This window comes from Papaver somniferum, chromosome 3, assembly GCF_003573695.1.
Source record: "Papaver somniferum cultivar HN1 chromosome 3, ASM357369v1, whole genome shotgun sequence".
Classification (NCBI taxonomy): Eukaryota; Viridiplantae; Streptophyta; class Magnoliopsida; order Ranunculales; family Papaveraceae; genus Papaver; species Papaver somniferum.
The window spans coordinates 143,781,419-143,853,507 of NC_039360.1; the positions used below are offsets into that span (position 1 = coordinate 143,781,419).

The window sequence follows — 72,089 nt, forward strand, 5'->3', positions numbered from 1 at the left end:
GAACAGCCTAGTATTATCAATTAACTCACAATAATCTAAATTGTATGGTTGCGAAACTAGATATCGCAAAATCACAAACGATGAGACGAAGATGTTTGTGATTTATTTTTATCTTGCCCTATCGGAGATATAATTCAAGTGAATTATTCAATTGAACTCGTACGATAAAAAATGGCAAGATCAGATCGCTCAACTACAAGATAAGTAGTTTCGCCTGGCTTCACAATCCCAATGAAGTCTTTAAGTCGTCAATCGATAGGGTCTCGAGAAGATACCTACGGTTAAAGGAGAATCGACTCTAGCAAACCAACTAGTATCACACAGGAGGTGTGGGGATTAGTTTTTCACAGTTTCAAGACGTCTCCTTATATAGTTTTCAAATCAGGGTTTGCAATCTAGGTTACCTTGGTAAAAAAGCATTCAATAATCACAGTTAGATGAAAAACCTGATTTATCCAAGCTAATATCTTTCAACCATTAGATCGAAACTTAGCTTGTCACACATAAATGAATTGTATTCATTTAGGTTTGAGTAACCATACCTAAACGTGTACATTGGTTGGTTCACAAATGGTTGACCAATGGTTAAACATAGAATGCTTTCATATTAACCATATTCATCTTTCTCATAACTAGTTCAAATGACTCATAAGAACTAGTTCAAGAGTTGTTCAATTGCTTAGGTCTTTATACATAGACACAATTGAAACAAAATCGGTTTGATTCACTTGAATCAATTCATGAACAATATAGCCACAGTTTGCAAAGATTGCATTCCTTATTGATTTATTGTTTAATTTCATGAAACTACCGATTTGAGAAATAACTAGCTTGGGTACGCGTACGGGTATGCGTACCTTAGCTACCGGATTTTGAGTTGGTTTAAGTTTCCAAACCCAGAAGACTTTTTCGGGTGAAAAAGTTCTGCCATTACGCGTACCCAACCTGTCTCCTTCACTAATACCACATGCACACATATGCACGCACTTGGTTTCCGGCACATGGATTTATACACTAATGTGCGAACACACTATATGGTTACATACATAGGTGGTTACATATTCTCAACTCTACATTTCAATCATTGAAACATTCTTCTATAATGTTATAACAGTCGTTGGACATAAAGAATCGACTACCGTCATCAAAGCTATTTTCAAGATTGAAACGTCATCATGACTTTCGTCATGGGTAAAGATGAAGATGGTTAAAGCAAAAGCTTACCAACACATATTTCGAGAAAAAAATAGGCGAGTAAACTCGGCTCGAAATAACAAATGTGTATGTATGAAAACTATGATACTTATACGACTTTTGTCTCAAGAGTAGGAGATAGAGTAGATAGACTTTTTAGTGACAAGATGAGTTCAAGTCTCCACATACCTTTTGGTCGGATGAAGTTCCACTGGTTCCTTGAGTAGTTCTTCGTCTTTGCAAGATAATTGCCATGGAGTCTGGATCTCAACTATTCCTAACTATTCTAGACCGAGACTTAGTCATAAGTATAAACATATAATTTTGATCACTAATATTGACAAACATGCTTGAGCAAAGCATGCGAGTCGACCGAGCAATGCTCTAACAATATCCCCCTTTGTCAATTTTAGTGACAAAACTATCAATACATATGGATTACAAAATAAATAAAACTTTGTAGCTTCTCGTCCACATGCTTGATCTCCTTGGTGCTTCAACGTTACTTGAAAACTTCGTCTTTTCCAAGTACTCCCATGATTTCATAGATGTTCAATTCAGCATCATTGTTGTTGAAGTTCCGTACCCATAACAATGAGAAAACAAAATCTCTCGATCATTGTTATACAGTGTCATAGTATTATTACACAGCATCAAAGTTCTCATATCACAACTTCGACAATAATACTATGGTGATATGTATCACTCCTCCTTAGTCAATACTTTCGTCTCACCATGAAAACCACTCCCCCTTACATAATGACCCGTAAAGCACGTAAATCATATGTATTTTTAGTGTGAACTACACATTAATTCTCCCCCCTTTTGTCAATAAAATTGGCAAAGGCACGAAAACGGGATCCTAATGAAATTTCCACGAAGACGCTTCAAGACCAAAGAAAAGTACATATAAACTTGTTCAGATGCAATCATAAAGCCGAGGCTAAATGCATTCATCAAGGAGTTTATAAAGATACAAGATAACCCCTAAATAATTCCACAGCCACACTCTCCACAAAGATATGGAAATTAAGTGAAAGTTCAAAAGAACTCTCCCCCATTTAATGTCATTCCCAAGAGAACAATAAGAGCGACCTTACTTTTACAAGGAAAGGAGGATTTTATTGGACACCAAAAACCATAAAGAAATGATTTTTTATATCCAAAATTCTCAATTAAACTAACCACAAGAGAACCCATGATTAATTTAATCGGAATACACAACCAAAATAACCACAAACGAATCTATGATTAATCTAGTTGGAAATACTCGACATAAGAGAGCTTACGGAGCAACAACTAAGTTCACCATAAAAGAATGATTAGCTCAATCGTCTTATGCTCAACACAAGAAAAAATTATGGAGCATTGCAGTATACACATAAAAATATGGATCAGGGAAGATCAATACTGCGGAATACATAAGGATTCATTTTATTTTCCATCACTATTCGCATAACGACATTCAATAGACATAATCCTTGTAAACAAAATATTTTAACCTATCTTCCATCAATAATTGACATAATAGGCTTAACTTTTGTTTGTCAAAAGTTCATCGATCTTGTATCAATACTTGCATATCGACATATAAAAGAGATAACTTTTGACATCGTATGGGACAATAATAGTTCACGGACGCAAACACACATATCCCATGATATATTGCAATATATAAAACCATAAAGATTAATACTGCAAAAATCATCTTCCAAACAATTTTTAGAATTTATATAAATAAACCTAAAAAATAAAGATGAAAAACGATAGACATAGCTATGTGTACTCACAATAATTTGTATTCTAAACTCTAGTAATCCTTCTTAAATAAAACAGAAAAAAAAAAGAAGTTTTCTAGAAAGACAAGAGAACTTCAACACCAAGAAGCACACGAGAAAAAAAAAATTACTCATCATTTTCATCTTCGGAGTCCATGAAGGTGGAACGAACCTTGTCCATGTCTTCTTTAATCTCGGGATACTTGGTGGCAATCACAAGTAGTTTTTCTTGGACACAATTTACTTTGGTATTCAACTTACAAACACCTTTGTAAATTGGGCGAAGAAGCTTCGAAGAAGAATCACTCGAGTCATAAATTGTGTCACGCCTTTGCCTCTTGCAATCATATTCCCTCATTCGACCAAAAGTACATGGCCGGACGAGCTAGGGAGTTCCGATGAAATTCCCAATGGGATCAATGGAGAAATTGCGGCAAATACACTCAATCAAGCAAGGGTAGCCTAACTTCTTGTCGACGGAAGTCATATCCAACATTTGACAAATAATGAATCCCCAAATGTCGAGATTAATGGTTTCCTTCTCAAGGTAATAGACCAATTCCGCAAACTCACGGCTCTAACGAGAATTTTCAATTGTTGAAGGACACAGGTTAGAAATACCTAATTTTCCAAAATATTTCAAGGGAAAATTTAGTTGACTAGTGGGAAATTTTCCTTTATTCCACACAACACTTTTTCCGCAAAGCTCCTTTGAAATGGCTTCTTGTGAAGGTCGTTCATCGCTTGGTCTAGGGAGGCGAAAATCACCCAAAGGAATTTCGGTAATTTTTGAAATCAATTCTCTATTAACTAGAATCATTCTTCTATTGACCATGGTCTTGAATTCCATGTCTTCACGAACAACATCATAAATGTTGGCATAGAAAATTCTAGTAAGAGTATCAAAACCTTCACCAAGGCCATCAAAGATGTTTCCAAGCTTCAATTTTTCAAAACAAGATAAATCCTCCTTATACCCACTTGTATCATCCAATTTATTTTCTAAAATAAACCCAGTAGAATAAATCTTTTCAAATACTTTGCTACAGGATTCATTCACAAATCTAATCCTAATCGAATTTTGTTCAATAGGAAGATCCATGGAAGAGGATGAAAAATTTAGGTTATTTGAAAAACCTTTTGAACCCTTAACACTCTTCATGATTCAAGAAGAAAACAAGGGAGTGGGTAAGAAATTACTTACTTGACTTTTTATCTTGAAGAATCCCTTAACAATTGTTCTTCAACAAGCTTTAATGGAGAGAAAACATGAACCCTAGAATAGTTCATGTACGCGGACTGTTTGGGGAGGAAGAAGAGTACGCGTACTTCAAACTTCTTTCATACCCACTCATGGGCTTGGACCCATACACGAACCGCGACCCACTAAAAGTAAGTAGGTTTTTGAAGGTACATACATTATTAAGGAAAGTACCTTCTGAAAAGCTTCTTTAAAAAAAAGGAATTAAATCAAAATCAACCCGTTACTTTCCCCATCTCAAGTTATGTACAAATGGGGTGTAGCCAAACCTCAAATCAGGTGTTTGGAAACTGCAGAGAATTTCTCATGCGAGTTTTTCGGTTGACATTTGTACCCAGAATAAGAAGTATACTGATAATACTTAGAATCGTTTGGGATCCTTTTCTTATGACCAGGAATTGACCTTTTCTGATAAATGGTTCCTTTGCCAATTACATATGAACTCTTATTGTCTTCACATGAATTGGTGTTGGGAACAGTTTGTGCATAATCAAAAGATTTTATAGGCACGGGATTTTTATCAGAGCAATTCAAATTTTCCAGGGAATTTAGCTTTTCTAAGAATTTCAAAACATTTTCAAACGCCCTAAACAAATCCTTGTCAATTGATCCTTTATGGTAGTATTCCTCAAAGAGATTAAGAGTAATTCTTGTGAGAGTCCATACCTTTGAACATTGACTTTGTTTTCCTTGATAATTCTTTTTAATTTTTTCCTTAGATTGTTTTCTCACATCAAGATTTTCCGACATAATAGATAGAATGTGATTATTATGAGGGACCGTAGGTCTAACGAATAATCTTTGAAAAATCTTTAAGGAGCTCTGGTGTGCGTTACAGATGCCATGATCAAGTGTCCCCAAAATATTTCCCATAGGGATAGACTTTTGAGGATCGGACAAACACAAACTTATAAGGTTTCAAGTGTTTGCCTGCTCTGATACCAATTGAAAAAGCGGGGGTATAACAACCACACCCAATATTCCGATTAGCAATCTGTATGGACTAACTCCAATATACTTTCTGGAGAATCAACTAGACAGTCAGACTCAATCTAGAGAAAAGTATATCGAGGAGTTAATATCTCTCTCTTGATTTGATCTTTACTCAAGCAAATAGAAATCTGCTAGTTTTTATCAAATACAAGGATAATAAACTTGGATGGTACCAAAGACCAATATCCAAGGATCAATCAATTTCCAATCAACAACCAAAGGTTGGATTTCACAATTGATCGATACAAACGCACAACCTGTGATATTTCAATTATATAACAAAATATAATGCGGAATAGAAATAACACAGACACCAGAAATTTTGTTAACGAGGAAACCGCAAATGCAGAGAAACCCCGGGACCTAGTACAGATTGAACACCACATTGTATTAAGCCGCGACAAACACTAGACTACTAAAAACTAACTTCGTTCTGGACTGTAGTTGAATCCTAATCAATCTCACACTGATTCAAGGTACAGTTGCGCTCCTTACGTCTCTGATCCCAGCAGGATACTACGCATTTGATTCCCTAAGTTGATCTCACCCACAACCAAGAGTTGCTACGACCCAAAGTCGAAGACTTTAGTCAACAAATCTGTATCACACAGAAAAGTCTACAAGGATAGATAAATCTGTCTCCCACATATAAACCTAAAAGTTTTGTTTTGTCTTTTGATAAAAATCAAGGTGAACAAAAACTAATTGATAAACCGGACTTATATTCCCGAAGAACAGTCTAGTATTATCAATCACCTCACAATAATCTAAATCGTATGGTAGCAAAACTAGATATTGCGGAATCACAAACGATGAGACGAAAATGTTTGTGATTTCTTTTTATCTTGCCATATCGGAGATATAATCTCAAGTCAATTATTCAATTGAACTCGTATGATAGAAAAATGGCAAGATCAAATCGCTCAACTACAAGAGAAGTAGCTTCGTCTGGCTTCACAATCCCAATGAAGTCTTTAAGTCGTTAATCGACAGGGTCTCAAGAAGAAACCTACAATTAAAGGAGAATCGACTCTAGCAAACCAACTAGTATCACACAGGAGGTGTGAGGATTAGTTTTTCACAGTTTCTAGACGTCTCCTTATATAGTTTTCAAATCAGGGTTTGCAATCTAGGTTACCTTGGTAACAAAGCATTCAATAATCACCGTTAGATGAAAAACCTGATTTATATCCAAGCTAATATCTTTCAACCGTTAGATCGAAACTTAGCTTGTCACACACAAATGAATTGTATTCATTTAGGTTTGAGTAACCGTACCTAAACGTGTACATTGGTTGGTTCCCAAATAGTTGACCAATGGTTAGCCATATGAGTGCTTTCATATTAACCGTATTCATCTTTCTCATAACTAGTTCAAATGACTCATAAGAACTATCTCAAGAGTTGTTCAATTGCTTAGGTCTTTATACATAAACACAATTGAAACAAAATCGGTTTGATTCACTTGAATCAATTCATGAACAATATATCCACGGTTTGCAAAGATTGCATTCCTTATGGATTTATTATTTAAGTTCATGAAACTACCGATTTGAGAAATAACTAACTTGGGTACGCGTACCTTAGCTACCGGATTTTGAGTTTGTTTTAGTTTCCAAACTCAACAGACTTTTTCGGGTGAAAATGTTCCGCCAGTACGCGTACGGGTACTCGTACCTAAGGTGACTAGTTTTTGAGTTCGTAAACTTCAAACTCAGCAGAATTTCACGGACGTTAATTTCCGCCAGTACGCGTACGGGTACGCGTACCCAACCTGTCTCCTTCACCAATACCGCATGCACACATATGCACGCACTTGGTTTCCGGCACATGGATTTATACACTAATGTGCGAACACACTATATGCTTACATCCATAGGTGGTTATATATTCTCAACTTTACATTTCAATCATTGAAACATTCTTCTATAATGTTATAACAGTCGTTAGACATAAGGAATCGACTATCGTCATCAAAGCTATTTTCAAGATTGAAACGTCATCATGATTTTTCATCATGGGTAAAGATGAAGATGGTTAAAGCAAAAGCTTACCAACACATATTTCGAGAAAAAGATAGGCGAGTAAACTCCGCTCGAAATAACAAATGTTTATGTATGAAAACTATCATACTTATACGACTTTTGTTTCAAGAGTACGAGATAGAGTAGATAGAATTTGAGTGACAAGATGAGTTCAAGTCTCCACATACCTTTTGGTCGGATGAAGTTCCACTGGTTCCTTGAGTATTTCTTCGTCTTTGCAAGATAATCTCCATGGATTATGGAGCTTAACTATTCCTAACTATCCTAGACCGAGACTTAGTCATAAGTATACTAGAAATCAAGACATATAATTTCGATCACTAATATTGACACACATGCTTGAGATAGCAACGCATGCAAGTTCGACCGAGCAATTTTCTAACAATATGGCTAACCATTGGTTAACTATTTGTAAACCAACTAAGTGTACAGGTTTAGGTACGGTTACTCAAACCTAAATGAAATACATTTTATTTGTGTGTGACAAGCTAAGTTTCGATCTAACGGTTGAAAGATATTAGCTTGGTTGAATCTGGTTTTTCATCTAACGGTGAATATTGAATGCTTTGTTACCAAGGTAACTTGGATTTCAAACCCTGATTTGAAAACTATATAAAGGAGACATCTAGCAACTGGAAAAACTAATCCCCACACCTCCTGCGTGATACTAGTTGGTTTTGCTAGAGTCGATTCTCCTTTAACCTTAGGTTTCTTCTCGAGACCTTGTAGGTTAATGACTGAAAGACTTCATTGGGATTGTGAATCCAGACGAAACTACTTCTCTTGTAGTTGAGCGATCTGATCTTGCCATTTTCTATCGTACGAGTTCAATTGAATAATTGACTTGAGATTATATCTACAATAGGGAAAGATAAAACGAAAACACAAACATCTTCGTCTCATCGTTTGTGATTCCACAATATCTTGTTTCGCTACCATACGATTAAGATAATTGCGAGGTGATTGATAATACTAGGCTGTTCTTCGGGAATATAAGACTGGGTTATCAATTAGTTCCTGTTCACCTTGATTTATCAAAAGACGGATCAAAAACTCATTGGTTTATCTGTGGGAGACAGATTTATCTATCATCGTGGACTTTTCTGTGTGATACAGATTTGTTTATTAAAGTCTTCGACTTTGGGTCGTAGCAACTCTTAGTTGTGGGTGAGATCGGCTAAGGGAATCAAGTGCGTAGTATCCTGCTGGGATCAGAGACGTAAGGAGCGCAACTGTACCTTGAATCAGTGTGAGATTGATTAGGGTTCAACTACAGTCCAAACCGAAGTTAGTTTGTAGTAGGCTAGTGTATGTAGCGGCTTAATACAATGTGGTGTTCAATCTGGACTAGGTCCCGGGGTTTTTCCGCATTTGCGGTTTCCTCGTTAACAAAATTTCTGGTGTCTGTGTTATTTCTATTCCGCATTATATTTTGTTATATAATTGAAATATCACAGGTTGTGCGTTAAGATCAATCAATTAAAATATCCAACCTTTGATTGTTGATTTAAATTGATTGACACTTGGATGTTGGTCTTTGGTACCATCCAAGTTTATCTCTCTAGTATTTGTTAAAGACTCGCAGATTTCTATTTGCTTGAGTAAAGATCAAATCAAGAGAGAGATATTAACTCCTCGATATACTTTTATCTAGATTGAGTCTGACTGTCTAGTTGATTCTCTAGAAAGTATATTGGAGTTAGTCCATACAGATTGCTAATCGAAATATTTGGTGAGGTTGTTAGACCCCCGTTTTTTCAAACGGTACTTTCGTCCATTTAATATTTTTAAATAAGTATGGACCAAATGGAAAATGTGATTTCTTAAAGGACTAAACAGACTTGGGACCACCTAAAAAAGGACCAAACGATATTTTTCCCTTAACATATCCATATAGATCACAATAAAACAAGACACTCTCAAATTGATCTCGCCAAAGTAAAAAAATTGATGAATCTAGTTTCATTAATACAAAATTTGATATATTTGTAAAAGGAAGAGCATTGGAATTTCTAGCGGAAGACGATATTATATTATGATTTTGATGATTCTACAAAATTTCAAGATCTAAATTGAAATTACCGTTGGTATTGATATAATTATTGTTGACATTGGTGTTATCGTTGTTGATGTTGTTTTTGTAACTATTGATGTTGTTGTTACAGGTAGTTATAATTATTGTTGACATTGGTGTTATCGTTGTTGATGTTGTTTTTGTAACTATTGATGTTGTTGTTACAGGTAGTTGTCCGAGTTATTACCATGAAATTCTTATAACCATAAAATTCTTATAAGAACCCTAAATTTGAATTGTAGGAAAAATTTATCTTGACTTTGATAGTTACCCTATTGAAGTCGAAAAATTGTTGATAAAATTGTTAAGCGTTGAAATTATTGTAAGAATCGTTACCTATCTGATACCATGAAAATTGATAATCTGGAAATCAAGATTGTAACAGAGTGACAGAAATGAAAGAGAGAAAGCAATTGTATTATTGAAAAACAGTTACAGGCAGAATAATATTCAGATAAATTAAGTACTTGTCTGTTTACAGGACTAAGTCAAAGAGATTTGACAACTTATTGACTTTGTCAATACAAACTGACTTTGACTAACATTCCTAATAATGCAGCTGAAACGCAAACCAAATTGCCGTCGCAAATGGACATTAGATACAAATAAATGGTTTGGGTCAAGGTGTTTGGGTCGCTTGATAATCCAAGATTCTCGATTAGAGAAACTAGTCATGCCTGCAGTGACGTTAAACTGGAAAACTTCCTATGTAGAAATTTTTACAAAAACCTCTGGCATGCTAAATCAGAACCCATACAACCGAATAGTTATTATTAGGCACGGAAGCCAGAGAAACTAAAGTTCCTCCAAAAATTCATCCCGAACGAAGGAAAAGACTGATTCCATGCGAACCTAAACTAAACTGAAAGTAAAAGCTACAACTACTCTTTACTTGGTTGTTACAACAAAAGACGACACTTCTTCATCTAAGAATAGCAGGCAAAAAGGATTAGAAGGCCACTCGTTAACTATAAAGACAAAAAAGACCAAGATATCTGTTTTAGTGAGGTAGTAAGTAGTGGGTCAGATCACATCCGTGCGCAGCCTTCAGTTATTGTTGTAAGATGCCGTCATATTCCAGGGTTGGTTAAGGTTAGCTTCAGTATTGTTGATGCTGTTGTTAAAGTGACTGCTGATGTTAAACGGTGTGGTGCTTCCATAAATCATACCCCGCCCGTAAAACTCAGATGGTGAAGACATTATTGGAGCAATGACCGGATGGGAGGAGGTGCCATTTGTGTAACTAAGCTGGTGGAAGAGATGCTGATGATATAAGGTGGTTGCAGAATCTTGGTACACACCAGGAACAGTGGAAATGCTGCTACAACAACTACCGGTTGGGGGTTGTTCACGGTGTACCTGTGGTGATTGTGTTTCTGATTCGGCTTCGAGGGAGAGCTTTAGACGCTTTGCAGCCCCACCAATGGGAAGTTCATTATTGGTGATGGCTTCAACATTGTATCTGTTCATCTCAAAATTGGTTACAGCATTCAAGCCTCTGAACTTTATTGCTGCTATGTCATATGCCTCCGCTGCTTCCTCTTCAGTTCCTATTTAAACATACACTTAACAGTTTAGCTTTTGCAACCAGAGATTATCTGAGTTCAACAAGAAAAACTCGTTACACATGAGTTGAAAGACATAAGGCGCAAGTGTAGTCACTGAGAGTAACAAAAGATACAGATGCACCAACACGTAAGGCCACCAGCAAGCATTCTAGTTTATACAATTGCCAATGAGGTGGGGTAACAGTCCATAGATCCTATTGTTAGCATACTATACATAAGTCCCATTTTTCTTGCTACAAAACTCTCCAGAGATCGAACTTCGCAGAAAATGTTCCCAACAATTCTCAATTGTACCAAATGTCCCTTGTATTGAGTTATATGCACAGGTTTTAGTGTCTCAATTCTTAAATCAACAGAACTTTCAGTTGGGATATCTTCTCTAGATCCTTGATATCAAAATATCTTCAGTATTTTATGCTAAGGAAATCAATTTGCAGAAGAGTTAATTTGGTTGGTGAAATCTCAGAATAGAGGTATTTACCAAATGTACCAAGGTAGAGATCTTTATTCCCGGCAACTCGGCCTATCCTGGCTTGCCATCGGCCTTGCTGGTGATGCCTAAATAAATTTACAACACCATCCAAATAGCACATTTAGTATTCCAAAACATCGGGTATAACTTCAAAATGATGATGCGATTATAGTAATATGACGGATTCTCTCAACCATATATATAACTCACTGGTCCTCTTTACCTTGTTACTCCTCTGTACATAGAAGCTCCTCTTGAGAATCCACTACTCTTCCTGAGAGAAACAAATAGTTCATCCAATTCAGAAAGAGATTCTAATACCAAAGGTGTCAACAGTTCGGTAACTATGTTGAATCAAAAATTCAAAGAGGACACAACAAGAGAAAGCATTTAACCTTCTAAGGGAAGCAATGAACTCTTGCTTGGTCATTGTCTTCATATCTTCCATTTCCTTGGAGTAATTTGTAACCTAAATAATAAGAAGAAAAGAAAAAGAACCACCACCATGAGAAACTTAAGTTAGATTAGCAAGTCCAATGAAGTTTACATCAGTGAATTACACTACTTCCGATATTTACCGGAAAATTAGTTGTTGCAGTTGGACCCCAGTATTTCAAAGCCGCTAAATCATACGCTCTTGCAGCTTTATCTTCCTTATCATACCCACCTAACCAAATTAAACACATACAACCCATTATTTCCGATTCCAGTTATAGTTGCATTACATATATTAGATTAAACAAAGAAAAATACATATTTAACAAGAATTTTGCGGCTTACCCAAGTACACTGTCGTAAGATCAACACCAACATTTGATCCAAAGGGGACGCCCACGAAACAGAACCAAAATCAAATGTTAGACCATTAAATCAGAAACTGAAATCAAAATAAACTCACATTGAACTAATTAAAAATTAATTAACATAGAAATAAAATTTGAAAAGAAGAGTATAATTATTATTATGTACTTTTTCTTCATCTAAATTTTTTTAGATGGTGGTCAACTAGTGGTTTAAGGTAGGGTAGAGGGCTAGAAAAATCAAACAAAGAATTAGGGTCAAAAGATACTAATGAGGATATTTTCTATCACACATACCAAGAAAATCCAACGATGCAAATGCAAACAAAGGGACAATGTCAAAAATTAAGAAATAAAAGACATCTGAAACAGTGAGAAGAAGAAGAAGAAAAGGAAAAAGTAAGGTTTGATTGAGAGTCTGAGAGATAAAAAAAAAAAGAAGCCCTAATATTCAAAGATAGATTAAAATGGCGGCAAACAAGTACCATTACTACCCATATCGTACACACTAGTCTATCTACCCATGACCCAGATGCCCATCAATCACACCACTAAAAGATACTGAAAATTAATCCCTATCAACATCAAACTTATCCTTGGTCATCTTCCCTTGAAACTATTCATTGCCCATTTTACGCCGTTCAATTTAAATCAGAATGTGAAATCGATGGTCTAGGTATGAACACAGCTTATAGCTGAAGAAATAACAAACAAATACTCATGACAGTAATGGCGGTCTAAGAGAAACCCAGATGGAAGTGAGAGAGAGGACTACCTTGACGTCCTTTCCTACTTTGCCCTTCTCTTCTACAGCTATTATCCCATAGATGAGCTTCATATCTACCTGTCCATCTATGTCTGCAAACAAATTTTTTAACAGAAACCCCGATAGAGATTTTCAGAATCCAAATAAAATGAAGAATATTACATTTCTTTGAAGAGCTATTCAGAATGAAACGAGAACACCATTAATGATAAACAACTGAAAATACCTTGTGACACCTCTGTAAATGGAAGTTCTCTGACCGAAAGTATCAGGAGTAATTTTCTTACATGACTCGGAATTAGCATCACCCACGGCCACAATAGCTTTTTCTGAATTCTGAGTTTTATTACTGGAAACCGCTAATGACAATCTCTGGTTGCTGTTGTTGTTATTATTGTTAGTAGTGGGTGTAGTGGTGTCTGAGTAAAGTAAATCATTTCTGGAGGATTCAAGAGATAAAGCTTGCTGGTGATGATGAGGATGGAAACCCATTGAACCAGTTACAGAAACAGATGAATCATCAACTTCAGAACCAGAATTAGCCGAAGAAAAAGTCCCCTGATGGAAACCAGTGATTGCTTTAAGATCTTGTTGATCTCCACCATAATAACAAGTACTTTGTTGTTCATGATAAACATTACTTAATGCTGAATCCTCCTGAGTTTCTGTTTGACTATGTTGTTGATGATGCATGGATGAAGCAGATACAGAATCACCACCGAGAAAATCCTCAAGTTTTGGTACTATCTGTTGATGATTCAAACTTGTTAAAAATGAGAAATCCCCTGTTTTGATTTCTTTTATATCTTGAATTTCTTCAACTGCTGTGTAGCCATGAGAATCTTGATTCGTTGCTGCCCTCATACTATTCGTCCAGTAATCTGCAAATCGATACCAACCCAGTAGTCAGTTGGTCAAATTAATGATTCACGTAAATACCCATTTTTAATAAAACCATATAGCGCATAACTAAGGTTTTCTTTGGATTGAAAAAACGGAGAAAATACTATTAGTGGGACTTACCATTGTTGTTGTTGGCATACAAAGAATCAAAGTTGTAGTACTGGTGGGAAGAATCGGAAGATAAGCTTTCGTAAGGCATGTATTTTGGTGTCGTAGCAGTAGTAGTAGGAGCAGCATCTTGATGATGATGAGTAGTATTGGTTGATTGGTAGAGGTCTAACGGTGATAGAGAAAACGATAGCCAGTTTGTAGGCGTCATTGTTTTCGGTGCTGCTGCTGCTGATGATGAAGCAATTAAAATCTGCAGTTTCAATAATGAAAACCCCAAAGGAAACTAGAGTTAATTAGATGAATGAATAATGATAATAATAATAAGTAAAACTAGAGTTGTTATTATTACTTCTTCTTCTTCTTGTACATGTACTAGGTATTATAGGTAGAGGAAGGGGGTAGTCAGAATGAAGTAATAATGATACTGAAGTAAGTAATAAGGAATCACGGAGTTTTAAGAAGATTTGTTTGAAGTTATAGCTTCCATGGCGGTGGTGGAAGGTGAACCTTAAAACAAGTAAGTTGAGCAGTGTTAATAACGCATGAGAGAAAGAGAAAGGCCTCGATTGAAGGGTGAGAGAGAGAGAGATAGAGCTCGAAATCAAATGTGCATGTCGATGAATCCAATACAATACTTTGAAGGAAGAGTTAGCAGCAGTAGTAGTAGAGAAGAAGAAGAGAGATGCACCTCGTAATAAACGGAAAACACGGATCAAGATATGGAGGAGCTCCGACACATAAAGAGAGATTTTGGCCACAATTTTAGACTAAATCTCACTTCCAATCAAATTATATCGTCTGGATTAACCGGCCCTTAAAACTAATTATTGTTTGTTTTCATTTCAAGCAGCTCTAGCTGTGTTGCAGATGGAAAGAGAGATGAATATGGTTTTGGGTCTTGAAAGAAGGGAGGAAGATTAAAACAAGAGAGAAGAAGTAAAAACAAACTACACTTAAAAAAAAAATGAAGAAAAGAGCCAGGTGGAAATGATTTAATGGGAGGGTTTAGCGGTCATATCTATCTCTTTCCTGACCAGAAATGAAGGTCCGTTCGATCATAGAATAGCATAGAGTCTAGAGAGAGAGGTTTGCTTTGCTTTTGAAGGTTAAGGTTTTGGTTTAATAGTAAATTATTAATAAAAATAACAATATTAATGAGAGAGTGAATTTAAAATTAGTTACTGGAAGGTGGTGGTGACAGTGGAGAAATTTTGTCTGGTAGAAACAATGTTGCGGAAGATCGGGCGGCGTCCCAAAAGAGGAATTATCTATCTATCTCTACGGAGAGGGAGGAGACTACTCTCTGTTTACATGGATCGAGTGCTCCGTATTATTACTCACTCCCCTACTATCATCATCATCGTATTATTTCTCGAGATTGGGTCGTTTATTCAAATATTTTTAAATCACGATTCAAATGGATGAGTAAAAAGATAATTTTGGTAGAATGACCAAAAAAAAAAAATAACAAAGATGAAATTGGATTCATTCTAATTTAAATTTAAAAAATAGGATAAAAAGAAAGCCCGTTATTCGCCCATTCCATTTTAGAAATAGCCGTCCCTTAAACTTTTGAAATGCCAAAAATGGAATGTGCACGAGTGGGTGCATTGAACGCCGATCCCACGACCGCTAATAAGCCGACGGGTATAACGAAGCAAATAGGGAAAAGAAAGCCCGGTATTCGCGCATTCCATTTTACCGCCCCAAAAAACGTTACCTTTTCCGAGATACAAGATTAAAAATTTATTTACTGTCCCCAAAACAAGGATAATTACGTCAATTTGTTGAAATTGCGGATATACCCGTCATTGTAGTAAAAGCTGATGTCCAAATCTGTGATTTGTGCTAAAACAGAAAGCACGAGCGGGTTGAGGATTGGTGGTGGTACTGTTGTACGCATGCATCATTTCAACAATTGACACGGAATTAGGGTTTTGGACTGTAGCTCAAAGAGTGGATAACATAGCGCAAACGGTTTGTTAATTTGTTTGGTTGATTATTCGGTGTATTCTATTCCAATCTAACGTGTCTCTCATGTGTGCCACGTGTACAGTATCTGGTCTCTTTTTATTTTTCTCACAGTATTTATTAAAGGTTTGTTTTGGGTGTTCTTGTGAAACAGAAATGAACTATAACAGTTTCTAGACCATTTGCATCTTCTTTTTTTCTTTCTCTTCAAGATCTAAACAAATGAAACGTTTGCATCTTTATTGGTTACTACGTCATGATTTGTTCTCTCATGGCTCGATTTCGTTGGAACTGAGACAAACCAAAAATGCTTACATCCAAGAAAACCTGCTTCAACACCTAGACGGGTTGGCAAATTGTCAAACATCTCATGTTTTCATGTATCTTCGGACCTTAGATCCATTATAATGCGAACAGCACACGGTGATCCAAGAATTAACGGTCTCGCGTTCGTGTTTAGTGCCATTTGTATCTTTCTCTACTGTATGGAGATTACATGTAACAATAAAAGTACAGGCCCTTTAGCTTCCCGTAGAATATGCGAGGATAATAAATAAAATTGCATAACTAAAGTTTTTTTACTTTTTTTGTTTTAATAACTTCTAAGAACATCTCCAACAGAAGGTGTAAAAATCATACGTGGATTTTTTATTTAGTCCTTTTATTTATGAGGTCTACATATAGAGTAAGTATAGGACCTAAAATCTAAAAAATCATCTCCAACAGTGAGAATTTTAACTCTTAGAATTAAGAGAAAATTGGTTAAAAACATGACGTGGAGGTGCAACCGGAAGTGTAGATAACACTTTCTTGAACACCTTCATATTTAGTAATTGGTCCCTCCTAACTTGTAGGACCCTACTGTTGGAGATGGATTTATGCCAAACGAGAGTCTAAAATCATATGTGTCGCTAAAACTAAATAGATACACCCTCTCTTGGAGATGCTCTAATGGAAAGACTTAAACAATTTTCGTAGACAAGAAACTAGGAGGCTTTTTTTTTTTGATCGGTAAAAAAAAAAGGGTATAAAGGCTATACCACCCTAAACAAAGTACAAGAGAAAAAGAAAGTAAAAGAGGTTAGTAACAGGCTACCAACCTATACATGATCAAAGTATATATTGCACCAATCTGTCATGATCGTAGAGGAGTTAACAGATTCAAACTCCTTGATTGCTAATGCCCATGTGAACAAGCAATAAATTGCTTTGTTAACCACACCGGTGACATTGCTCCTTTTACTAGAAAAAACTCTTACATTCCTCTCCTTCCAAAGGCTCCAAATAATATCTACAGGACCAAGATTCCAAACTGCTGAGCTTGCTGCATTGTGCTGAGAAAGATTCCAAGCTTGTAAAGAAGGAATTGTATCAGAGTGAATAGAATAAAACCATTTTAGCTTGACTAAGAAGGAATTCCACACATCTCTGGAAAAAGAGCAATGAAGAAGAAGATGTGCACTTGTCTCACAGCTGTTGCAAAAAACACAGTTGGCAGGAATTTCCATTCCTCTTCTTCTTAGCAAATCTCTTGTGGGAAGTCTGTTATAAGCAATCAACCACAAGAAAAAACCTACTTTTAGAGGGCACTTAAGGTTCCGTATGAAGGTAAAAATAGAACTGTTTTGAATTATATCATTTTCCATAGTGAGATTGTCATAAGCTGAGCTGACTGTGAAAGACTTACCTTTAGTCAAAGACCATTGCAGTTCATCTTCAGAGCCAACATTTAATCTGAAGGAAGATAAATCTGACATTAGGAGTTGATGTTCAATTCTTGCAACAGCATTGAGTCTAGTAGGAACTTGAATATTCCAAGAGTAAGCTGGACCATCTGAATTACAAATCTCAGCCACAGAAAGATGCTTGGCTCTTGATAAACCATACAGATTAGGGTAACTAGTTTTGATAAGATGACCATAGATCCAATTATCATCCCAAAATCTTACTGAGTTACCATTGTTGACTTTAAACTTGATGAACTGCAGAACAAAATATTTGTATTTCATAATGGACCTCCAAACTGATCTTCCATAAGAACATTTAGGAGTTTTTTGAATCCATTGAACATCTTCATGGCCATATTTTTCAGAAACTATTGTCTTCCAGAGAACCTCATCTTCCACTGCAAATCTCCAAATCCATTTTGCAAACAAAGCTTTATTCATCTGTTTCAAGTTTTTCACACCAAGATCTCCCATTTTTTTTCTTCTGCAAAGAGCTTCCCACTTAACCAAATGAATTTTCTTTCTTCCTTTGTTATCATTCCAAAGGAAATCTCTCGTATTTCTTAATAATAGAAGCATGTATTTCATAGAGTGACATATAATAGATAAGAAGACTGTTGAGCACATTGTTTATCAGAGTTATCTTTCCTGCTCTAGACAACAAGATTTTTTCCACCCAGCAAGTTTTGCAATAAATTTTTCAATAATTTTATCCCATTTTGAAACACCACCACACTTATCATCTAATGGTAAACCAAGATAGGTAGTAGGCAGAGTACCATTATAACAACCCAAAAGAGAAGAGAAAATAGATAAATCACCTTCATAAGCAACACCAAAAATCTGACTTTTTGCAAAGTTTATCTTCAACCCTGTTAACATCTCAAAAAGAAATAAGAATTAATATGAGATTTTTAATTTGCTCAACAACAGCATCAAGAAAGATAAGAGTATCATCTGCAAATTGCAAATCACAAACTATAATTCCATCATCTTTAGTTTGAAAACAAGAAATTAGACCTTCTTCTTGTGCTTTTTTAATCATGAAAGTGAGTGCCTCTCCAACAAGCAAGAAAAGAAAGGGTGAAACTGGGTCTCCTTTCCTGATCCCTTTATCGCTTTTGAAGTATCCAGCTGCACTGCCATTCACCAAGACTGAAAATCTTACATATTCTACACAGCATCATTTTGAACATTTCATCCAAAAAACTCCAATTAACATGATCAAAGGCTTCCTCAAAGTCTACCTTGCATAACAAACCTGACTTCCCACTTATAATTCTTGAATCAATGAGCTCATTAGCTACTAATACTCCATCTAGAATCTGTCTCTTTTTCACAAAAGCTGACTGATCGATGTTGAGAAATAATAGTAGGAAGAGTTAGCTTCAGTTTTTCTGCTAAGATTTTTGAGACAATTTTGTAAGCACCATGAATAAGACTTACAGGTCTCAAATCTTTAATCTCCTCAATGCAATCTTTCTTTGGAATCAAAGCAATAAAGGTGTTCTTTAGCCTCTAATCAAGAATTTTTTTATTTTGAATCTCCTTGAGGATATTGAGAAAATCATCTTTTAGAATGTCCCAACATAAATAGTAGAATTTGATTGGAAACCCATCTGGCCCAGGAGCTTTATAATGACCAAGTTGTTTAATAGCATTCAAGAATTCTTCTTCATCTATGTCTCTCTCTAACCAAATACACATCTCTTCAGAAATCTGATTAAAATGCATATCTTCTGCATAAGCAATTCTATGATGCTGAGATTGAAAAATATTAAAAACACAACTATACCATTCTTAATCTCCTCCACATCATTTGTAAGAACACCATTTACCTTAATTGAACCAATGTAACTCCTTCTCCTCCTATCATTTGCAAGTCTATGTAAGTATTTTGTATTCATCTCAAAGTCTTTGAAGTGAGTAACTCTAATTCTGCTTCTCCATTTCTCTGCCCTGATGATACTCAAATTGCAATACTCTTGCCTAGCTTGAGCTCTTTCTTCCCATTGAGAATCAGTTAAACCATTATTACTTTGCTCCTCAGCATCCAAATCAACAAAGATATCCTCCCGCTCCTCAAGTCTTCTGTCCACCTTTCCATACTCTCTTTTGCTCCAAATTCTTAAATGTTGCTTAAGCAATTGAAGCTTTTTGCAGAAGATAAAGCCGGCACTACCTGAAACATTAAAAGAATTCCACATATCTCTAACAAAAGTAAGAAAATCTGGGTGAATGAACCGGTAATACTCACAGCGGAATGGAGATGGACCATGCTTCACACCTTCACAAATCAGAGCTATTGGGTTGTGATCAGAACAAGGACGGACAAGATCATGCTAAGTTGCTTGAGGATAGACAATTTCCCAGGTAGGACAAAGTAAAAATTCTATCAATTCTACTCCTTATACTTTGGACTTGATTATTTGTCCAAGTGTAAGAAGCACCAATCAAAGGCAAATCAAAGAGACGATGCCTTGAAATAAAGTTATTTAACTTTCTCATACCAATAGTAGAATCTCCTCTTGAAGTTCTTTCATGTGCAAACCGAATCTCATTAAAATCACCTCCAATTACCCATGGAAAATTCCAGAGAGCTCTTGTTTGTTCAATTTCTCTCCAGAAAAGTCTCACTTCTTCTATATTGTTAGCACAAGGGGCATAAACCCCAGTGAACATCCATTCAAATGAATTTGAAATATTCTTACAATGCAATGTAATGGAATAAGGCCCAATCAAAGAATCAATTACTTGAATTTTGGAAGAATCCCAGAGACAAAGAATACCACCAGAATTACCTTGTGATGGAGAATCAAGCCAGAAGATATCTCTTTTTCCCCAACATTGCCAAGCTATCAAATCACTACATTGCTGAATTTTTGTTTCCTGAAGAAGCACAATAGTTGGTTTCCAGTCTTTAATTTTCTTGTTAACAATATCTCTTCTGTGAAGATCATTAAGTCCACGAAGATTCCAACAAATAATTTTAAGAACCATTAACAAAACAAAACTCCAGATAATAACGGAAACCTACTGAGATTGAGTAGATTTCAATTTCTCCAAATCATAGTTGAGAAAATGAGACTTGAAGCAATCCACCATGGCATCATCGATTTCGTGTTGAGGGCCTTGAAGATGAATACCCAATTTTGGCCATATATCCACCATTTGCATCATAATACTTTCAAAATCTCTTCTAAGTGTAGGACCTGCTTTGTATTTCAAAGTACTCCATTTCTCATTTGTTTTCCAAAAGAAATCAAAGTTGATGATCCTTTCTTTCGAAACTATATTTTGAGCTCCATTGTTATGGAGATTACCCATTGAATCGATCATCTGCAAATAAGGTAAAGATACTGCTGCTTGTAGATACTCATTCACTTCTTCTGTACTTTGGAAATTTAATGATGTTACCGTTGTTGTCGGTTGTGAAGAATTCAAATTTGAATTATCTGTTAATGTGTCAGAACTGACTGAAAAGTCTGACTCGACTGCTACCAAGCTTAGTGGACTGTCTGAAGGAAGATCCGAATTGGAACCCAATTATAACGGACTAGAAATTGATTGAACCGGATCCGAAATCGGATCTGAAACCGAACCAGGTAGATCAACGGTAGAATTCAAATTTAAATTTGAATTAGAAGTAAGACTTGCATAAGAAGACTTTCCTTTTTCTTGTGCGGAAAATTTTCTAAACAACTATTTTCTACGAGAATCATGGGGTCTTAGTATCGGTTGAGAAATTCTCGGCCATTCAATATTGAATGCAATATTCTCCGATATCTCCACAACTGGCACCTTGACTGTAACAATCTCTAGGGATTGAACTGTGACTTTCTTGTATGTTTGAGCTATTCCTCCATTAATGGACTGTAAGGACCGAACCATGGTTGGAAATGAGTATGTACCATGATGATAAAGAAAAGTTGAAGAGATACCATCAAAACTACGAACTTTTAAGCGAATAGCTGAGACATCTTCCCATAATAATGTTGATGAATGAATCTCCAGTAATCCACCAAATTTCGAACTAACTTCTGAGAAGAAATCTTTTCCCCACAAATTAAACGGAACTCCAAATATTTCAATCCAAGATCCATTAGAGCTAATCTCAGGTAATGAAATTGAATTTGAGCCGTTCCACCATGGTAATAATCTGATTGACATATCCTCAAAATTCCAAAACCCTTATGAATTAAGAAATCTTTATCTCGGTTGTTAGCAAAAAAGAATGCTTTTGAATCTTCAAAAGGAAATAAGTCAAATCCTTTCTCCATATTGAATCTTCTAGAAATCTTCAGACCAATGTTATTCCATGAAGAAACTGTTTTGGATGTTTCGATGATGATTGCCTGATTCCAGTTTTTACCAGTTTCCTTTGGAATAAAATCATTAACTTTATTGGAAGTCACCGAAGTAACTATCTTCATTGGCTTCCGATAAGAGACAATCTCTGAAAAGCTGTCTACAAACCTAGACAACCTCTGTTTTTCATCTTCGGAAGGAAAACACATCGTCTGCCTTATTTTGTCACATGAAATTGTTGCACGGAAAAACTCACCATATTTGTTCTTATTTCTGGAGAACAAAATATGCTCGTTGCCTCTGTGAAATATCCAGTTGCATCTGCCATAAAAAGCCTTTTTTTATTCCTTTTTCATGATATTTTTCATCCCTTCTGGACTAATTAAAACCTGGATAATATTCCTTGTGTTCCTTGTTTGCTCATCAAATAAGATCCCATTGGATTCCTTTGAAAGCAGAAACGACTTATATCCACAATCGATAATAAAATCTTGATTTTGCGAATTTGTGTCCTTGCTTTTCTTCCTATTTGTAACCACCTTACTATCTTCCAAATCTTCTGCTCTAGTTGAATGATTGTCCTGCTGTTGCTGCTCTCCCACCACTGCTACCCATGTCTTCGATCCTTGCAAGCTCTGTTGTCCAAGCCGATCTGAACCCAATAACCCTGCTCTGCTTCGCTGAGAAGATGATTTTCTCACCATTCTTGCCGCGGAAAAAACGAACGTTCTCTCTCTTCACTTCTCGTCTACGTAATGTTTTTCTAGTAACAAATGTTGCTCAATTATTTTCTGAATTCATATGGGTATTTTCCCAAAAGTAGAAGATTTATCTTTGACACGTAATGGAGGTTGAAGCAACGCGAGGGGACCTAGACGATAACTGGAAGGCATCTTAACAACAAGCATAAACTAGAAGGCATCTTAACAACAAGCTGGGCCAATTCCTTTCTGAATAACAATGCCTAACATGTGGAAAAAGAAATTACATTTCTTAGCATTAACGTTAAACCTAGACAGGTGATTATGTAATCTCCGTAATAAATCAACCAGATCATCCCCAGATTACCAAGCGTCGTAAAAAAATCAGGGCGACAAAACCATAAACTTGAGCCAAACATTTATCCATATATTTCTTACTTTGTTTTTGTAAGCAATTAGGATGTATTTACAAGATTAACAAATTCTAGAATTTAGATTCAGATATGCGACCTCTGGTATATTATCTAGCCAATTATTCATAGTTAAAACATGTAATCATGGTTATATCATCTATTTGAGCAAGATTCAGATGCAGATCAAAATACTCAATGGATATAAACAGAAAATATACTTTCAAACAAGGATTTAGATCAACATTATCATATGATGATGCAATTTTCATCTCAAAATTCGTTTTTCTGATCGGGAAATGATTATTATGTATCAGAATCATAATTTTCACAAAATTTCAAGATCAAAATCATTATTATGATGTCCTCTTAGTCGGTGCCAATGAAAATGCATGTTTTTCGTATCGTTTTATCGAGCTTGCGAAACATGTACCTACACAATGTTATGATTTGATTATTGGTTTCAATCCTATTTTCAGACTCGATTTCCTCTTGAACTTCGTATGGAGATGATTAACTTAGTTCACTGGGTGATTATTAAGTTATCTTTAAGTCGATGATCGCAATGTAGTAAGAGAGATAATGAGATAAAGATAACTCTTATTTATTTAGTTAGACTGAATCATATGTATGTTCTGCTTACATAGTTACAAAAGGTTTAAATATACTACGGCCTTGTTGAAACTTGGGCTTTCAATGAGTGCGGGTTTTTTCGGTTACCACTGGACCTGAAATCGGACTAGATTAAGAAAACTCTGGGCCAGATCCTCCTGTTTAAAGAAACAGAGCACACAGCAAATTTTGGAAAATCAATTATGGATTTGGATAAAAAGAAATTTACCTTCTTTATGTTGACTTAAATCTAATTAATTTCCATATAAAGTTATTGTCGTATTTATATATATTAGGAAACAAATTTACTTCTGTGTGAAATGTGTGTTTGAAGACTGCATATTCATGTGTCTTGTGCGTGTGGTAACTGTCAGGTGACAATTAATATAAACGTTAGTCACCGGCTGAGAGAGTTTCAAGTTTCAGGTGTTTAAAAACACATAAGAGAGTCATTGCTTGTAAGATTGAAATTGAATTTGAAATGAAATCAAAACCAGAGAAGATTGTCAAACGACATCTACTATTCTCACATGGTATCAGATACCTTTCAAAACCCTAAATCAATTCCAATATTATCCAAAACTCAATAATCTTCAATGTATGATTCAAATAAACACACTACTTTAACCTTCAAACCTCCACCAAAGTTATCTATAACAAATTATCCTCTCTGGAAATCTCAAATTGTTCCATTACTTAGAAGTTATGATCTCTTTAAATTCGTCGATTGCTCTTTGCAATGTCCGGTTAAATTTTTCAGAAAAACATTTGTTGCTGGTATTGCTATTGTGGAAGATCCTAATTTCATTGATCCAAATCCAGAAAATGAGTTCGTTCGTAATCCACGCCACACTTATTGGGTAAATCAAGACTCTGCTTGTTTATCTTGGTTTTTTACGGCTTGTACTGAAGAGATTCACTCTCAGGTTGTAGATTGTACCTTTTCTCATGATATTTGGAATCAATTAGAAAATAATCACAATTCCACAACCAAATATCGACTTATGCAATTAAAAACAGATCTCATACGCCTAAAGAAGAGTTTAGATTCTATGCTTGTGTATTTCAATAAGGCTCATTCAATTTGTCATTAGTTAGCTCAAATTGGTAGAGCAATTACTGATGAAGATTTGGTAATTCACATCCTACAAGGCTTACCTTCTGAGTTCAATGCTTTTAAAACGTCGATCTGCACTCAACAGTTAAAGAATGAGAATCTCATCACTTCTTTAGAACTTCTTGGATTGTTTTTATCTGAAGATACTAGTGTTGTTGTTGAATCTAAGATGGATCTCACTAATACTTCTGCCAATGTGACACAACCAAAACAACAACACTCTTCTTCCTCGACACATGTAGGTGCAAATGCTTATCCACATTATGAGTATCCACATTATTCAAGTATGTTAGAGCACTGCTCGGTCGAACTCGCAAGCGTTGCTATATCAAGCTTGTTTGTCAAGTTTAGGTGTCAAAACTATAAGTCTTGATTTCTAGACTACTTATAGCTATGTCTCGGATTAAGATAAAATGTGTAGTTGAGCTTTAGACTTCACGACGTTCATCGATTGAAGACGAAGATCTACTAAGGGGAGCTTGGAGAAACTTCATCAACAAAAGGTATGTGGAGACTTGAACTCATCTATCACTCAGAAGTCTATTCTATTTTATCTCCTATTGAGACTAAGTCGTATAGCTATATAGACTTTTACATTATACACATTTGATATTTCGAGCTGAGTTTAACTCGCTTATATTTTTCTCGAAATATGTGTTGGAAAGCTTTTTGCTTTAACTACGTTCATCATTATACTTGACGAGTTTAGTTGGAAACAATCTATTTATTGGAAACTTAATAATGAGTCAAAAGATGATCATGTGAAAATCGCCTTGTAACATCTTACATGATTGTTAGAGACATTCATTTGGTGTAGACTCAGAATGTTTCGTATTGATCATTCGATCACTTGAAAATTACTTATAAGCTAATAGTTTGTGCGAGACAGCTATTGTCACCTTCTAAGTATGTTTCAATGATTGAAATGAAAGATTAAAACAATTAACCATCATCTGATATAACATGGTATGCATACCCGTATGCAAATTGTTGTAAGAATGAGTCAGGTCCGGGAACCAAGTATGCATACCCGTATACGAATGGTTTTAGCTGTTAAAGTACGGGAACCAAGTTTGCGTACCCGTTTGAAAACTGTTTCACCTGAGTTCGGTCTGGAACGACAGTATGCGTACCCGTTTGCGAACTGTCGGAAAAAATCAAAGTCCGAAACTCTAGTTTGCGTACCTGCTTGCAAACTGAGTTGGTTTAAGTTCTAAAATCGGTTAAGTATGATTTCATACTCATGAACGAATACATTTATAAATTAAGGAATGCAATCTTTTAAAACAGTGGCTAAAATGTTCATGAACTGATTCTTTTGAATCAATCCGATTTTGCTTCAACTTTGTCTTGTATACTTCTATGAGAATATAACAATTAAAAAAATCTATGAATAACACAATTAGATTCATTTGGTTATCATTTGATCTAGAAGTGTTAGATGAATGTGGTTAATACAAAAGTATTCACATGGCTAACTTCGGATAACTATTGTTAAGCCAACTCAATATACACGTTTAGGTACGGTTACCCGTATCTAAATGAAGGTATATTTCATTTGTGTGTAACAAGCTAAGACCATCTAACGGTGGAGAGATATTGCTTTGGTTTTAAGCATACTTAGCTTGAATCTTAAATCATGTTTTCATCTAACATTGAATATTAATTGCTTTGTTTCAAAGCTATCAAACCCTGATTTGAAGACTATATAAGGAAGAACTCTAGCAACTGGAAAACCTAATCCCCACACCTCATGTGTGATGTTAGTTGCGACTAGAGTCGATTCTCCTTTAACCTAGGTTTTTCCTAAAACTATTATAGGTTAACGACTTAAAGACTTCATTGGGAATCTGAAGCCAAACCCAACTATTTTCTCTGTAGTTGCGTGTTCTGATCTTACTTGTTCTATCGTATTGAGTACTATCTTCTCTAAGATTTGCTCAAGATTTAGCTCTGATAGGTAAGATACAAAAACTAATCACAAATCTCTTCATCTCATTCTTTGTGATTCCACAATAACTTGTTCTACTACCATATAGTTAAGTTATTGTGAGGTGATTGATATTTCTAGGCTGTTCTTCAGGAATATAAGACCATATTATCAATTGGTTCCTGTTCACCTTGATTTATCAAAATACGAAACAAAACTTCATAGGTATTTCTGTGGGAGAGAGATTTATCTATCAGAATAGACATTTCTGTGGGAGACAGATTTGTTTATAAGTCTTCGAATTTGGGTTATAGCAACTCTTAGTTGTGGGTGAGATCATCTAAGGGAATCAAGTGCGTAGAGTCTTGCTGGGATTCAGAGACGTAAGGAACGCGACTATATCTTAATCGGTGTGAGACATGGTTATGGCTCAACTACATTCCAGCCCGAAGTTAACTTGGAGTAGGCTAGTGTTTGTAGCGACTTAATACAGTGTGGTGTTCAAATCTGGACTACGTCTCAAGATTTTTCTACATTTGCGGTTTCCTCGTTAACAAAATTTCTGGTGTCTGTGTTATTTCTTTTCCGCGTTATATTTATTTATATAATTAAAATATCGCAGGTTGTGCGTAGTTCAATCAATTGGTAAACCCAACATTTGGTTGTTAATTGAAATTGATTGACACTTGAACATTGGTTTTTGATACCGTTCAATTTATTTCTCATATCAATTGGGCTCACAGATTTCCATATGTTCGATTGTAGATTGTGTTGAGAAATTGAGATATAACTCTTGGATATATTTCCTTGATTAAGTATGAATGTCTAGTTGATCTCTTGGAATTATATTGGAGTTATTCCATGCAGATTGCCGAACGGAATATTAGGTGTGGTTATTAGACCCCAGCTTTTTCCAGGTACCTCATATACTAACCATTTTGGTTATTCACCTTGGAACAATGCTTTAAATCGTGGTAATTAGACATAGTAATTCTGGCTTTAGAGGAAATAGAAATGGTGGTAGATTCATAGGAGGTTTTAGAGGAGGTGGAAACTTTATGGTGGTAGATTTGGCCATACTGGTAGATCAAACAATTTTCATCCTCCTTCACCAAGATATAACTATTATGTTGAATGTCAAATTTGTAAGAAACTAGGACACTTAGCTCCTGAATGCAGATACATTTTTATGTCTAATGACTATTCAATGATGCAAGCATATCATCCTTCTTATGACTCATATGGTGATGACTTTGAGGATTACTGGTGCCCTGAACCTGAGGCTTTTGCTGTTTATAATGAAGAGTGTGTTGCTTAATCATCTGGATGGATACATGACCCTGGGGATACACATCACATCACTTCAGATCTATCCAATCCTAGTTTGCATTCTGAATATCAAGGTTCTGATCAAGTCAAGGTTGGCAATGGATCAGGTTTGAACATTACTCATATTAGTTCTTCCACGTTACACAATGATTCTGTTCAGTTTACCATTTCTAATGTTCTTCATGTGCCATCTATTACCAAGAATTTGATATATGTTCTTCAATTTACTAAAGAGAATAACTGTTATTTTGAATTTTACTTTCATAAATTTCTTATAAAGGATATGGTTACCCACAAGGTTCTCCTTCATGGTACTGTTAAGAATGGTCTCCATCACATGGAATATATATCTGCTCAACTCAAGCAAGCACTATCTTCTGGAGTTTCCTTCATCATAAAGTTGGCATAATAATCTTGGTCATCCAGCATACCAGACTCTCAAGCATGTTCTCTCTTCAGTTGATGAGGTTATTGATTCTCATTTATCTTCTACTATTTGCTCCTCCTGTCAATCAACAAAAAGTCATGCTCTACCTTATCCCACTAGTTCAAACAATAAGGTGTATGGTCCTTTGGATTTGATTTACTCAGATATGTGGGTATCACCATTGTGTTCTATTAATGGTTAAATATATTGTGTGTCCTTTATTGACTCATTTAGTAGATTCACCTGGTTGTATCCTCTAGCCTATAAATCTGAAGTACTTGCAACTTTTGTTAAATTCAAGGCATTTGTGGAAAATCATCTGAATAGAAGAATTAAATTTTTTCAGCCTGATTGGGGAGGTGAATACAGGACTGTCTCAACTTATTTGGATACATGTGGAATTGGTTATAGAGTGTCCTGACCTCATGCTCATGCTCAAAATGGCACAGCTGAGAGAGAACATAGACATATAGTTGAAACCAGATTGGCCTTACTTCATCATGCTTCTTTATCCTTATCTTTTTGGTCATATGCCTTTGAAACTTCAAATTTCTTGATTAATAGACTTCCCACACCAAAACTACAAAACTTGTCACCTTTGGAATTCATGTAAATGAATCATGGAATAAATTTCTTATATAGTTTTTCTCTATAGGTGGCTTGATAAGAGCATAATTTCTATATTTTGGTATCAGATCCATACTTTTAATTTTTTTTTCCCTTGTAAATTACTTTGTATTGTTCTTGCTTTTTTTTATTTGTCTTAGTTAAATTGAATAATTCAAATAATCTAAAGAGTACTAAAATGAGCTATGAATAAAAGTACTACAAGTGAAGACAGATCAAGTACCAAGTGGAACTCGTTTAGATTCAGAAGTATTCAGCTTTATCTTGTAAAAAATCGAAGATACGATTTGAAGGGAGAAGGAATGAGGTCATTCAGACGTCTGACGGAAAGACGAGACTTTCTCACTGTATGGTTTCTGGTTTTCTGAAACTGTAGACTGACTGATTTTGATGCTCTCTGTCTCTGTTTCAAAAACCGGCTTTAACTTATCAGAACTACCTATTGGATTTTCGGAATCTGAAGACATGAATTTCAATAAGTTTTACATATTTTCGACCCCTGTTTCAAAAATTGGCCTTTGGGTTTTCGAAAACTGACTCGAAATTAATTTCTCAAGTGAGAAAACTTGGTCCCGAGTGGATTCAATCCTTAGAATTGCTGGATCTATAAAAGGGGACTTCCACAACTCATTCACTGACGTTTTTCTGACAAAAAAAGAAGGGAGAATACAGGGGTTAGGGTTTGAAAAAATGAAAAACTACTTGAAAATTCTAGCAGTGCCGTCTTTGCATAGATCAGAAGGGTTGACCTCCCTGGGCCCGGAAACCAAAGGGGCCATATTTATTTTTAATACTTTTCAAAAGGAAATCAAATATATATATATATATATAATATAAAACAAAACAAAACAAAACAAAACTTGGATATCTTAGGCCAGATAAAGAGCGATCCACATTTATCCTTGCAATTAATAAATCTAAGATTGTAGTTGTCCACAAAAGTGATGTCTTTGACTGAAAGTTTGAGATTATCCAGCGATATTAATTCGTTTATTATATTATTAACTATGTTATGCTCAATAACAACAAAAAAAAAAACTGTGTTTCATAACAAGTACCCTCCGTTTGAAAATCATAGCCCGCTTCGATAAAGTCAAAATACTAAGGAGACCGTGGGATTTCTTAGACCACTCATATTTGTTTTTATAAAAAAATCATTACAAAGAAATTACCCAAAATTGAAGAGTTCTAATTTAAATAGGAAATGAAAGAAAATAAAAAAAAAGATATTTCAAATTTTGAAAACTTCAAATCATATTCATGGAGTATATATTTTACAAGGAATCTAACTTTTGTAGTAATAATAATTTTTTTTTTCTAACGGAATAAAGATAAAAAGTAAATAAAGACGTTAACCGTATCTGTTACTCAATTAATTTGATATTTTTAATGATATCAAATAGGGTCTTATCGAAATGTATTTTTAAAAGAATAAACCGAAGGTAATAATTGAGAGTTTATTGAAAAAATATGACTATAAACAGAAGCATGACATAATTTTGAAACTGATAAAAATAAGATAGAGGACGGAAATGTTGAAAAGGGGACGATATGTAATTAAGCATGATTGGAAAAACAGTTTATAGGTCATCCCGACTTATTTGAACATCTAGAATTGTAATGGCGACGTAGTAATTTACCGTAATTCTCTTATGGAGAATGCGACCCTCTTTTATCGATATGTAATACGAGGGAAATATCTTTTTTTCTAAAATAAAAAATATGAAACTTAATATAGGGACTTCATAATTCAATAGAGAGGCTTCATCCATGGTCCTAATGTTTATGTAGTTAGTACGGGGTGTCCTAAAGGCTTTTAAAAAGGCTAAATTTCCTTTCCATCTATTTAAACCTAATAATTACAAAAAAGCTAAAGTCAATATCAACTTTTATTTCATCTTTTCTCATAATCAACAACAGTGGTATTACTCGGCAACAACCCAACAAAAAAATTGATAATCAATAACCCAATCAATAAAACCAAGTTGAAACTGAATTTCAAATTTCTCAACCGCACTCAACGACTTTGTGATGTTTGCAAACCCATCTATTTTTTCCATGTTTTGTGTTTGAAATTGTTTGATTTATTGAAGTAAGTAGAAAAATTAGGTTTGCAGAACTAGTTACGGTTAGGTATGTTCAATTTTCTAACCGCAATTTCGTTCTCCGAAGATGTTACGGTTAGCAAACTAAGAACTCTTAACCATAAAATCAAAAATAATAAATGCATGTGTAGTTATGGCTAAACATTTTTACGGTTGGGATCGACTCTCAGAAAAGCTAACCGTAAATATTCCTGAGTAATAACAGTTTCAAGTTTTTGAGAATTTTGTGGTTGGGTTTGAATTCGTTATGGTTGGGTTTGAATTCGTTACGGTTGGATTTCAGTCGCGGTTACATTTGAATTCGTTACCATTGGGTTTTAGTTACGATTGAGTTTTAATTACGTTTAAGTTTTAGTTACGATTGGGTTTTGTTTATGGTTGGGTTGAAATTGTTACGGTTGGGTTGTAGTTACAGTTGTATTCGTTACGATTAGGTTTTGATTACGATTGAGTATGTTACGGTCGGGTTTTATTTACGGTTAGATATGAGAAATCAGAATCTCAGCCGTAACTTGTTTACGACTGTCCCATGAAAACAAAAACCCACTCGTAATTGGTTTATGATTAGGTTCTTCCCAATTTTAACCAGTTACGGCCAGAAGTTCATTATCACCTAATCGTATATCGGTCTTATCGTAGCCTGATAATTGTGAGCAATAAAGACGATATTGGAGTTAAGTTAGAGGCATGCCTGATAATTTTAACCACTGGTTTCTTTACTTTTGGATGAATAATTATCTAGGATTTTGAAAAAAAATCCCCCGAAAAATAATTTTCCTCTAATTTTGCTTCCCACTAAAACTAACACTTAATCTGATTCCGTTTATCCACTAAGTATAAAAATTTTTAATTAGATTATGAACATTAACTAAATGAGAGTTCGTTTAGTCATCAAGAATCAAATTTAGATAAGGGGTTTAAAATTACTAACGGATGATCATTTTTTATCCTATTAATAAAACCCCTCTATTAAAATATGAAGCCCGTGTGTTAGGTTTCAAAAATGTTGGGCTGGAAATCTATAGCTTATAATTAACGTAACTCGTGCGTACAGTATTTCTTAATTAGTCGTCGAGTTTAATTCTGATATACGAGTATATGTTAACAGAGAACAGAAGCAACATACGGGGCACAGTATTTAACTTCTCTTCCTTTTCGAAATAGCATGTGAGATTGCACGTGGGGGTGTTAATTTAGTAATAATTACTATATAAAATGATTACTAAAATGTGGACCCAACATTGATTGGATAGTGCTAAATCATTCGTGAATCACCGGAACAAATGTTGGTGCTGACTCAGCTAATCAAATATTGCCACGTTTAGGACACCTAAACGGATCTTTATGGTCTATCTGCACCGGTAGTAACATGCAATTTTCGCACCGAACTTTCTTATTTTACTCCTGTTGTTTGATCTAGTCAGCAAACTTAGAAACCTTTTTCTTCTTTTTTATTTTTACTTTTATTTTTATTTTTGACTTGAAAGGTTAATTGCACAAAAGAAAATGTAAAAAGACCACGCTCAAAGTAAACCCAATTCCCATTTTTAGAGTATTACCTTACAATATTTCAGTTATTTATAACAACCTTCTAGTGTGTGATTAGTTCTCTAAGCACATTATATGTAAACCAGTTATGATCTTCTCCCCAGTTGTATATCAAAAGTTTGATCTCAATAATTATCTCTTCCTCAGATTTGGGTCTTTTATGAGCCATTATCCTTCTGTTTCTTTCATTCCAAAGGACCCAAACAACTGCAAATATGATGAATGGTCAAATCTTCGTACCCCTATTTCTACCTTTTCTGAACTTCCAAGCTTGAAGTTGAGTTGTTAGGGATCCTCCTTGCACTCATTTGATGTCGTATTCATTGAGAAAATAGCTCCAGATTTTGTGAGAAAAAACACAATGTAAAAGCAAGTGAGTGACAGATTTTGGCTGGGCATTGTAGAGAGAGCATTGTAGGTTCTGGATTTGGAAACCTCTTCTTAGAAAATTAAAAGTAGTGGGGATGGCATTTTGAGATGCAGACCACATAATGAATTGTACCTTTGGAGGAACATGTTTGATCCAAATGCAAGAATAAGGAACATTATGTTGAGGATCCGGCAGTTGTTCTACTAACCATCTATAGCATACTTTTGTAGTAAAACCTCATGTCTGAGAATAAAAAAGTGAGTCTTCACTATCTTTATCAAGGTTTGGTGGAACTCCTAGTTCCTCAAAAAGTTGAAGCATGTATGTGATTTCAGTTGGAAGCAGATTTCTTCTTAATTTGATATCCCATGCTCCCTGAGTAATCATATCCCTGACAGCAGGATCTTTCATAGTTGAGAGTTTGAAAATTCTTGGATATTTTATTTTTAATGCATGTGTGCCATTCCAAGCATCCCACCAGAAATATACAGCATCCCCTTTATTCATTTGTAGGGTAGTCATCTTTTCCACTATTTTTTTTTGCTTTTGAATATTCATCCATACTCCTCTGTCATGAGCTTGAGTTGAATCTTTCACTAGCAATGCTTCTGGTTTTGTCTTCATTTTTTCTTGAATAACTTTCCTCCACAAAAGTTGTTTTTCTCTTGAAAATCTCCATGTCCATTTAGCTAAAAGAGCTTTATTGGTGAGCTTTAGATTTCTTATCCCTAAACTTCCAAGATTATTTGGTTTGTTAACTTTCTCCCATTTAATCCAATTAATCTTTTTCTTGTCAGCTATAGAACCTTACAGACAATTCCTCATGATTTGGTATAACTTTTTCTCAACTTTCACAGGCATTTGAAAGATGGACATATAATATAATGGCAGACTAGCTAGTGAAGAGTTGATAAGTGTAATTCTGCCTGCTTTGGTAAAGAATTTTCTCTCCCATAATGCTAGTTTTTTCTGAAATTTTTTTATTATGGAATCCCATATGCTTCTTTCTCTTGAAGTTGCTCCCACTGGCATACCCAGATATTTAAGTGGTATCTTTGCAATTGCTCCAACCTTGTGATCAGCTCCAATGCTTATAATTGCATTCTTCTGAAAATTGACACATAAGCCTGTGATAGCTTCAAACATCTGCAGAATTAGCTTTTTCAACTTCTTCTTCTACAAACTTAGAAACCTAATAGTTAGCATTTCAGAGGCCAACGATAATTCGGGTGGATAAAAATGTACATATTCTCCGGCTAGGTATTGTCATTCGGAAAGGTGTCGGGGGCGATCTTGTATCTAGGCTCCACCCAGCTCCCTGTAAACCTTTCATTTCAATAATAAAATGGAAAAAGTTTGATGTAATTTTTTTTTAAACTTTAACTAAAAATAAAAATATTAGTTAAATTGATAACATGAAAGTTATTCAGAACGTCTAGATAAGACTTTCCTCAAGACTTTTATGTTTATTTTGGCCTACTTCATGGAACCTATTATCGAATATGGATTTACTCCAAATGGAAAGTTGAAATCCGCGTGGTCGAAAAATAAAACTTCAACCTTCTCGTGGAGATGTTATTACGAAGATAAAAAAATAAAATAATTAACCACACTCTTAGACCAAACAATCAAAAAATATTTATTTAGCTGCCCAAATGAATTGTTCACCTTCTAGTAACGTGATATAAAAAAATATCCTTCCTCCGCACGATGAAAGAGAGTGAGTCGTACACCTCTTTCCATCCCTCCATTCAAAACCACCAAGTCTACTTTTTTCTAACCAGATCTACTTTTTTCTCCTGATTTCAACCTCTGTCTCTCTAGCTTCCTTTCTACTTTCGTTTTAATTCTCCCAGTTTCGTGTTTTGGTAACGTTTCTCTATGTTTTTCTGATAACTCAGTAAAAAACTTTTGTTTCTTAATATTTTGTTCACCCTTTATGAGTGTATATTCAGTTTGCTTAGTTCGTCCTGGTTTTTCTACGCCTCTTTAGTTTTTTCTTATGTAGATTTGGGTTCCTTTCTTATGTGTAATCTGTTTGTGTGATTTTAGTGGTAAAAGCAGTATTTTCTCCACTTTTTAGGCGGTTTTAGTTTATTTTTTTCATTCGAGCTCTCCCCTTTCTTTCCTGGTTTCATGGAGGAAGAGTTGCTCTGTCAGTTATTTAATCAATTAGAGTTAAATTTTAGTTCTCAAAAACCCATTGAAGATCTGCTTTGTGAAATTAATTCCCTTTGTGATATCTTAGATGGCCTCAATATCTCTGATAAAGACCCCAAAATTAATTCGTTTACATATCGCTGCAGTCCATCAATGCATGTTATGGAAAAGCCAGAGAATTATAGCTGCATTCCGGCAACCGGTACAAACGAACATGGAGACCTAATTATGGGTGCAGTCGTCGACAAGCCTTTAACAGTCAATACGGTTTCTTCAATCGAACTGCTAATGATCTCTTTACTCAGGTCATTGAGATTGGTGAACCAGGTGATATAATGTTTTTAGCCTTCGGCGAGATCTTCTACTCTGGTGGTTCTTCTGGAGCTATGGTTTATAACAGTTTTCAGGCGAAAGTTGAGGGTGCTTCAGGTGACCTAGCTAAAAGTCAAGTCTCCTCTTTTGACCTAAGTCTTGGTCTGGAGTATGTGGATATTGGGCTTGCGCGAAACTTCTTAGCCTGTTGGAGTTTATTTTACATGTGTGGTTTGCTGGCCTTTCCAATGATATGAGTTTGGAAAGTAAAAGTATAAAGGTTTTCAGAGATTTTCAGATATTTTTCCTGGATGGTGTTGTAATTATCTGAGATTTTCAGACGACCTAGATGCCGGTCAAATCATTTTTCGATCTGTCAAAAGTCAATGCTTTGGTCAAGTCAAGGTTTGGTCCGATCAACGTCAAAGGTTAGATCAAGTCAAGATTAAATCGGATCAAGTCAACTTCAGACCCTACTTTCAGAACCTCGTGTTGTTAACAATCTTAAGCACATGTAGAATCTTGGCAAGTCTCAGGTACTCCTTCGATTGTACTTACTTCAGAATAGATATATACCTCTATGGCTCCCTTTGCATAATCATCTCTAAGGATTCCAAATAGATTAGACGTGCCTTTTATTTGTTCTTGCATGAGTTGAAGGGCTTAAACTTTTCGTCCTCTAAGAAGTATATTATGCTTTGTATATTCATCTTGGTGAGTGGTTTTGGTTTGTGGCTTTACTGTCATGGTTGTACTTTGAGTTTTAAAATTCGACTGGATTTGTACCTGTTTGAGCTAGAAGATAAGGTTCAGAACTGTCAAACTTGTATGATAACCCATCTAAGAACTAACTATCTAATGATTTTTATTGATGATGAAAAGAAGAATGATCAGCATGATAAGGAGAGTTGTGGCTTTGGTCAAGTTCTGAAAGTTGTTCTTGTTTTTAGCGATACTCAAAGACCTTTTTGCTTGCTGGTAATCATTAGAGTTGATGCTTCTAGACATGTCAAATTAGACTTTTATCTATTTTCTGGTGAGTGGAAGGGCTAAACTTTGGTTGCTCTTTTGGAGCATGGAATAAGTTGTATGATTAAGCTGGAAGATGAGAGTGCTTGTTTGAAATACTTCATGAGTTGGTTCAGTATTGGCTTTAGTAAGGGGAGTAGTTTATCATGGTTAGTTATGCAGGTTCTTGTTTGTTTAAATATTGAAATAAATTTTAAAGAAATCGATATTACTTCTTATTGGCTTGGTAGTAAGTTTACTTTACCATGGTTTGGAGCTGGTATGTGGATTCCTTTAGAAGTTCATTGGGTTATCTATCTCTTTTTTGTGCCGAGGGCTTTTAAAGTTCATCATTCAAGCAATTGGGATCTTAAGCTGGATATACCTCGACGTAAGACCTTTAAGCCATTTTACTCCTTCGGCGAAGGCTTGGGCAATAAGTACATATATTTGGTGTAAACACAAGGTATATTTTGTTGCCGATTTCATTTGGCCTACTTGGATGTCTAAAGGGTTTTTCTTTCCTTCTCGGTGGGCCTTTCAAGATCTATTAACCATTCTCTTTCTTTTGGATCAATCTGTTATCTTAACACATTTGGGATGGTTTATGGAATTTCAGTTTGCACTTCTATTGGATATACCTCGACATAAGACTTTTAAGCCATTGGACTCTTTCAGAGAGGGTTTGGGCAGTAAGTACATATATCAATTACAGGGGTAGGTTGTATTCTATTGGTGGTCACAAGGGGATTGCTTGTTTATGGAAAGAGTATGTGTTTGAAGTTCTTCTTGGATTGTACCCTAGCTGTTTGGTCTCTGGCAACTGCAACTTTGTGGTTCTATCATCAATTTCTTTTGGGGTTGATTTTGTTGCTGATGTTTGAGTTGTTAGCTGCAAGTTTTCGGATTTACACCACTATTATTTATTATATTATTACTATCATTCTTCTATTGAGAAGCGTGACATTATTCCTTTAAGCCAGAACTCCTCGGAGGGCTTGGGAGGGGTATGCTGTGAGTCGATCTTCTTGTTGGTTGCAATTCTTTGTTTCCTCAAAGTCGTCCGGGCACTTACCTATCTTGATAGAATTATCGCGTGGTTCAACTTGTTCTCCTATAATTGGTTTGTAGTTTTGGCAACCTTTTTAGTCGTGGATGAAGCCTCTACAGTCTTTGATGTTTTCCTCTCTTATTCAGTTGCAGCATGGAGCAGTAGCATTTATCTAGATATTTTCCTATGTTGTCTTTTATTGTTATTTTACATCTCTTGTTGTTATTTCTTTTTCTGGCATCTCTGTCTGTACCAGTCTTGTTCTCCTGTTTGGCTATCCCAGAAGTTGAGACAGAATGCTTGTCTTTTTGAAAGCCTTTGATTCAAAAAAAGAAAAATCAGAAAATATTTAGATATTTTTATTACAATTTTTAAAATCTGTAATAATTCTGGACAGAAACTTCACGATTTATAAAGGCTGGTACCAGTATTACTGGGGCTGATATAATTTAGCTGATCCAACAACTAGGATCACTTAAGATCTTGAAATGGTATCAGCCCCTAATAATGTTGGTATCGGCCTTTCTAAATCGCGAGAAACTTAAGAGAAAGGTTAAGATCGTAGGTATTAGATTCCCTATCCCACCTCTTCCTCCTCATGATCATCATCAACGTTCTTATCTTGTAAACACGTCTTTACAGATGACTGCCACGTCGAGTAAGCCGCTTAGAATATTTAACTACCTTCCACGTATGCAGCTTCTTTTGACATTATTAACTGCCACGTGTAACTAACTTTAAAGATCTTTGACCCAAAGTCACATACGCAGTATCTTTTGACCTACCTCATAATGATCCCTTTTATTTTCAACTCTCTGCAACTGTACCCGCACGTGCACATGCACGTGAAGTCATTTTTAATTCATTAATTACTTTTAATTAGTAGTTAATTAATCAGAACTTATATAATGCTAAAATGTAACAGTGCCCAACGTAGTTTGGCTTCTCCGGCCCTAGTTGAGCTAGCTATTAGTGATAGAGCTGCGGGGTCCACAAACAGAGACACGTCGGATACACATCGAGGAAGAGTGGAAGACAGTGGGTAAAACTAAGAAAAGTTTTACTTTTTGCTTTGCTTTTTTTTTTTACTGTTAAAGTAGATTTTTAAAGTAAGAAGCTGTGGTTTGATGAACTGAGAAGACAAGTAAAGCAGATATTTAGGAAGGGATTAAGTCTAAATTGTCGGGGAAGATAATTAGAAGTAGATAGTTAGGAGATATTTATCTATCTGGGAGTCTACAATTTTTATTTTTTTTTGGCGTTGAATGGGAATTGTGGTATCCCATGTTTACTTTTTACTCGAGTGGTAATAAAAACACCTGTGGGTCATTTGCCCCCCTATGATAAAGAAATAGCATGGAGGAGTACTCCTTCAGATTCTCTACCTATTATCGGTAATAAAGATGAGATACTACATTTACAGATGCATATAGTTTTGAGTTCATATAGGAAATCATACTTTTATCCTTTAAAGTGGTTCGCTGGTCCCATCCTTCCTTACGACGTATAGAGTTTGGGAGTATTTCATATTTGACAATTTGAATGTTGACATGGCTTCTAAAGGCAACAGATTTGCAGGCATTCGAGGAGTCATTTGTCGGGATAATGGGGAGTTCTATCGTTGCTTTTTCCGTATTACTTCGTATTCTGTATTCAGAAATGGCAACAGATAGCTGCAACTAGCCGTCGACCTACTTTAGGGGAGGGAGAGCTACTCTCTAGCTAAGAGAGGTGCAAATGAAAGTCTCAACAATGCGTTGGCCCCGTTGTCCTCCGAGAGCTAGGTTAACGTCTTAACGTTTTGCCTGATGCCGGAGATTAGGGGTGAGCAAAAAGTACGGAACCGCGAATTTCACCCGTATTCGTCGGCAAAATTACGGATAAAACCCAATCCTCAAGATCAATGGACCGGACACAGGTAAAATTCTCAAATCCGCACTTTCGACGGTTTGGTTGTGGTTGGAGTTCGAGATCCGCGGATTCACTCAACCCGCAAGAGAAATGTTGTTTCATCTTCTGGGGAGACTGGTGTGACCACTGTCAATATAGAAGCTTATCCAACTCTTTTTCTCCTAACTGCCCGCATGGTTGTAACCTTCATTTTTGTTGCATCATTCCTCAACCCACATATAGCAAAAAACAAGGGCAATAACAAACCAGACACAAAATCTGAAATCCTCCAAATTTTCTATCAGTACAGTACGTAGTTGCCCACAAATGCACCAAAAATTGAGTGAGTTCCGGTTGAATCCGTTATAAACCTACATATCATAGCTCCGTTAGTACCAGACAAATACAGAAATCATTAAAATTTTCTCCTTCGGGTGTTCTTATAATCCATTATCCATCCAATCACTAGCCTGATTACGAAGATACAAAAACCCACAAAGGCAACACGAGAGCACAACGAATATAAGAAGCCCAACAACTGGCATGATAGTTGTGATCACTTTCTGCAAGAACTATAGTCACAGCTAATAATAATATCCAAGCACACAATATCATAAACTATGGCAGATGACATAGCCATTCTACCAAGTTCTGTATTTAGAAGTTTTAGTTCACAACCGCGGTTAATCTGCATCCGGTCTGTATCACCCGCTAATCCGCGGACGTAATCCGCGGGTGATTAGACCGGACACGATTGAATTTTTCAAATCCGCAACTTTGACGGTTTGGACGCAGATGATCCCTAATCCGCATCCGTCCTTCCGTTGCTCACCCCTACCGGAGGTTGATGTAGGTTGTGCGGAGGTCTACCTCGATATGTACATATACACACGAAGCCCAGTTACGTTTTCTTTAAAAAGAAAAAAAAAAAGCTAAAGGCTAAAGCTGAATGGGCAATAGGCAGGTTTGGGCATTCCCTTTCAAACTCTGGCTGGCCCATCCTTAAATGAAGTGAGACAAATGTTAAATTTCAATAGAATACAGGAAACTGAAACAAAAGAGATTTAAAAAGAATGATTTTTTAGGGGCCATGTTTTTCTTGAGGGAACCATGGTTTTATTAGGCCACCTTTTCTATAGTGATAAGGCGTGTCCTAAAACGTTGAAATGACTAACCTACCCTTAACCTAATTTAATTTAAAACCAACCTAATAACCACCTATATATATATATATATATATATATATATATAACCACCACCTCCTCCCGTCACCACCATCACCGCACACCATCGCCGATTACCACCACCACCACCTCCGATTATCACCACCACCAACCACCGATTACCACCACCTCCTCCCACCACCACCACCGCCTATTTAAAAAATGTAACAACATCAATGCAATCACAATTAAGTTCGGTTACATAATACTTTTATCGAGTATAAAAGACTCCAGCCGCAACCTGATTCTGCCATGGGACCACTCCGGAGGTATTTTTCAACAAACCCTTCGCTTTAATTTGATTTTGATTGCTTCAATCGAATAAAAATCATCAAAATAGGGTTTTAATAGGAGTTACAGACCATGTTCGGTTAAGTCGATTTTCCAAAAAACCCTAGTTTACTAACCGAACTTCTTGAAAATGAAGAACACGAAGAACAGTTCAGTTCTATTGGATTTAAAACTAAGTCACCGAACTCTCTGTTCGGTTGTTTCGCAAAAAAAATTAAAATTACAAAGTAACCGAACTCCATCCTTAGAACCGAAAAAAAAAACAAATCCAGTCTAACTGAACTGTGTTGTTGTGGCCACTATGTTGAGTTCCAAAATAACCGAACTTAGCCAATAGAGTTCACTTTGTTCGCAAAATTTTTTAAAACTATAAAGTAACCGAACTTAGCCAATAGATGCCGGAACTTCACATTTTTGTTTGTTAAGCTCGGTAACTTCACAATTTTATCGCAAAAACCGAACTCAGAGTTCGGTTAGTTAGTTGTTAGGCTCAAGTTTGCGAAAGAACCGAACTTTGTAAACTTATATACTCTATATTACGTAAAGTTCGGTTAGATCAAAAGTGCATGTAGTTTGCGAACCAACCGAACATAACGCTGTAACTCCTAGAAATTATTAGAGAGTTCGGTAACCTGCGTGTTTGGAACAAGTAACCGAACTACACTTTCAGATGAGTTCGGTTACTTGTTCATCTCACGGGGCAACCGAACTACAGCTTCAGATGAGTTCGGTTACTTGTTCTTCATATAAAGTAACCGAACTGTTCAAAATTCAGTTCAAATCCGGATCATTTTGAAGATTAACAAATATTCTAGGAGAGGATGGAGATGAAGAATCAAATGAGTTTTCATCATTTGAATACTCAAACTTAGTGAATTGGAAAAAAAAATTATTTTCTATGTTTTTCTCCTTCATCTTCTCTAACTCTACTCTCTCAATAATTCTACTCAACTAATAATAAACCCATCTTTTAATTTAATCTCACTAATTATTTTTAACTAATCATTCACTAATCATAACCTAAAATTAATTAAGAGGGTAGATTAGGTATTAAATAAATAACTAGATATGGGGTGACCTAGAATTACTTCTAATGCCTTTACCCAAAATAAAACCATGGTCCCCCAAAAAAACCATGGTCCCCAAAAAATCGTTCTTTAAAAACTAGCAATCATGAATCATCTGTATATTGTTGTAAAATAGTGAGATAGCTGCCCAACCTGAACGTCTAAACTAATCTCTCCTCAATGGGATTTACAAAAAAACATGCACCTCAGTTGATTATCGTTCAATGGTACAAAATTAACGGAATCCTAACTTTGATTTACTTACTGTGCGAGGAACATGAAGCTGGTCTTTTCTTCTCTTTGGTCAAGTTCAACAATGGGCAGGCGTGCGAGTTGGTAGCTGGTTCAACCAATCCAGACACGATCGTTACAGAGAAAAACCTTGGTCATTTTGAATTTCTATTTTGGTATCTTGAAAGCTTTGTTTTTCTTCGTCCAGAAACCTTTCTAACCCACTTGCGGTTCCATTTTGTAATTCAGAATTCTGAAGAAACCCTTGGTCATTTTCTACTTCCATTTTGATCTCCTGAAGGCTTTTTTGTGCTTCGGCCGGAAACCATTCTAACCCACTTATGGATCCATTTTGTAATTCAGAATTCTGAAGGAACCCTTGGTCATTTTCTACTTCCATTTTGATCTCTTGAAGGCTTTTTTGTGCTTCGGCCGGAAACCATTCTAAACCACTACTTTGTAATTCAGAATTCTGAAGAAACCCTTCGTCATTTTCTACTTCCATTTTGATCTCTTGAAGGCTTTTTTGTGCTTCGGCAGGCAACCCTTCTAAGCCACTTGCAGTTCCATTTTGCAATTCAAAATCCTGAAGAAACCCCTGGCCATTTTCAACTTCCACATTGATCTCTTGAAGGCTTTTTTGTGCTTCGTCCAGTTCTAGACCACTTGTACTTCCATTTTGTAATTCAAAATTCTGAAAAAACCCTTGGTCATTTTGTACTTCCATTATAATCTCTTGAAGGCTTTTTTGTTCTTCGTCCGGTAACCTTCGTAAACCACTTCCACTACCATTTTGAGAAAACCCTTGGTCATTTTGAACTTCTGAATTGGTCTCTGGAAAGCTTTGTTTTGCTTCAGCCGACAACCTTTGTGAACCACTTCCTGTTCCATTTTCTGATTCACAATTTCTTGAAAACCCTTGGTCATTTTGAACTTCCATTTTGATCTCTTGATAAGTTAATTTTGCTTCAGCCAACAATGTCTCCCCACCACTTTCAGTTCTATTTTCTGAACCACCAATTTGCACAAACCTAGGATTCACCTCGGCCTCTGCCACTCCCAAACCCTGGGCTTGGATTTGGTTGGTATTTTCAGGGTTTCCAGAAGCTTCTCCTGTTGCCATCCTTTCTAAACCACTTTCATTTGCTAATCCACCAATTTGCGTAGACTGAATATCCATATCCAAATGGGCCTCCGCCAACCTTTCCAAACCACTTCCATTTGCTGATCCAACATCTTGTGCAGTTCGAATTTCCATATCCATCATGGTCTCCTCTGCTGCTGAGCCTAAGGTTTGGATGTCGCTAGTATTAAGTGTGCCAGAAGCTTCCTCTGTTGGAAACCTTTCTATACCACTTCCATTTGATGATGTAACGTTTTGCATAGACTGATCATTCATATCGGCATCCAACACCCCCGAACTTTGGGCACGAATTTCGTCACAATTTCCAGCATTTCCTATAACTGTACTTCCAGAAGCTTCCCCTGTTGGGTCAGTAGTTACCTGGTCACCATTCTTCTTGAGGAATTTCTTTTTCTGCCATCGTTTCTTAAATTTATTCTTTCTCGGCTTGAGATTTTTTTTTGTAATATCAACTGCAGCAGCTGGCTCAGGAGCCTTCTTTATAGGTGGGAGAACTGTAAGCTGACAGTCACCACTAGGATTTGTGTGGGATCCATTAGTACTCGACTGGATTGCTAAGAGAGCAGTTCGGGCAGCTTTGAGTTTCGCTTCTTTTTTGGTTCTTGCAGCAGCTCCTATATACTTTATTCCCCCAATATCAACAGTAGAAGTATAAGATGTCCCTTTTCCCCGTGTTTCAGTCATCCGACACACATAAGATGGAACCGCATAGTTCATTTTCTGCGCGTATTCTTGGAGTAGATTTTTGCATAAACCTGATTCATGCTTTACAAGACAAAATAAAGTTTTAGTAGGAGTCCTGACACAGAAGTCATTCCAAGAACAGAAACACATGCATGCTGATTGCAAGTAAGAAAAAGAAACAGCTATAATTTAGTATAACAGGCATCAGCGAAAAATGCAATGCCATATCAGCAACATAAAACTAGATGCTTTGCAAACTAACTATTTGCTTCATTCGTTTATCAGTGTCACCCATCAACTTTTTTTTTGGTGTGGTGATCTTCAAAATTAAGAACTCAGAGGCAGAGGCAGGAAGTAGCTAACACAAAAACTTTGGTCAGTCTGAAATGGTTTAATCTCCATTCGTGTTTTAGCAAAGAAGAGAAGTGAAATATACTTGAAGATGAACTTACCACTGGATTCCTGATGCTATCATCAGTGTTTCCCAACTTAGCTAGTTCTACAAGCGCAACTTCCGCAGCTGATTGCTCAGCCGCCTTGCGATTACAAAATCCAGGGAGAGAATCATATTTGAAATCATTTACAATCACTGAGGATCTGAAGTAAGGCTCATGAGGAGGGCCTTCCTTCAAAGTTTCATAAACAGGAGCAAGGAATTTATTCTTCTGAGCGTATTCTTGCAACCGGCTCTTAAACACATAGCAGCTGGATACACCTGTAAAAATGACAGCTGTAAGTCCCGTAATAAGTGTATAATTCAATCCAAATATCCATGTAACAGACACAGACATGCTTCAAAATTTTGAAAAAAGTGTTTTAAGACTACGCCTAATGCTCAGGGTATAGTTTATAACTTAAACTGTTACGCATCACTATATGTAGTATAAACATATTTATTTTGTCACTAGCATAAGTATTATTGTAGTATCAAACTACAAATCAACAGATTTTGTGCTCCTAACATATATATACTTCTATATCATGTTTAAGTAGGTTATTGCTCCAGCCTTCTTGACTATACACTAAGGGAGTAAACATTTTTTCTGTAATTTGGACCCTAAGCTCGGTACTGAGACAGCATGTTGCTTAGCCAAATAAACCCACCTTACCTCAGAAAAACAGCTTTTCAAACATTAGGTGTTCAGTTCCATTGCACATATGCACGGTACAACTACAAACATACTTGTTTTTGTCCTTCCAGTTCAAGTCTAAAATAGAGTCTAACATAACATAAACACCGATCAATGAAAGAGACAACCATACAAATCGTATAGACACCGCAGAAAGTATCAAAGTTAATCGGTCATCCAATTCTTTGTTTAAATGAATCTTTGCACTATGTTCTTACACTGAATAATTGAAATAGAGAGTACCAACATCAAATCAAGTGCTCAGGACTTCCTTTGTTACAAGGAAATGTGGGTTTTAGGGTAAAATAAGGGTTTTAATAAAGAAATCTTTTTTTTTTTCCTATCATAAAACATTAAAAGGGAAGCCAGGAAACAAATTAATCACAGCCCAAACTCAGAGCAAACTAAGCATACAGTAGTAGCAATTGAACATGAGAAAAGGAAACAACAACTGACCTTGAAATTCTTTAGAGGTGGACATATTTGCTTAATCACTTCCCAATCAGCTAAATTTAGAATCTCTACCACACCCAAGAGAAGCAAAACCCTAGATTCCTTAGAGTTTGGTTTCACCAGAAACCCATAAATTTGACGAGAGAAAGGGCAAAAACCCTCGTCCTTCGCTTTTAAACAGAAAATACAGACTTCAAGTGGGTGCTCCTAGTAAAACGAAAAACATCATACCTCTCTTTAGTTTTAGGACAGTTGGATTTTGGTTGCACAAATCTCCATGTATATAATAAGTATCATCTGACGGCTGTCCAAAACTTTAACTGCGTTCGATTACAGAAATAGCACGAAAACCCTAACTTTCAACTGCTTTGAAATATTTTTGTCCCCAAATTTGTTGTGTCTCTCTACTTGTCTTTCTTCCACGCAGTCTCGCTCTCTTGGTCTAATCGGGCATTACGTATTTTTAAGGTAAGTGTTTCATAAAATTGAGAAAATATATTAGTATCATCAATCTGATCTTATGATTAAAGAGTAGTAGAAATTTCAGGGATTTGTATTGGTATTGAATCACTGAAATTCTAGGTTTTTTCTTATATATAAGTTCTAAAGTTTGTATTGAATAGCAGAACTATTTATTGGTAGTTCTGATTGAATTTGTGATGATAAACAATGTAATAAGGTGTTTTACCTATGCTAATCCACCTCATCATAGTCAGCTTCTTACTGCCTTATTTTACTTGTTTCCTAGTTTTAGGTCTCTAGTTTTATGCTTATATAAGCAGGGCGATGATTTGTCTTATGGACATCTCTCACTATTCCTCTGAACACTTAATATAATTCTTCTCTGGCATCTGGCATCTCCAGCAATCTCTGTATTGTTGTTTGCCTTTGTTAGAATGGTAACAGTCCCCCTTAAGCTTCAATTGGAATATCGCGGTTTAGCTTTTAGTTTTGTGTATTGATTGCTATATCAATCTGTTTTGCTAATCTACGTTCCACGTTCCGTTTGGATTAAGTCTTCTCTTCATCCTTTTGTAAGATTTTGCTGTTGGTTTTATTAATCTAATAGATTCTATGGAAGAGTCAGAGAAAAGAAGAGAAAGATTGAAAGCAATGCGTGAAGAAGCTAACTCTGAAGCTTCTCATAGTGTTGGCACTTCTATGCCAACTATTAACCTTGCTAATCCTTTAGTAGAGACTTCTTCAGTTCCGCAGAGACCAACTGCTGCTCGAAGGTTTGACTATTATACGGATCCAATGGCAGCTTTTTCCGGAAATAAAAGGACTAACAACCACATGTACCAGGCTCCACCAAATTCTTTTCCTTCTCCTATTACACCGCCAACGCAATCATATCCTTCAGGTTCCTCTCACAAACCATTTCCGTTCTTCTTTTTAAGTATTATATTGATACAATAATGTTGAGTTTTGATTTGATGCTTCATCATAACTATGAAGTTCACTATTCAAGGTTGGAAATGTTTTGGTCAATACGAAGAGTTGAATTATAGTGGCACAAAGAGAACTTTCCTTGTATTATTTGATTACCTATAACTATATGGACTCAATAATATTCAAGTCCAACAAACATGAAACATTTCTCATTATTCTCATACTGATTCGGCAGGACCAAGGAACTTTTACCCAATTCCTCCTCCCAGTCATCAACTGCAGAGAGCGTTTGAAGCTAATCCTCATCACAGTCCCAATTCTTGGAGAAGCCCTGTTGCCCCTCCATTTTATGGGAATCGCGGTCCTCCACCTGAAGCTTGGAATAGACCTAGTGGCACAGGTGGGTATGGCTACCCATCCAACTCCTTGGGTTTTGGTGGTTATCGGGGCACTGGTTTTGGGCGTGGAGTCGGTCCTCGCCCGAGTGTCAACCCCTATCCAGGAAGCGGTAGTAGTTACACGTTTAGCAACAGTCCAAACCATGGTACAGGACTAGGTGGTGGAAGAGGAAGGGTTTCTCATGCTTGCACATCTGCAAGGGAGAGACCTGAAATGTTTTACAACAAGTCCATGATGGAAGACCCATGGAAATTATTGAAACCTGTTGTAAGGAATTCAGTTGGATCAGAGGATTGGCTTCCAAAATCCATCACTAAGAAAAAGCCCAGAACCTCGGAATCTACCAGCAATGTGGGTTCTCAACAAAGCCTTGCCGAGTTCTTGGCTGCTGCTTTAGTCGATGCCTCCAATGTATAAGAGGGTTTGTGTGGAGGAAGTGGGCAAACATATTCGTAGAGCCTTCGTTGAACTTCTCACCTACTTTCGTAAATGCAGCAGGATCCATCGATTTATGTACTTTCTGTTGGCATTTGTGACGTCTACAGAAAGCTGTAGGAGCTGCAACTATGTTCCCCCACCCATGTCACTTCCGACATTTCACATATTTAAAATGAACCTGTTACAACAGAACAGATCGCGGATAGGAAAGAAAATTTTCTGTTGAGAATTCTCTTTTCCCAAATTCTATGAGAAAACAGCAACTGTTTTCGATTTTTTTGATTATTTTTCTGGTTGATGTATATGTATGAAAAGTTTAGGTGTTGGTTGCACCAAGGAATCCTAACTGCTAATGATTCAAGAAATTCATATCTCATTCCCTGTATGAATCAGAGATCGTTGGATGAAATTGAAAACTCAGAGAGCAAGTAATCCGACTCTTTCCCCCCTTATATATTCTACAAGAATACATGAAAAATTGAAATGTTAGTACAACTTGTGGCATTTACTGTCTCGTGATAGAAGGTGTCGGATATAGAACCATAACGGGTAATTAAGTGTAAAGAAGCCAAAGCAGCAGTTTGGGTGTAGAACTATAACGGGTAAATAGGTTATATAGGTATAAAGAAGCCAAAGCAAAAGTCATGAAATGCAGTGTACACTTATATTGCATGCGAAGCGAGCGCTCTACCATATGAGCCACACCCCCCTTCTGTCTCGGCTTCATCTAACAAGCTGTTGTTGAAAATCATATTTGCGTTTGCATCAGTGATAATTTTTTTAACAAAGAGTGATAGAACTGGGGGTGATTTTTCCATCATCGAAGTGGAAAGAAGGAAAAAATAAATGTTATTTTCTCACCACACAAGACATGTAATTTAAAGATTTAATGGAGATTTTTTGCTATTGTTTTGCGGTTATTTTTCCCACCCGAAGAACACTAAGATTACCTGGCTTATCTGGGGCCTAGTGTGCATTTAGTCCCAAAGTTGTTGGGCCGTAGACATTCTAGTCATGTCCTTTCAGGCCTAGTACTAGGAGATCCAAAGTTACCAAATCCTGAACGAGTCAGTCCAAATCCTAACGGTTCAGTCCAAATCTAATTTTGATGACGACTAAAATAACCCTCCTATCAAACCCAGTCTAATATTCTTCCCAGATATGTTTTTTCTACTTTTCATCCATCGTGCAAACCTCGTCTTTCTTCCTCTTTTAGATATGCTGAAGATGGTGATGGTCATTTCCAGCAGTGGATACTTAACAAGTGGTGGTGTGGTGGTGGTTTCGAAAATATGTTTTTCAGAAAACATTTTTAGATGTAAGATTTTTAGGTGAAAAAAGAGGGAATTTCGAATCATTTTCATAATTTTATTCTTGCGGATTTTCGTTTTATTCTCATATCTTTCGTTCCTCTTCTTTAATATTGTTGTTGTTTCATCATATTTTAACTTTTGAGGTTTGATTTTTTTCTTTCGTTGGAGGATTATTTGATCGATTCATTTGTTTCAATTGAAGCTTTTGAATCTGTAACGGATTGATTTAATGATCATTACTTCATAAAAAAAATTTCATTGTGATAATAGGGTGAGGTAATTCGTTTGATTGTCGCTTTGATTTTTCATTTGTGGTTCTTTAATTTTGATTGTAAGCTCTATTTTAAGAATAGATGTTGATTTTTTTTGTACGTGATTCAAATCTTAGAATTATCATCCGTGTGAGATGTTTGCTAATCAGGTGTGTTTTCTTTAATAACACACTGAAATTCATCAGTGGAGATGAATTGATAGAGTATTTAACCTTTAGTTTATATAGCATGTGTATATTATTGTACACTTTTAATTTTGATTCTATGCTGAATTCAGAGTAGGTGGAGTTTATTGATGGAGCCAACAACAATCAGTATCATTGTCGCCGTAAGTTTGATCTACTGAACTATTTTAGGTTGTCGATCTTGATAAATCTGCCATTTAGTTTTGTTTTTTATTTTTTTTATTTTAAGCTTAATTCAAAGAATCCATATAATTGAGCACACAGTAACATACTATTCTATCATAGTAGTGGGTAGTGGAAAGATTCATTTTCACCCAAACTCTTTAATATACTCATTCATATGAAGTTTTACTAGGTGTGCGATTGTGGCGCTTTGGTCGTTAAAAGAGAAATGAAAGTATACTCTTTAGTTTGGTATTGATTGGTAGGAATCCGACCTACAAAAAAGAAAAAACGATATGCCAGATTAAAGGGAAATGGTTGACCAAAAAAACATTAAACATTCACTCTTGGTAAACTATGAAAAAGTGCTCTAACACGGTAGTATACCTTTCAGCCGAGCTAGTGTCATCTTGCAGGCCGTAAACATTAAACAGTCACTCTTGACTTGTAGTCTTGCACTCCAACTAATTGATTAATCATTTGCTATATTTAAAGTTTTAGATCGTTTGAGAACCAACTGCAATTTGACATGCAATTTGTGTGCATGTTATTAGGGATTATTAGGGACAAACTGATGTATGTTAATTTCCAATTTTTTGAAGTTTAGCCACCTGGTCTGAAAACATGAGTTGACACGTATTAGTTTTCCTTTGTGTTGATTACAAAAACATTGAGATATCTTAAATTAGTCCACCGACTTTCTGTTCCGATATTAAGCATAACAGTCAAAATGTTATTTGCAGATCATTTCTAACTTTGATCGTTTCTTCCATGAGCCTGCTCAGAAGTTGCCTGCTGCCGTTGCACCTCCACCGACTGCCAAGTAAGGATTTTGATCTCTAATTTTTCGATTTTCTACTTTGGTTTAAGGGAATATTTTTCTGACGAAATATGTTTTGCTAAGTTATGTAGGATACCAAAAAAAGCCAAGATGTGAGACACTATTGTGTTGAACATCTTAGTTTTATTTCAGTTTGTGCTCATTTCTCTCCATATCAATAAGATTTTTTTTATTTTTTATTTTTGCTTGAATTTGTATATGAGAATTTAGACTTTTTGTCTTTTCATTTTTCCTGGCATGGTTTGGTTTGGTTTGGTTTTGTTTTCTTAATTTATTTTCCAAGGTTTGCCACTAATGTATATTACTTCTTAGAACATTTCAAATTATCTAAATTAGGCATGTGGAGCTAGTAGGCAAGTGAAAGGAAATGAGAAAACAATCGGAATGTTGGCTAGATATTTTGCCATGTACACTTTTTATGGATCAGATCATTGGAATGCCGTTTTGAATTTTGGATTTTATGTAATTGATTGGAACTAGGACGGAAAGGATGATATAGAGTTTTTTGCGGTTCTTTTCTTTTACTGCCATGGAAAATGTAGATTACAATTTACAATAGAATAATTGTGGGTAGTAAATTTATTTGTGCACCAGTTTACAATAGAATAAGTTTACTTCACTATACGAGGTGTAGTTATTTGTACACCATTTTTACGTAGTGTACTCTTTAGTGCACCAGTTTTATCATACTGGTTGTAAGTTGTGCACTTTGTTTCTGCATTGATTATGTACCAGAAACTATAAAACTAATATTTTCATTCTGACTTGTCTACTACAGTGACCTTATGACATTCAAGGGGGTTGTTATGTATTTTTTTCTTTTGGATACTTTTAGTCGAATTATTTGGTATTATCATGAGGAGTCAGGAGTCTGACTCTTTTACGTGGAGAGTCTAAACTGGTGTACAAACTGGTGCACCGGTCTATTTCCTATGAGAAGTATCCTGTTTGTGGGTAAGAATGCTTTATTTCATCCATATTTTATAGGTGCGTACATACTTGTGCACCAGTGTATTTTCCATGAAAAAAGTAAGTCCAAATGTGGGTATGAATGAACGATTTCATGCATGTTTTATAGGCGTGTACAAAGTGGTACCCGTGAAAATAATGGCTCCACAAGCTTATGCTTGATATCATCATTATATAGACTTGTCATGCTTTTGATCAGATAATACTATTCTAATCTGTTTCCACTTTTGTTTGACAGCAAACGTGCAAAAGAATTGGTGAGCTTCCACGTCTAACCTGACTTGAATATTTTACCACACAGAAAAAGGGAGGTATGTTTTATAATTCTAATATGCTGGTCTCCTTGGTCCGATCTTAGTTCAGTCTTACATAATGCTCAGAAGAATGATAATGTGTAAGCCTAGTGATCTTCGAAATGCAATAAAGTATGCTTTATTCTAGCAGTGCATGGTCTGTAGAGTTGCCGATTTAGCTTGACAGTCTCTCTTAGCAATTAGGTTAGCATCCTTCTATGGGTGTACATATTGGTGCACCTGTATTGCAAGTGTACATATTAGTGCACCTGGAGTACAAGTGTACATCCTGACATGTTGTTCGGATCACCGATATACCCTAATGAGAAAAGTGGGCCAACTGACATAATCTGGAGGAAATACATGTTGACATAAGTTAGGTTTAGCTGTTTAGACTCACTAGATCATAATGTAAAAGAGATTGATTGGGTTGAGCATGTGGATGGAAACCAAATATCAGGATTTGTTACCAAAGGGAAGGGTATAATTTGTTAATTGAAAACAGTTGACTTAGCTAATGCAATATCCTAGACAAAGTTCCATGTTATTTAATAAGCCGTCATCATGAAACCAGCTTTATACTTTTGTCTGTCTAATATAATTGTTATCTAAATAACATATATGCATGTTTTGGGTATAAATGATGGATTTTTGTAAGTGTATACCTAGTTGTACATCATTGTGTTCTCTCATTATTTTATGGTCTTTTTTTTGTTATGTATGCTGGATTTGTTGGGTTTTTGTAGGTGTGTACATAGTTGTACACCATGTACAATATCAATAACATATATGATTTATTTTGTGGGTATGGATGTTCATTTTTTAGATTTTTTTATAAGTGTACATAGTTGTACACCACTATGTTATCTAATAATATATGCATATCTTGTGGGTACAGATGATGGATTTTCGTAAGCATGTACATAGTTGTGCACAATTAAGCTCTCTTGTAATCATATGGCCTTTTATGTAGGTATATATGTTGGATTTTTGTAGGTATGTACACCATTATACAATCTCAATAATATATATGACCTGTGTTGGGCGTATGGATGTTGGATTACTTGGATTTTTAGGTGTGTACATAGTTGTACGCCATTGTGCTATCTCAATAATACATGGTCTGTTTTGTGGATATGGATGTTAGATTTTTGCATTGTGCTCTATCAATAATATAAAAAAACTAATTCTTGATGAAATCCTAAGTTGTTGTTTTTCGATGTTATGAGACGTTTTTAATAACATGCTTGCTATTGTTTAGGTACTTTTCGAGGGTGCTCAAGAAAGTGGAGAAGAACAATGAGAAGGTTTTGTAGATGTAAGATTTTCTGGATTTTCTAATTTTTAATAGCGCTATGTGTTTACGTACTTGTTATGTGTTAGATTTTAATAGCATGCTTGTTAGTGGTGTTTAGGTAGACGATTCAAGTTGTATGCGGTGTACAAACTGGTGCTCCTTGTCTTGTCTTTGGACTTTCTGGACTTTTGTAGAGGTATATATGTTTTGTATACAACTAGTGTAAAGTAAGATTTATAAAAAATGAAAATTATATACTCATATGGGTACTCTTTTTCTAGCTCTCAGAAAGAGCTTTCCGAATATATAAAGTTTGTGAATTTTGGACAAACGGTTCGAAAGATAAATCGTTTTTAAATTTTCTTTATATTATTTAAAATTGCTGACATCATCATGAGTCACCTTGGACTGAATAGTAAATTTTTGGACTAAATTGTAAAGGAGGAAGGTTATTTGGGTATTTTCCTTATTTTAAATGACTTTTGGACTAAATTGTACCTAATTAACTCGGGATGGACTAATCTGTACATTTTGATGCGTTTTTGGATTAAACCGTTTCTTTCCCGTGATTATTTGGGGCCTACGATTACAAGACAAAAAAGAATATTTTGAAATAAAATGGGCTCTTATCTAACTATTTTTCTAAATGACAAAACTATCCCAGATTAATTAGTGCTAGTTTGGGTGATTAAATGATGTTTAATCAAGTTAACCCTAAAATCAACTACCATTAATTCATCATCAAAACTTGAAAAAAATTTAATTTTTTCCTGAAAACTCGAATCAGAATCGGTTGATGTTAGCGCAGTTGTAAACCGATTCTGTGTTGTGCTTTTTCAAATGACGAAGTAAACCTAGAATCGGGTTTTTTCAATACCCTCATAAACCGATTATTGGAATCGGTATTTAATGATGTTCACATAATCCGTTTATACCTTACTTTCAGAAACAAAATATTCATTACATAGTTTAGGAATTAGAGCATTATATATATAGGAAAATTCAGTATGAGAATCCTAGAATTTGACACATCAAATGTTCGTCAATGAACCTCCAAGCACGTCGGTACAACGTCGTATATTCTTTGTGGTGACTGAACTTAGCTTCCCCATTACGAATTCTCCATAGCCCATTGAAACGTTCCAGCTGAAGTTCAATGAATTCTTAAATGTTAGTATGCGAACTTTTAACGATGACATGAGTATAAATATTATCGGACTACTCACTTTTTCCATAAGAGGATCTTGTGGATGATGTTGGTACACCATATTTCTAATTTTAACATACTCTCGCATTGCACTTTTAATGTAGTTGAATCGAAATGCCAAGTCTCTCCATTTGCGGTTATTGGGATTCGCGGTACTCCCCTAAAAGAACTCTTTAACTCTCTTCCAAAACATGAATATATTTCATTTGGACGTTCACGGAATGTATTAGCAAAAGATTTAACGAGACACAAATCTTCATACGGTTCCCATTTCACGAGCTGCTTATCTACTTCTGATGTAGTTTTTACAGTGATAAGTAGGGAATTCGTTTCTAGGACTTGGGAATATATTGATTTTAGACTTAACAAAAAAAATATTAAAACTAGCAAAAATATGCAAAATAAGGTAACAAGATTAAGAGTTACTAGGACTCAGGATTCCACCATACTCATGTTCTTATGGTTCAATTATTAATTCTTTGACAATTATAGCTCCAAAAATAATAACTATTGACTCTAAATCTTTTCCAAGGTAGATTTTATAAAACATTAATTGTAAATGGTAAGCATGGATTATCAAAACACTAAAGCTAAGCATAACCCATCAAACTAAATGACAACTAATTAATTTAAAATCATAATTCAATTTATATTAATGCAAAAATCATATAAAAGAATTAAATTAAGTTACCACAGTGATGAGAATTGGCTTCCTCCATCATCCCAGTGATGGGGTTTAGCTCCTCATGCTCAAAACACACTCAAAAGACTGATTCATGGCTCAAAAAAGTGTTTTATTGAAGAATAATAATATTACAGCGGATTTGCAACGTTTATAAATGTTGCAATACACTGTTACAGGAAACGATAATACAGAAGTGTAGTAAAATAAACGACAGTTCTGATCCGTTATTTGTTCTTCGTGTTCTTGAGTTTCTGCTGCATGTAGCTCTTTTCTTCAACTCTGCAGCTCACAAATCTTCTCTATCTTAACCCAAAACTCTCGATAACCTTTACTGCTACCCAAGCATCCTTTTTATACACTACAGGACAGTCAAATCTTCCTGCAGTTACTCCAAATCTTCGACAGTAAAGAGAAAATATTTTCTTCATTTTTCTTTCCATGTTAGGGATTTGCTTCCCATTTTCTCTCTTTCACACGTCAAATGGTTGTGTAAACGCCTCATAAAGTGATAAACACACGCCAACCTTCACCTAATAATCCCGAGCATACTCCAAACTCTGTTTTCACGAGAAAACCACATAACTTCCCTGTTTTATAGAATCTATGTGGAAACTTCCTTTGTTTTCGAATTCAACCCAATTACCAGCTTTAGTCAATCATAACATGCCCATACCAACCCAACTGTTAAAGAAATTCGTCCAATCCAATCCAGAGAAACACGCCTGTGAACCCGAGAATAGCATCTCACTGTGTTTCTTCAACTCCACGATTCCATCCAAATTTAGACAAATTAATAGCCACTACCATCTCTGTTTAACTCATAAAAGTCATCCCAAAACGATTCCAGCCATTGAATCTCTATGATTCACGTTCAATTTCCAAACAGAAATATCTCGTGACCTCTGTTCTATTCTCATCGAATTTTTCATCCAAATTTTAACAAATCAAAACCCATTAGTAGCCCTGTTTAACTCAATAGATCAATCCCACCAAGTTCCAACGATTTAGTCTCAGTGGAACACCTCCAAAACGTAAACCCTAATCTTGTTTATTTCAAACCAAAATTTCCAGCCAAAATTTCAGATTCAAAAGGTTGAAGATTACTACCCCTTATCCAGTTCTGGTGTCCCTTTAGCAATTTGGGGGTATAAATAGCAATTCCTGGAGTGCAAATAGCAATTTGTGGGGTACAAAGAGTAATATTTGGGTTGTAGATAGTGAAACACCTGTGGTACAAAGAGAAAAGTCAGAAAGATAGTACCTGGATGAAGCGTAACAATCCTTCCATGGGGAACAACAAAATTCCACTAATGTGCAACAAGAGTATGGGTTTTCTCCCATAGAGCGCTAAGTTTAATGTCTTCATCCAAACATCAAATATCATGAAATGGCTAGTCACCTTGGAAAATCATATACCAATAGACGAAACAACTATGGGTCAGCAATACCAAATAGAGCTGACACAAATATAAGAGACCTGCACTGGATTAGATAAATGAAAAAATTGAGCGCAACCTTCTTCAAGGTTTCTAAGGTTTTGTTCAAGACAACTAGATTTATATGGGGTGCCCCTTTGGGCTCTATATGAGTGTCTATAAAAACGATCTCGATTGAAAGGCGGGTCTCTAGAAGATGGATTTTCTCTTGGACAATATAAGGAGGATCGGGTTGCAGAGTTTGAAGAAACTCAAGTAATACCTTAGATGCAGAAAGTCTGAGTCCCAAGTTAGGGACTTCAATAAAAGATACTTGACGATTGCAAGAGTCATCATTACCCCCAAACTTAGGGTAAGCAATATCCTCAAATGGACCCAAACTTATAGAATGGCTTCTAGGGTCCGTATGTGAAAAAGCGGGGGTCTAACAACCACACCCAACAATTCTATTAGCAATATATATGGACAAACTCCAATATACTTTTAAGAGAATCAACTAGACAGTTAGACTCAATCAATGAAAAGTATATCAAAGAGTTCATATCTCAATCTCTCGATTTGATCTTTACTCAAGCAAATAGAAATCTGCGAGTCTTTATCAAAGAGAGATAACTCGGATGGTACCAAAGACCAATATCCAAGTGTCAATCAATTTAAATCAACAACTAAAAGGTCGGATATTCTAATTGATTGAACAACGCACAACCTGTGATATTTCAATTATATAACAAAATATAATGCGGAAAAGAAATAACACAGACACCAGAATTTTGTTAACAAGGAAACCGAAAATGCAGAAAATCCCCGGGACCTAGTCCAGATTAAACACACATTGTATTAAGCCGCTACAGACACTAGCCTACTCCAAATTAACTTCGGTCTGGACTGTTGTTGAACCCCAACCAGTCTCACACTGATCCAAGGTACAGTTACGCTCCTACGCCTCTGATCCCAACAGGATAATGCGCACTTGATTCCCTTAACTGATCTCACCCACAACTAAGAGTTGCTACGACCCAAAATCGAAGACTTTAATAAACAAATATGTATCACACAGAAAAGTCTACGGTAATAAATAAATCCGTCTCCCACGAATATACCTATGAGTTTTGTTCCGTCTTTTGATAAATCAAGGTGAACATGATCCAATCAATAATACCAGACTTATATTCCCGAAGAACAACTTAGTATTATTAATCACCTCACAATAATCTTAATCGACGCAGCGAAAAAAGATATTGTGGAATCACAAACGATGAGACGAAGATGTTTGTGACTTCTTTTCTATCTTGCCTATCGGAGATATAAAATCTCGAGCCAATTATTACAATCATACTCGTAACGATAGAAACGACAAGATCAGATCACACAACTACAAGAAAAGTAGTATCGGTCTGGCTTCACAATCCCAATGAAGTATTTAAGTCGTTAACCTGGTTTAGAAGAAGAAACCAAAGGTTAAAGGATAATCGACTCTAGCTTAGCACAACTAGTATCACACAGAATGTGTGGGGATTAGGTTTCCCAGTTGCTAGAGTTCCCCCTTATATACACTTTCAAATCAGGGTTTGCAATCAATGTTAGCTTAGTAACAAAGCATTCAATATTCACTGTTAGATGAAAACCTGATTATATTCAAGATAATATTTCTCAACCGTTAGATCGAAAATTTAGCTTGTCACACACAAATGAAATGTCCAATTTTGGGTTTATGAACCGTACCCAAACATTAACATTTGTTGGCTCAACAAGTCAACCAAATGGTTAGCCATATGATCACTTTCATATCAACCATATTCTTCTTCACCATATCTAGTTCAAATGACTCAAATGAACTAGTTAGAGAGTTGTTCAATGGTTAGATCTTATGTAACTACACAAGACACAATCGAAGCAAAAACGGTTTGATTCACTCGAATCAGTTCATGAACTTTAGCCACGGTTTTCAAAATCATTCCTTAGTTTAAATAAACATGAGTTCAAGAACAACCAGTTTTAGATATAACCTACTCAAGTTCGCGGACGTAAGCTCATGGAAGGAGTTCACAAACTCCAGCAGAAATTCTCGGGTCGAGAACTTCCGCCAGTTCTCAGACTTAGTTCGCGGACTTGGCTCACGCCACTTCCATTTCTCTTGATCTACAAAGTTCACAAACTTTGGTTCAAGGAATAAGGACTTATACATATACGTGTTTCCACAACAATGCTTATATCCTATCAATGGTTATGTAATCTAAACTCTCATTTCAATCACTGAAACATTCTCAGAGGACGGATATAGCCGTTATTCACAGACCATTTTTCGTCAGAGCAATTTTCAAAGTGATTGAAACATAACATGACTTCTGTCACTAGGTAAAGATGAATTCGGCTAAAGCGAAAGCTTACCAACACATATTTCGAGAAATAAATAGGCGGGATAAACTCGGCTCGAAATAGAAAATGTGTATAATGAAAGTTTATATATCAAAACAACTTTTGTCTAAAAAGTAGGAGATAAAATAGATAGACTTTTGAGTGACAAATAAGTTCAAGTCTCCACATACCTTTTAGTCGATGAAGATCCACAAGTTCCTTGAGTAGTCCTTCGTCTTATATGATGATTGCCATGGAGTTCTTGAGCTCAACTACACTTTTTATCATAGTCCGAGACCTTTATCTATGTAGGCTAGAAATCAAGACTTATAGTTTAGATCACTAACATTGACAAACATGCTTGAGATAGCAACATGCGAGTTCGACCGAGCAATGCTCCAACAATCTCCCCCTTTGTCAATTTTAGTGGCAAAACTAATAATACATATGGAATACAAAAAATAAATAAATTAACTTTTGTAGCTCCTATTCCACATGCCTAATCTTCAATATTACTCGAAATCTTCGTCACTTCCAAGTACTCCAATGATCCCAAAGGTTGTAAGTTTAGCATCATCGTTGTTGAAAATCCGTAGCTATAACAATAAGAAAACAATATTTCTCAATCATTGTTATACAGTGTCATAGTATCATTACACATCGTCAAAGTTCAATTGTATCACAACTTCAACAAAAATACTATGGTGATATGTATCACTCCCCCTTAGTCAATACTCCATCTCACATGGAAACCACTCTCCCTTACATAATGATCCGAAAACCATATGTATTTATAGTGTGAACTACATATTAATTCTCCCCCTTTTTGTCAATAAAATTGGCAAAGGTACACGAACGAGATCCTAATGAAATTTCCGAAAGAGACATTTCTTGACCATAAGAAAGCAAAAATACCAACTTGTTCTTTAGATGCAATCATAAAGCCGAAGCTAAATGCATTCATCAAGGAGTTTATAAAGATACAAGATAACCCCTATAATATTCCATAGCCGCACTCCCCACAAAGATTTGGCAATTAAGCGCAAGTTCAAAAAGAACTCTCCCCCATAAAATGTCATTCCCAAGGGAACAACAAGAGCGACCTTAATTTCGAAAGAAAAGATGGATTTCTTTGGACATAACAAATCACATACAAGTATCAATTTGAATCCAAAATATTAAATTAACCACAAGAAGTTCATGATTAATTTAACCAAAAATTCTCAACACAAGTAAACTTATGGAGACTTAAGAGCGCTCAATTAGATTAATCACAAGAAAACTCATAATTAATCTAATAGAAATACACAACCAAACTAATCACAAGAGTAATCAATTTAATTGGTCATACTCACATAAGAGATTCTATGGAGAAATGACTAAGTTAAACAATCAACCCAGTCATGAATGCTCAAATATAAGAAGACTTATGGAGTCATAACTAAATAACCAAACAAGATTATTAATTTAGTTCAAAATGCTCGACATAAAGTACCTCACAGAACAACAACATAGATAATCAAAAAATAATCAACTTGGTTGTTTAATGCTCAACATAAGACACTTTACGGAGCCTCACAGTAATACATAAAATATGGATCAGGGAAGATCAATTACTGCGGAATACACAAGGATTCATTCTATTTTCCATCACTATTTGCATAACGACATTTAATAGACATAATCCTTGCAAACAAAAGATTTTAACCTATATTCCATCAATAATTGACAATATAGGCTTAACTTTTGTATTTTTCAAAAGTCGATTCATTGTTTCATCAATACATGCATATCAATTCATGAACGACTTTACTTTTGACAAGATATGGGACAATCAAGTTCACGGACGCAAACACACATATCCCATAAAAAAATGCAATATATAAAACCATAAAGATTAATACTACAAAAATCATCTTCTAAACAAGTTTAGGATTTAAACCAATAAATATAAACACATGAAGATGAAAACGTTGGACATAGCTATGTGTAATCACAAAAATGGCTATTCCAATCTCTAATTATTCTTCTAATAAAAACAAGAAAAATAGAAGATTTACTAGGTAAACAAAGGAGAAAATCAAAGTTCGTTGAGAACCTCATATCTTTCAATGAATCCATAAAAGAAGGTATCACTGATTTCCTTTATTCTCTTGATTGTAGACACACCATGTTCATGAGTTAGAATTCTAACTTTGCGATCAACAACCCGAGCAAGTTGTCTAGCCTTGGAACAGTCCATGATGAGATTCTTTTGATTCCGTATCAGAATATTCTGATTTGTAAGGATTCTGGCCTGACCATCTAGGAGATGGTTTATTTGCAGTTGCAGATTTGCAAACTCAACCTTTGAATCATTTTGAAAATGAGTTAAATCCTTGACAGAATCATCAATCCAGGAGTTGTGATCCTTTGTTTCAAGCATCTTCTTTAGAATCAACTCTTGAATTGACTCACGTCCTTGAGTGTCTTCCTCCATATTAAGATGCACAATCTCTTGAGATTTTGCAGAGTTCTCCATATTATTTTTGTTAAGGAAAGTAAAACTCAACAAAGCAATATATATGTATTAGTAAACACAAGTTGAAAACCCTAAGAACTCACAGGAGGAGGACGCAGACGTTTATGGACCGTCAACACAAAGAAAACTTAAAACAGAAAGAAAATAATATACAACATACTTGAGTATTTCTCAATAATTTTCCTTGTACCTCTCAAGTTAGAAACAAGGAAAAGAATACCTGGAATCAGGTGGTAGAGTGGAAGTTAATCCCACTATGATCATCGAGAAAGGAATTGTACATATCATCTGGTAGTTTTATCTTTGTGTTCTTCGCCTTTCTTTGGTTGTCTTTCATCCCAGCAGAGTAAGACATGGTGTGTTTAACATATCCGTCAGAAGGTTTTTTCTGAGGACTAAATCTAGGACCTCTTGCAACTGGTTCAAGAGGATCAGAATAGATAGGAATCCATTTTCTAGACTTAGATTTACCAGAAACATTCTTATAAACACATGGAATGCTTTTGTCAGCAGTAAAAGAAATACTACTAGAAAGCATATGATTCCTATGATGATTTCTAAGAAAGAGATCACGTTTATAAGATATCTGGTTTTCTGTGGGCATGCGATTCACTGCAGTAATCGATGGACTATTTATCCCATTGACAGTGTAAATAAGCAAATTATGAAGTTTAGAAATTTGTTTCTTTCTGGCAAAACAATGGATAGCATAGTGATTCTTTTTCCCACATTAAGTATAGGTTCGTGGAGGAGAAACAACAATTGGCACCTGTTTTAACTTCATATCCATGTGAGAAGATTGTAAGCTATGCAAAATTTTCTAGACACAATCTTCTTCTGGAGAAAATTTCGTCATGTACTGTAACTCATGAGATTTAGTATGTACAGAAAAATTTCTCTTTAAGACAGAGTTTTCCTTTTCCAAGGATTTACACTGTTCATGAGCTAGAGTAAGAGATGCTTCTAGTTTCTATTTTCCAACACGAAGTCTGTTAAGATCTGATGAATGAGTCTCGATAAAACGTTTCTCTCTAATTGAGTCTTCCTTAACAATATCTTCAAGAACACTAATCTTTTCACGATGTTGAGTAGTTTCTTGGAGAAGTTTTTCAATATTCTTAGAGAAAGACTCAATGATGTTGTAGAGTTCATGTTCTCGATCAAGAGACTTTTCAAATTCACCAATAAGTTGATCATGATCCTGAAAATCAATAATCTCAGCAGTGTTTTTTGAGATTCTGGTGAGCTCCTTTTCAGCTTTTGCCATAGTGCCCAATGTATCATCAGAGAGAGAGATGTCAGCACCAGATGGGACAACTTTCTTACCTCGGGATTCGGAAGAATCTGCTAAGGAGTGATTCTTTGAGGTATTTCCAAGACATTTGGCATATTTAAAAGCTTTAGAAGGTATCTTGGTATGCGTGTAAGAGATTCTATCCACAGACTCAGATTGCCACAAACACAGACTTGTGAGGTCTTGAGCGTGTTTGCCTGCTCTGATACCAATTGAAAAAGCGGGGGTCTAACAACCACACCCAACAATTCGATTAGCAATCTGTATGGACAAACTCCAATATACTTTTAAGAGAATCAACTAGACAGTTAGACTCAATCAATTAAAAGTATATCAAAGAGTTTATATCTCAATCTCTGGATTTGATCTTTACTCAAGCAAATAGAAATCTACGAGTCTTTATCAAAGAGAGATAACTTGGATGGTACCAAAGACCAATATCCAAGTGTCAATCAATTTAAATCAACAACCAAAAGGTCGGATATTCTAATTGATTGAACAACGCACAACCTGTGATATTTCAATTATATAACAAAATATAATGCGGAAAAGAAATAACACAGACACCAGAATTTTGTTAACGAGGAAACCACAAGTGCAGAAAAACCCCGGGACCTAGTTCAGATTGAACACACACTGTATTAAGCCGCTACAGACACTAGCCTACTCCAAATTAACTTCGGTCTGGACTATAGTTGAACCCCAACCAATCTCACACTGATCCAACGTACAGTTATGCTCCTACGCCTCTGATCCCAACAGGATACTGCGCACTTGATTCCCTTAGATGATCTAACCCACAACTAAGAGTTGCTACGACCTAAAGTCGAAGACTTTAATAAACAAGTCTGTATCACACAGGAAAGTCTACGGTAATAGATAAATCCGTCTCCCACGAATATACCTATGAGTTTTGTTCCGTCTTTTGATAAATCAAGGTGAACAGGAACCAATCGATAATACCAGACTTATATTCCCAAAGAACAGCTTAGTATTATCAATCACCTCACAATAATCTTAATCGCCGCAGCGAAAAAAGATATTGTGGAATCACAAACGATGAGACGTAGATGTTTGTGACTTCTTTTCTATCTTTCCTATCGGAGATATAAAATCTCGAGCCAATTATTACAATCGTACTCGTAACGATAGAAACAACAAGATCAGAACACACAACTACAAGAAAAGTAGTATCGGTCCGGCTTCACAATCCCAATGAAGTCTTTAAGTCGTTAACCTGGCTTAAAAGAAGAAACCAAAGGTTAAAGGAGAACCGAATATAGCTTAACACAACTAGTATCACACAGAATGTGTGGGGATTAGGTTTCCCAGTTGCTAGAGTTCTCCCTTATATACACTTTCAAATCAGGGTTTGCAATCAATGTTAGCTTAGCAACAAAGCATTCAATATTCACCTTAAGATGAAAACCTGATTAGATTCCAGATAATATTACTTTTCTATGTTGCCTATCGGAGATATAAATCTCGAGATAATTATTACAATCGTACTCGTAACGATAGAAGATGCAAAATCAGATCACACAACTACAAGAGAAGTAGTATCGGTCTGGCTTCACAATCCCAATGAAGTCTTTAAGTCGTTAACCTGGTTTTTGAAGAAGAAACCAAAGGTTAAAGGAGAATCGACTCTAGCTATGCAACTAGTATCACACGTAAGGTGTGGGGATTAGGTTTCCCAGTTGCTAGAGTTCTCCTTTATATAGTCTTTCAAATCAGGGTTTGCAATCAATGTTAGCTTGGTAACAAAGCATTCAATATTCACCGTTAGATGAAAACCTGATTAGATTTAAGCTAATATTTCTCAACCGTTGGATCGAAAACTTAGCTTTGTACACACAAATGAAATGTCCAATTTTGGGTTTACGAACTGTTCCCAAACATTAACATTTGTTGGTTCAACAATAGTTAACCAAATGGTTAGCCATATGATCACTTTCATATCCACCATATTCTTCTTCACCATAACTAGTTCAAATGACTCAAATGAACTAGTTATAGAATAGTTCAATTGCTTAGATCTTATGTAACTCAACAAGACACAATCGAAGCAAAAACGGTTTGATTCACTCGAATCGGTTCATGAACTTTATAGACACGGTTTGCAAAAGCATTCCTTAGTTTATATAAACATGAGTTCAAGAACAACCGATTTTAGATATAACCTGCTCAAGTTCGCGGACTGGGTTCACGGATTTGAGCTCACGGAAGGAGTTCGCAAACTCCAGCAGAATTTCTCGGGTCGAGAACTTCCGCCAGTTCGCGGACTTGGCTCACGCCACATTCCGTTTCTATTGATGAACAAAGTTCGCAAACTTTGGTTCAAGGAATAAGGACTTATACATATATGTGTTTCCACAACAATGCTTATATCCTACCAATGGTTATGTAATCTAAACTCTCATTTCAATCATTGAAACATTCTCAGAGGACGTTATGTAGCCGTTATTCACACACCATTTTTCGTCAGAGCAATTTTCAAAGTGATTGAAACATAACATGACATTCGTCACTAGGTAAAGATGAATTTGGTTAAAGCGAAAGCTTACCAACACATATTTCGAGAAATAGATAGGCGAGTTAAACTCGGCTCGAAGTAGCAAATATGTATAATGAAAATCTATACATCAGCACGACTTTTGTCTCAAGAGTAGGAGATAGAATAGATAGACTTTTGAGTGACAGATAAGTTCAAGTCTCCACATACCTTTTAGTCGATGAAGATCCACCAGTTCCTTGAGTAGTCCTTCGTCTTGTATGATGATTGCCATGGAGTTCTTGAGCTCAATTACATTTTCTATCCTAGTCCGAGACCTTTAGCTATGTAGGCTAGAAATCAAAACTTATAGTTTTGATCACTAACATTGACAAACATGCTTGAGATAGCAATGCATGCGAGTTCGACCGAGCAATGCTCTAACAGTATGGTCATCACACTGCCTAGCTTCCTTTGTGGATTGGTCATCTAAATGAACACCATCATCAAAATCATATAATGGATTATCAAATAAAGTCTCTCGCAAAGGATCATCGACTTCCTCCAACTCACTGAAAGGTTCATCAAATAAAGGATTGTCAAACACAGTGCATGCAAAAGGATCATGGACTAAAGTGTTAATCATGTTCACCTCTTCTAGATCATCCATTTTAGAAGACTTAATAACATTAAAGAAATTTAGCTCAGTAGTCATATTACCAAAAGATATGTTCATAAGTCCAGTTCTACAATTGATGACAATATCAAAAGTGGCTAAAAATGCCCGACCTAGAATCACTGGTATTTGAGCACCAGGGTCCTGAACTTGTTGGGTATCCAGAACAACAAAAGCCACTGGATAAATGAATTTATCAACCTCAATCAGAATATCCTCTATGACACTACGAGGGACTTTGACAGACCTATCAGCTAATTGTAGTGTCATTTTAGTTGGCTTCAACTCCCCAAGACCTAGCTGACTATACACATGATACGTAAGTAAGTTAACACTAGCTCCTAAGTCAAGCAATGCCTTATCGAATAAATGATTTCCGATTACACGAGATATAGTGGGGCATCCAGGGTCTTTGTACTTATGGGTTGTTTGGTTCAGAAGAATTGAACTTAGCTTACCAGGTAAGAAGGATTTCTTATGGACATTAAGCTTACGCTTTCGTGTACAAAGATCCTTAAGGAACTTGGCATAAGCAGGCATTTGCCTAATTGCTTCTAATAATGGATGTTAATGTTCACCTGCTTAAATATTTCCTTTATTTCGTTGAAAGTCGATTCCCTCTTGGTTGGAGCTAACAATTGCGGAAATGGGGCTCTAGGGACCGCATTGGACTCTTTAGAGGCTTTATCAGTCTCTTCAGCTATGGGATCTTATTCGGAAGTAGAGGATGAAACTACAATATGTCCATTATCATGTGTATCTACCTTATTGTCGACCGTTTTACCACTTCTAAGGGTCGCTATAGAGTTCACCTGATTGAACTCTTTCTCTCTAGAGGATATTTCATGAATTCCTATGGGATTGGGTAGTGGTTGATTGGGGGACTTTTCTTTTTCTCTTTCGCCCAAAAATTCTGCAATTATACTAACCTGATTTTTTAGCTCTGAAATAGATCGAGAGTTTTCCTGTAAACCTTTCTCAACCGTTTGCTTAAACACTGCATTGTTATGAGATAAGATGGTGAGAGACTCTTCTAATCTCATGATTTTTTTATCCGACAGGTTCTTATACTGATCTGAACCTTAATGGTTCTTAGTATACCCAAAACCCGGGAGAGTATGAGAACTACTAGGCTGACCTTGACTCTGGCCCTTAGACCAACAAAAATTAGGGTGGTTCCTCCAACCAGGGTTATAGGTATGTGAATATGGATCAAATCTCTGATGGTTTTCAAACCTAGAATTGTTATAAAGAGGATGGGATTACTCTTCGTATCTATTATGGTGTGACCCTTGATTTATTTCTAAGGCCTCTAGACACCTAAGAATATCAGACCCATAATCAACTCTATCGACCCTATAGATATGATTTCTAGGTATTTATGGTTCTCTCATAGATGCCCATTGCCTAGTTTTCTCAGCTAACTCGATAAACTCATCAAAACAAGCATCTGGGTCCTGATGGGTGAATTCTCCACCACTAATTGTTTCTACCTGCATACGGGGTTCACTATCAAGGCCCTCATATAAAATTTTGGCCATGTGAGTTTTCTCAAATCCATGATGTGGACATCGGTATAAAAATTCACTAAACCTTTCTACATAATCATGAAAGGTTTCACATAATTTTTGATTAAAGGTTTGGATAGACTGCCGAACAGAAGCAGTCTTATGGTGTGGGTAGAATTTTTTAACAAATACCTCTACAAGACCATCCCAGGTGGTAATTGTTTTAGAAGGGATAGAATGATACCACTCTTTGGCTTTCTCATCGAAAGAGAAGTGAAACAAACGTAACCTAAGCACATCTTTGGAGACATTCAGATAGTTCATTGTGTCACAAATCATTTCAAAGTCTCTTATGTGGGTATACGGGTTTTCATTCTCTAACCCCCTAAAGGTACGAAGCATGCCAATTGTCTCAGGTTTAATATCAAATTGGACCTTAAAAGCTGGTAGAGCTACACCTGGCTCACGCATTACTCTAGATGGGTTCAACGATCCCTAAGGGTTTTTACCGGGACCTCCTCATCATTTTCATTAACCATTTCGACAAAGACAGAAATACCACCTAAATATGTGTCACGGGTTGGACTTCGAATTAAAAAGGTCGTTATCCTCAAGTTTATCTCCTACACGTTTCCAACGTCGCGTACACAGACTAAGAATACTAGCAAGAAATTGTGCACATGCAAATGCTGTGGTTCACTAATTCAAGTAAGCTTGGGTTACCTACAACAAAAATATACCCACAGTCAAAGACTGGTCACAAGTACAAGGCTGAGGCTTGTGGTGTTTCGGGTGATAACGCCCAGAGGGTACACCTTACTAAACCATGTGTTTTCCCAAAATCGGTGCCAGACGAAATATGCAATTGGTGTGTGTTTTTTTAAAAAATATAAAATAATGAAATAGAATATTTACAAAGAAAGAAATAAAATAATTATGTACAAATAAATAAAAGCTAAAAAATAATACTACCTTATTTACAAAAATAAAATCTTGAGTACGCTACTTACCTTTTTGGTAGACAAATCCACAATAAATGCGAAATATAACCTGCACAACAAAGACAAGACTATACCCAAAGTAAAATCAAAGAAAATAAAAATAAAATAAAAATCTAAAACCTAACCTAAAGGCAAGTCCGCGTCGGCGGTGCCAAAAACTGATGTAGTTTTTACAGTGATAAGTATGGAATTCATTTGTCGGACTTGGGAAGATATTGATTTTAGTATTAATAAAAAAAATATTAAAACTAGCAAAAATATGCAAAAGAAGGTAACAAAATTAAGAGTTACTAGGACTCAGGATTCCACCAAACTCATATTCTTATGGTTCAATTATTAATTCTTTGACAATTATAGCTCCAAAAATAATGACTATTGACTCTAAATCTTTGCGAAGGTAGATTTTATAAAACATTAATTGTAAATGGTAAGCATGGGTTATCAAAACACTAAAGCTAAGCATAACCCATCAAACTAAATGACAACTAATTAATTTAAAATCATAATTCAATTTATATTAATGCAAAAATCATTAAAAAAAAAATTAAATAAAGTTACCACAGTGATGAGAATTGGCTTCCTCCGTCATCCCCGTGATGGAGTTTAGCTCCTCATGCTCAAAACACACTCAAAAGACTGATTCATGGCTCAAAAAAGTGTTTTATTGAAGAATAATAATATTACAGCGGATTTGCAACGTTTATAAATGTTGCAATACACTATTACAACTCTTTTCTTCAACTCTGCATCTCACCAATCTTCTCTATCTTAACCCCAAATTCTCGATAACCTTTATCTGCTACCCAAGCATCCTTTTTATACACCACAGGACGTTCAAATCTTCCTGCAGTTACTCCAAATCTTCGACAGTAAAGAGAAAATATTTTCTTCATTTTTCTTTCCATGTTAGGGATTTGCTTCCCATTTTCTCTCTTTCACACTCTAATGGTTGTGTAAACGCCTCATAGAGTGATAAACACACGCCAAACTTCACCTAATAATCCCGAGCATACTCCAAATTAACCCTGTTTTCACGAGAAAACCACATAACTTCCCTATTTTATAGAATCTATGTGGAAACTTCCTTTGTTTTCGAATTCAACCTAATTACCAGCTTTAGTCAATCATAACAGGCTGTTAGAGCATAGCTTGGTTGAAGCCACCAAGCGTTGGTATGTCAAGTTTGGTTGTCATATTTTAGTGAATCAAAACTCATTTAAAGAGTCGCTTGATTATTTACTAGAGTCAACTTCGTATATGTTAGCTAGAAAATTACTAGGATATCAGACTTACAAGTATTACGTGAAGATTTGAAGAATGTGAAGAAGTAAAGAGCTACAACGACGACGACATCATCCTTCCACTTGAGGTCAGTAATATTTGACTTGAACTGTTTCATTCCTAACGCATCTTTCAAGTCGTGCATATTGAAAAAATAACTGCGAAGCTGTGAATGATTATACTCTAGTTAGACATAGTATTAAAGAATTACAATACGAAGTATAACGCCTATCTTTTGAACTTCGTATATAAGACATCGACATAATCGCATGAATGTTGTTGTGATTATGTATGGGTATGGGTGAAGATTTCGTCCTAGGAAACAATGTTTTGCATTCGTATAAAGGAAGTAAATTCATGAACTTGTTTTATGAATCTAAAGGGAAATCGCTAGGCTTATTGGTATTGTTATTCACTGCAAATCTTGGGATTACCAATATATGTGTTTAGTATAACCGCTCATAACTTGTTTATGTATCTTGGTAAAACTATTCACAAGGCCTGACTTTTATTAGTGAAACTGATCTTAAGTAATCACCTGAGATGGTATGGTCGATTTACTGTAATTGGTACGACCAACTCTAGACATTGGGGAACCAATCCTACTAAGAGGTGCAACCTATCACAAGTAGGGGAATCGATCTTTGTAAGAGGTGCGACAAAATTTTAGTGATTGGTAGTCGATCCTATGACTTGTGCAACCAAATACAAGTTAGATACCATATATATGTGGGAACCGATCCTAGTACCTAGTCAACCAAGTTTTGGTAACTAGCGTGACTAATTCTAGTACCCACATGTAGGTATAACCGAAACTTGTTTTGGTAGAACCGTGAAACCCATGATTTGTGATTTGATAGGACAATCAATCACATAGTTCTTGGAAGTCAGATGAATTAATTCTAAACTTGTTTAGAAGTGCGGCAAATCGGTTCCAAGATTGTAAATATGAAAAAGGATTTACAAAGTAAAGATGTCGACATACTTTGAATATGTGCAGTAACGCTTATCTTTTATTGTTCAAAGATATTCCTTAATAGCTAAAGAAGAATACCGAATCGAAAGAAATAAAGAATCTTTTAATTAAGGTTTTTAGTTTTATATGCTTTTAATTTCCAAAAATTAAAATGCATATCTTCAGAAAATAAAAATTAGTAATGTGCATTTACTAGTTGGAGATTTTCTACTGAGATTTCGGTCAATATTTGGACAGAGCATTTCCAGGAATTATGAAAACCATTTTTGCCCTTATCGCATATCTTTGAGAATATTCAGTTTTGGAAATTCCTTGGTGTCCAAACTTCCTTGGTCTATAAATATTGAAGTTTGCATTTCGAGCAAACTAATCCTTAGAGCCAGCAAAACTACCTGGTTGTGTTGTTACTGGTGGAGCTGTCTATTCGGAGAGGAAAGTACCCTAATTGGGCGAAATCTTTTAAGACCGCTCGTTTTAAAGACTTCTTTGGGATTGGGAAGCTCTACGAGTACCGTTGGTGGGTAACTAGATAATTGCAATTTATTATTAGTTTTCGATTGATTTGATTGACTAACGGTTGTTGAACTTTGATTGCACCAAGTTTGTTTATGCTTGAGAATCTTCTCTTCTGATATAAGATTCACTCAAACTAGATCGAAGTTTCGACGGGGATCTTTAGACTGTTTGTAGATCTAAAGTCGTCTTTTTATAATCTATTGTTAAAAGACTCCGTTCTGTGTGTGATTGATCACAAGAGATTTAAGTTAATTGTGTGCAGGTGTTTATTGAAGATCTAAGAAGATCTGAAGACAAAGACGATTTTTGATTTGGTTTCATAATATTTGGTGTGCACAAAACTTGATCGTCTGGGGATCCAACTATAATCGGTTTATCTTTGTGGTAATATTGATTGATTAGTTGAGTAGATCGACATCAATACAATTCTTTGTGATTCAAAGTATTGATTGCATAGTCTTAACAATTACTTTGGTAGTTGTTGAAAAGATAGATCTAAGGACATGATAAAGGAGTTTATTGGGATAAACGGAAGAGCCTTTTGTCAAACTCATATCACTTGTTTGAAAATAGTTGTTACCGAACATTTTTGTTGTTCCTTTACTGTTTGGAATACGAACCAAAGGAATTGTTCCAAGTGCGTGACTCATTGCAAGTTGGATGCGCAGGGATACAGACGGAACTAGGTGAACTATAGGTTTAGTTGATTGGTCTCAACTATACGAAGTTGGTTTAGATTTTGTGTAGCGGCTTAATCTTGAGAGTATTAAATTCTGAACAAGGTCCC

The 72,089-nt window shown here is 35.7% G+C and overlaps 3 protein-coding genes across 5 annotated transcripts; 1 reads left to right on the forward strand and 2 right to left on the reverse strand.

Moving 5' to 3' along the window:
- Positions 1–10,028: 10,028 nt before the first annotated feature.
- LOC113357587 (AP2-like ethylene-responsive transcription factor AIL7) lies at positions 10,029–14,907 on the reverse strand. 3 transcript variants are annotated; one of them, XM_026601032.1, is made up of 10 exons: positions 14,654–14,907; positions 13,975–14,215; positions 13,178–13,832; positions 12,961–13,043; positions 12,166–12,174; positions 11,964–12,052; positions 11,781–11,854; positions 11,609–11,659; positions 11,395–11,471; positions 10,029–10,895 (listed from the first exon to the last, which is right to left on the reverse strand). In XM_026601032.1, exons 2-10 carry the CDS (start codon positions 14,171–14,173, stop codon positions 10,393–10,395), a joined length of 1,740 nt encoding a protein of 579 aa, XP_026456817.1. In that variant the 5' UTR covers positions 14,174–14,215; positions 14,654–14,907; the 3' UTR covers positions 10,029–10,392. The 3 variants fall into 3 exon arrangements, with proteins under 3 accessions (XP_026456817.1, XP_026456818.1, XP_026456816.1); XM_026601033.1 differs by lacking the exon at positions 14,654–14,907 and adding an exon at positions 14,315–14,630 and having other exon boundaries at positions 11,404–11,471; XM_026601031.1 differs by lacking the exon at positions 14,654–14,907 and adding an exon at positions 14,315–14,629.
- Positions 14,908–42,253: 27,346 nt separating this feature from the next.
- Positions 42,254–45,977, reverse strand: LOC113357589. The gene is made up of 3 exons (XM_026601034.1): positions 45,795–45,977; positions 44,661–44,923; positions 42,254–44,289 (listed from the first exon to the last, which is right to left on the reverse strand). The coding sequence occupies exons 1-3, from the start codon at positions 45,817–45,819 to the stop codon at positions 42,517–42,519; spliced, it is 2,061 nt and encodes a 686-aa protein (XP_026456819.1). The 5' UTR covers positions 45,820–45,977; the 3' UTR covers positions 42,254–42,516.
- Positions 45,978–46,122: 145 nt separating this feature from the next.
- Positions 46,123–48,409, forward strand: LOC113357590 (protein SICKLE-like). The gene is made up of 3 exons (XM_026601035.1): positions 46,123–46,259; positions 46,861–47,154; positions 47,419–48,409. Exons 2-3 carry the CDS (start codon positions 46,866–46,868, stop codon positions 47,997–47,999), a joined length of 870 nt encoding a protein of 289 aa, XP_026456820.1. The 5' UTR covers positions 46,123–46,259; positions 46,861–46,865; the 3' UTR covers positions 48,000–48,409.
- Positions 48,410–72,089: the final 23,680 nt, after the last annotated feature.

Excerpts from the sequence above, each read along its gene's own strand:
- LOC113357589 (XM_026601034.1), bottom strand. The coding sequence starts at position 45,819 with ATGTCCACCTCTAAAGAATTTCAAG. Across the intron at positions 44,924-45,794 it reads CACCTCTAAAGAATTTCAAG|GTGTATCCAGCTGCTATGTG; the intron begins GTCAGTTGTTGT and ends TCATTTTTACAG. Across the intron at positions 44,290-44,660 it reads ATAGCATCAGGAATCCAGTG|CATGAATCAGGTTTATGCAA; the intron begins GTAAGTTCATCT and ends TGTCTTGTAAAG.
- LOC113357590 (XM_026601035.1), top strand. The coding sequence starts at position 46,866 with ATGGAAGAGTCAGAGAAAAGAAGAGAAAGATTGAAAGCAATGCGTGAA. Across the intron at positions 47,155-47,418 it reads AACGCAATCATATCCTTCAG|GACCAAGGAACTTTTACCCA; the intron begins GTTCCTCTCACA and ends CTGATTCGGCAG.
- LOC113357587 (XM_026601032.1), bottom strand. The coding sequence starts at position 14,173 with ATGACGCCTACAAACTGGCTATCGTTTTCTCTATCACCGTTAGACCTC. Across the intron at positions 13,833-13,974 it reads GTATGCCAACAACAACAATG|ATTACTGGACGAATAGTATG; the intron begins GTAAGTCCCACT and ends ATCGATTTGCAG. Across the intron at positions 11,660-11,780 it reads TTCATTGCTTCCCTTAGAAG|GAAGAGTAGTGGATTCTCAA; the intron begins GTTAAATGCTTT and ends TGTTTCTCTCAG.